Genomic DNA, 72,089 nt, shown 5'->3' with positions numbered 1-72,089 from the left:
CATTTACCACTACAACAAAAAGAATAAGATACCTAAGAATAAACTTACCTAAGGAGGCAAAAGACTTGTAAACAGAAAATTATAAGATAATGATAAAATAAATCAAAGATGACACAAACAGTTGGAGAGATATACTATGTTCTTGGATTGGAAGAATCAATATTGTGAAAATGACTATACTACCTAAAGCAATCTACAGATTCAATGCAATCCCTATCAAATTAACAATGGCATTTTTCACAGAACTAGAACAGAAAATTTCACAATATGTATGGAAACACAAAAGGAATCTTGAGAAAGAAAAACAGAGCCAGAGGAATTAGGCTTCCTGATTTCAGACTATACTACAAAGCAACAGTAATCAAGACAGTATGGCACTGACACAAAAACAGAAATATAGATCAGTGGGACAGGATAGAAAGCCCAGAGATAAACCTATGCACCTATGGTCACCTAATCTATGACAAAGGAGGGAAAATATACAATGAACGAAAGACAGCCTCTTCAATAAGTGGTGCTAGGAAAACTGGACAGCTACATGTAAATGAGTGAAATTAGAACACTCCCTAACACCATACATAAAAATAAACTCAAAATGGATTAAAGACCTAAATGTAAGACCAGAGACTATAAAACTCTTAGAGGAAAACATAGGCTGAACACTCTTTGACATAAATAACAGCAAGATCTTTCTTGACCCACCTCCTAGAGTAACGAAAATAAAAACAAAAATAAACAAATGGGACCTAATGAAAATTAAAATCTTTTGCGCAGCAAAGGAAACCATAAACAAGACAAAAGGCAACTCTCAGAATGGGAAAAAATTGTTGCAAACAAAGCAATTGAGAAAGGATTAATCACCAAAATATACAAGCAACACATGCACTTCACTATCAAAAAAACAAATAACCCAATCCAAAAAAGGACAGAAGACTTAAATAGCCATTTCTCCAAAGAAGACATACAGATGACCAACAAACACATGAAAAGATGCTCAACATCACTAATTATTAGAGAAATGCAAGTGAAACTACAATGAAGTATCACCTCCCACTGGTCAGAATGGCCATCATCCAAAAATCTACAACAATAAATGCTGGACAGGATGTGGAGAAAATGGGACTCTTTTACACTGTTGGTGGGAATGCAAATTGATACATCCACTTTGGAAGCAGTATGGAGGTGCCTTAAGAAACTAAAAATAGAACTACCATATGACCCAGCAATCCCACTACTGGACATATACCCAGAGAACACCATAATTCAAAAAGACACATGTATGACTATGTTCACTGCAGTACTGTTTACAATAGCCAGGATGTGGAAGCAACCTAACTGTCCATCAACAGAGGAATGGATAAAGAAGATTTGGTACATATATACAATGGAGTATTACTCAGCCATAAAAAGTAATGAAATTGGGTCATTTGTAGAGATGAGCATGGACCTAGAGAGTGTCATACAGAGTGAAGTAAGTCAGAAAGAGAAAAACAGATATCTCATATTAATGCATATATGTGGAATCTAGAAGAACAGTATAGATGATCTTATTTGCAAAGCAGAAATAGAGAAGACGTGAAGAACAAATGTATGGATTCCAAGGGGAAAAGGTGAGGGTGGGAGGAATTGGGAGATTGAGATTGACACATATACACTATTGATATCAATACCATGTATAACATAGATAACTAATGAGAACATATTGTATAGCACAGGAAACTCTACTTAATTCAGTGTGATGACCTAACTGGGAGGGAAATCCAAAAAACAGGGGATATATGTATACATATAGCTGATTCATTTTGCTGTACAGTAGAAACTAATACAATATTGTAAAGCAACTATACAATAAAAATTAATTTAAAAAAGAATTATTCACGGAGACTTCTGTTGCTGGATTCATCTGACCATGACCCACACAGGTCCTGTAGATAACCCTACATGTCAAGTTGTTTTCCTAGTTCATCAATCCAATTTTCCAGCAACCCTAATAGCATTCTTCTTCTTCTTTGAAGGTCTCTTTAGCCACTGTACCAGGATAGCTGATTGTCTCTTTAATTGTCAAATTCCTGAATAACTTCTATGATGCAAAGGAGGTGTGAGAGGGTTAAGAGTGTTATCTAGGGATCTTTTTCTATAACACCAAGTTGCCAGTTTTATTCTCCTGAATCTCTTACTTGTAGTATTAGGTGATTCTGCTTAGTTGTTTCATCCAACCGCTTTCAATCCACTAAAATTCTTAATGGTGACCATAATTTTTTTCTTTCTTCCTACTTTTTTTAAAATCATATGCTCCCTAGGTGAGAGGAAGTAAACTTTTCCATCTCTGTGCCTGAATAATTTTTGCATGTTTTCTCCTACCCAGAGAATATAGCATGATTGCCTAGTTATTATAATTGAAACATGTACTTTTTCTAGAAAAAATTGCTTTGAGATATCAAGTCTTGTTTCTTAACATGGGAATTAAACTATAAAATTTGAACAGAAATGTAATGTTAATATTCTAAAATTATTATCCATTTTACCCAATATTTAGTGTTATGACCAAATCTATGACCCAGATCTTTAAGGTTTGAGAGACAATGATGAATGTGTAAGTTATAAACAAAATAAGGATATTGCTGACTCATGTAAACAAGGATGTGGAGGATAAAGAAAAAAATCACCAAAAAAGTTATTCTCTGGGACAATGGACATTTTATTAAACTAAAGAACCATAAAGTTAAGATAAACATTTACCAGAAATGTAAATCAATTAATGTAAAGAGACTGGAAGATCAAAACAATAATTAGTGAACAAATGAACATTGAGCTTATAAGAAATTGATAATCAGATCTGCATAATTATTATTTATGAGGGAGAAATAAGTATAATAAAATGTATGTCTTTTATAAATATTTATTACAATAAATAATACAAATTTATATATGAAATTACATTAATCAAAATACTCTCATTTAGGTGTTCTATTGTCTTAAAATGTTTTATAATTTGTTCATTCAAAAATGATTTATTAAACACTAAATGGGATTTTAAATCCCAAATTAGTAAATGAAAATCAGTTATTTGGAAAAGGAAAGGAAAAATGTTTAAACTAGGAAAAGGAATTGGATTGACTTCAATTCTCCGGAAGTCTTATGATACCTAGTCCTACACAAACTTCCTGCTACCTTTCATCTCCAACCACATGGCTAACAATACAGATTTCCTAGAGATTTCAATGCTCATTCCAAGTGTTCATTGGAGTAATATGACTCTAAGAAGAATATAACTTAGCAACGTAGTGTAGTTTTTCTTGAATAGTAACCAAACTGACTTAAGCGGGTTTTTTTCCTATTAAAAATGTGTAGACACAAAGAAAAGTAATCATATGCTTGTAGTTCAGCTGGTTCAGTGAAAAGAAAAATGCTCTCCATGAAACATTCATTTTCAATTGGAAACCGTAAAGTATCCGTTTGTTTTATTGTGCTATAGAACTAATAAAACATGAAAATTTCATAGCAGATAAAGATAGATGAGTGAAGTTGCAAGCCCACTAAGAAAGTTATGGTGACAGATCGATACAAAAGAATCATATATTGTGGTTGACAAATGGGTCCTGCAACAGTATTTTTTATAGAGTAGGCTTGATTTCTCAACTACTCATTTTCCAAATGTGATTGTAAAAGGCCATACTCAATCTTCATGGATAAATGGTATGTACGAAAAAGTACTCTAGAACTAAAATCATATGAGAAGTGCTATGTTTATTCTGTACAGAGCTTCATGTAAATGACATTGATTGTTAGTTAAATGAAAGTTACTTTACAATATCCCCATCCATCTCTTCCCTTAAAGGAAATTAGGACATGTGCAAATGTATTTATATTTTCTTCAACAGTGAGAACTTTAATTTCAGTAAATACTGAAATTAAAGTTTTCATACTCCTATCTTTTTTGTGCTTTTCTTTTTCTGTTTGCTTTGGCTATCATACATTTTATTTTACTTGGAAAATCATCTTTAATAATACTTTCCTTCTACTTCCTTAATGTTTAATTCCGTTCATTTTATTTGGCATACTTTTTTAAGAAACCTAGGTATCCAATAATAGGAGAAGAGGTAGAAAATATATATATTAAAACTTAGGTTAATGGAATAATATGCATTCATAAAAATGATGATATTTAAGTACCAAATACAAACTATCTATGCAGTAAAATATCATAATAAATATTTGTGTTTGAACTATGACTACTCTAAGTAAACTCGCATAGCAGATTGATTATTGTCAATGCCACATCATCTGCATTCACATTCTTCCCTGGAGAGAAACCTAAAGCTCTTTTCCCAAAAAAGAATAGGAGAAGCTATTGTTCTCTCTTAGTTGCTGTGGGCAGCCAGCTGAGATCACTAGAGGTGACTTCCTCTGGTTCCCAGATGTCCTTTAGTGGATTACACACTGCAGAGCTTCAGCCTGCAAGGATCACCATGGTAGCTTCCAGCTAGAATTGCAAGATTTAGCAAATTAAAACACAGGGCATTCAGTTAAACCTGAATAGCAGAGAAATAAATAATTTCTAGCATAGATATGTTCTATACAGTGTTTGGGACATAGTTATTCTAAGAAAAATGTTGTAAACCTGAAATTCAAGTTTAACAAGGCATATACTGTGTTTTACCTGGCAATGGTACTGCCAGAAGCTCTAGGTATGCTCTTGAAAATGATTTGTTTTGGTTCCCCGAGGCAGCTGGGATTATTGGTGGCTTCTTCGCTCAATCCCTGGGTCCCCACGCTTTCATATTTCCTGAAAACAGTCTGAATTTCTTTCCCTCGGCCCTTCTAAATGTTGTTGAAGTCTGTAACTATCTGTGTGATAAACTGGTAAATTTCTTTCTTTTCAAAACAGTCTAGTAAATTCTGTTTCTTAACGAAATGCAGATAGATACTATTTGACAGATAGTAGATAGATAGATGATAGGTAGACAGATGATGACAGATAGATAGATGGATAGATAGATTGATAATCTAAATCTATAACTATTTCACATATTATATATTTAAGAGAAAAGACATGAATTAGATGGTGGTTATGGGTCATTTACTTTTCAAAATAGTCTTCATGTTTATGTTCTTGGTATGTTACTAAAGCACACCAAAATATCCTTAAATATGTGGCTTGGGGTTACATAAACTCTTATGTCCTTTACCGATTTTTCTCTCTGTAGGAACAATTTTGATTATTTGATTCAAGTAGTCTGCAAGTTCTCATCTTTCTTTGTTTCAGTTCTGCATTCATTGTAAGTACTAAATCTAAAAGGATTTTATAGAAATAAACAGTGATAGAACAAAAGATCTTCACAGCACATTGCATTATGCTTTTATAGATCCCCTACTGGCAGTTAAACTCCATCTTAGGGAAATTCCCAATAAAGGTATAAATTTGTTAGGTTGATTAAAATGAATGGATCACAATATGAAATGTAATTATTGGTAGATATATAAAAGAGAAAATTATCTCTATAAAGCTAATGCTTAATGGAATTAATTCCTCTGTCCAAATATGATAAAGTTTTTTAATCAAATGTTTTCAATAAAACATAATATATGGTGCGTGCACTGTTCATATAACTAAGCTGGAACAATAATCCAAACAATTTAATATATCATTTTTTTTCAAGCAACTGACAGCTCTAAATATAACCTTTTAAAATAGTATGAGAGAAATGCAGATGGCCAACAGGCACATGGAAAGATGCTCAGCATTGCTAATCATCAGGGAAATGCAAATCAAAACCACAATGAGACAACAGAATGCATGCAGAATGGCAGGCAAAAATGTCAGATTTGAAAACACGCACTACACCATTTGTGTTATAGCTCTCATATTTTTTAATTGAATGGAAGACTGTTTAATTTCTGCCATTCTTGGTTCTATCACTTACTAGCTGAGTGACCTTAAGTGTTTCTCACTTTATTTTCTTTCTTTGTAAAATAAATATGAGAGTACTTATATGTCTATATTGTTGGGAGCTTTATATGAAATTATTTACATATATATGAGTTTGCTTGTATATGGTGTCTAAAACATAGAGTTGCCTTTTTAAAAATAACAGATAGTTTGTACTAAAAATTGGCCTCATATATTTTTACTATGATCAGTTATAGATGGAGGAGCCTATTAGCCAAACTACAGTTTTACACTATGAACAAGATAACCAAATGGTGAAATCCTGTAGGATCCATCTTTCTTCAGAAAGGGCTACTTTATCTCTGAATGATTTGTCCACTTTACCAATGTTCCATAATATTCTATATCCAAAAGAAGTTTGATGTATTTTTAAAGAACAAGATCTTTCTATTATTTCTATTATTTTTTAAGCAGTATAATATTATTACCAGGAATTTTAGGAAAATTTTACTCATAATCACAATAAAATCAACCTGCTTTCATTTTCCCTTATAATCCTTCTTCATAACAATACATCATTTTACTACTGATATTTCAATTTTGTGATATACTTTCATCATCTAACACACTGTTTTTATTTTTCTGACTTCCAAAAAGTCAGTGCTGGAGTGGAAAGAACACAAATACATGGGTTCAAGTCTCAGTTCTAATTCTTATTAGACTTGTAATTTTAGATAAACCACTTAACCTCCTTTAAATTCAATTTTCTTTATAAAATGTGGATTCTAACAATAAGTACTTTGAAGTATTATATTGAAGGTTAAATGCCAAACACTTTAATATGCCTTATATTAAGCTCCACCCACAACTCAGGCATGTCTGCATTTGGATGGTTTACAATTTTTTTTTAAATAAATTAATGTCTAAACATGATAATCCTAAATGACTGCTAAGATCATGAAAAGACAGATGGTCACAGATATTATGTGAATCCTCCTGAAAACACATAACATAATTTATGAATTAATATTGTAAAAAATGAGCATGAAATTTCCTAGAGAAGAAACCATTAATTTACATAAGTACAGAGAACCAGAGACGTAAGTTATATGATATCACAGGGAAGCAATCATCACAGTCCACTACAGTACTAATAATTAAACTTCTTTTAGTAAACATGACAAGGAAGAACTAAAAGAGAAAGGAAAAGAGAGACGAAGAGTATATTAGTTTTCTAGGACTGCCCTAACAAAGTAGCATATTCTTGTGGCTTAAACAACAGAAATGTATGTCATCACAGTCCTAGAGGTGGCCATACTGAATTAGTGCCCAGGCCAATGACTTTATTTTACTTTAACTACGTCTTTAAAGCCCCATCTCCAAATAAGTGACATTCTGAGTTATGGTAAGTTAGGATTTCAACATATAAGAAAGACAAATACTAAATGGTATTGCTTATATGTAAAATCTTAAAAAAAAAAAAGCCAATTTCACAAAAACAGAGAAAATAGAATGATGGTTGTCAGGGCTTGGAGGGAGGGGGAAATGGGGAGATGTAGGTTGAAATATACAAACTTTCAGTTGTAAGAAGAATAAGTTCTGAGGATCTAATATGCAGTATGGTGGCAATAGTTAACAAAATGACATTGAATACAAAATGACATTTTGAATAACAAAATGACATTGAATACAAAGTTGCTGAGAATGGATCTCAAGTGATCTCACCACGCACAAAAAAATAAAAGAGTTAACTATGTGAAATTATAGATGTGGTAATAATTTGGATCTTGTTAATCATTCCTTACTGTATGTATATATCATCAAATCATCACATTGTACACTTTAAATATATATTATCTGTCAATTATTTCTCAATAAAGTTTGGGGAAAAAATTTTTCACTTGTTGCATTTTGATATACTGTCAAAGATGAATATGCAAGATTATCTAAGAATGCTATTCCAAGTATTTCTTTTCCAACTACATTTGTGTGTGTGGGGGGAAGGTATTTCTTCACATACTTTCATTAAACAACAGATAGAGACATATTGAATGCAACGTAAGATGTAAGAAACTAGCAGTATTTTATCATGCAAAATATTGAAGAGATAAGCAAACGTAAAGGAATGCTACTCTTCTCACTTTTAAGGGGGAAATATAGTTATTTTTTCATTAAAGATGTGGAATTTGTATTAAAATGGACTTGATTTTTACTGTTGTTTTTAAATTAATGAATAAATAACAAAATTAATTTCTTAGTTTTAATTTATGATAAAATAAATATCAATAAAAATAAGCTGATAAGGCAAAAGATGTTTGGAAACTTCAATAATAATTAAAAGTGTACAAATTTCCTGATACCAAATAATTTGAGAACCAGCACAGTAGACAATCAGAGTTATGTAAAATTTGACTGGATACTTAAGCATTATTGAGAAGTTATTGTTAAATATTTTAAACAAAATAATGTTATTGAGAAAAATATTATTGAGTTTTGAGCCCAATTATTTAAAAATGGATATTAAAATATTCACATGAAATAATTTAATATCTGGAATTTCATTAAAAATTATCTGGGGAGTGTTGAGTTGTACAGGGAATAGCACCTACATGAAATAAGATTGTTGGTGGGTTTCTAAATATTGAAGCTAGCTGAGATATACTTGGCATTTTAATACTGAACTCTCCTTACTTTTGTATAATGTCAAATATTTTCATTTCTAAGCAAAATATAACCTTACATTCTGATTATTTCTGCTTTTTATTGCCTCGTGGCTTCTCCTACTTAACATTTGTGTTAATTGACTTTTCTTCTTGGTGTCTACTCACTAGCACTGCTCCCTACATATTCTCAAGAAGTGTCTGTTGAATGTGAAATCAATTAATGTCTCTTCTTAACTACTCTGCAGTATATATCACTCTCTTCCTCATTGTCTGCCCATCTACCCTTCATCCATATCTTCTATACAAAGTCTCTAAGAGAGAAAATTCTTGATTTTGCCAATTTTAACCCAGTAAATGGTTTACCTATTAGGAAATATTGACATTTGTAACGATATCAGGCAATGCAATTTATCTTTTAATAAGTTGTCCATGTCTGATCTAATCAGTTATGGACCATGGGTGAAGAGTGACACAAAATCTCAAGGGTAAATTTTTGGCATGACAGAAATACTGAGTCTGCTTGAAAGACATGCTGTGTAACCTGGCAGGACCTTTGCTTGTCAGTAGAGACCATTGTATTTAAGCCTTGCATTTAGAGTGTCAAAGGTGAACTTATACATCTTCAGGATCCTTAAGAAAGACATCCCAACTCCAAAATATGATGTGTCAGTTCATTTTAACAAGACTTTTCCATTCTGTAACTAAAGATATGGCCTAACATATAAACTTCCCCAGGAGTAGTTAAATAGTAACTCATATTAAGAATAAATATCTGATATTTAATTATTTCCTGAAGGCAGATTTAACCAAGGAAAAGAGTGATAAAAGAGTACTGGATAGGGCTTCCCTGGTGGCTCAGTGGTTGAGAGTCCGCCTGCCGATGCAGGAGACACAGGTTCGTGCCCCGGTCCGGGAAGATCCTACATGCTGCGGAGCAGCTAGGCCCATGAGCCATGGCCACTGAGCCTGCAGGTCCGGAGCCTGTGCTCCGCAATGGGAAAGGCCACAGCAGTGAGAGGCCCGTGTACCGCAAAAAAAAAAAAAAAAAGAGTATTGGATGATTGTAAGTATAAGGAAATGGAAAGAGCCTTGAAAGACAAGAACTACAAGAACACATTCACACTCTCACTCAGCACAAACTTTTATCCTGAAAACAAAGATAAGTTATCTTAAATGTAATATTCTATAAATATTACATTTAGTAAAATATCTCTCAGAAAGATGTTTATAACCCTTTAGCATTCTTTTCACTGAGCTAGATATTGTTTGCTCTGATAACATCTAGATTTATGTCTATAAAATTCTTCAAGAAAAAAAAGAAACATTCTGATATTACTGACTGTAGACACCATCATTCAAAAATCTTATGGGCAAAAAAGTATCATCATTTACCAGGAGCTGTGCTATCTCATAGACTTCATCTTTAGTATTGTCAGCACCACAGAATATATCATCAATCTTCCCTTTTTTTTTTTTTTGTAAAGCTGGTTCTGTAACATTTTTTAATGAAAGGAATTACTTTCTTATTCAGCTGTGATGAAGAGTAAAAGAACATTTCTTGGTAGCTAAGACATGAGCACTGTGAAATGGATGCTATGCTATTGGATTCTGTTTCATTTTTCATCAACTCATTTATTAAATATATTTTGATAATTAATTATGTTGTAGCATACAGCTTATATTACTTTACTAGGGCTGCCATGACAAAACTCTACAGACTGGGTGGCTTCAACGACATAAATTTATTTTCTCATAGTTTTGGAGGCTAGAAGTCCAAGATCAAGGTATCAGTGGGGTTGGTTTCTCCTCAGAGGTATCTCCTTGGATTGAAGATGACTGCTTTCTTGCTGTGCCCACACATGTTTTTTTTTTTCTGTGCATATGCTTCCCTGGTATCTCTATTTGTGTCCAAATTTCCTCAGTCATATGCAATTAGGGTCTACTCTAACGGCTATTTATTTATTTATTTTTAATTGAAGTGTTGTTTTATAATATTGTGTTAGTATAGCAAAGTGATTCAATTATACATATATATGTGTGTTTGTGTGTGTGTGTGTGTATTTTTTTCAGATTATTTTCCATTGTAGGTTATTACAAGATATTGAATATAGTTTCCTCTGCTATACAGTAAATCCTTGTTTTTTATCTATTTTATGTATAGTAGTGTGTATCTATTAATCTCAAGCTTCTAATTTGTCCCTCTCCCCTCTTTCCCCTTGGGTAATTTTAAGTTTGTTTTCTATGTCTGTGAGTCTATTTCTATTTTGTAAAAAAGTTCATTTGCATCATTTTTTTTAGATTTCACATATAAGTGATATCATATGATATTTGTCTTTGTCTGACTTACTTCACTTAGTATGACAATCTCTATGTCCATCCATCGTGCTACAAATGACATTATTTCATTTTTTATGGCTGAGTATTATTCCATTGTGTGTGTGTATATATATATATATATATATATATATATATACACATATATCACATCTTCTTTATCCATTCAATCTGTCAACAGACACTTAGGCTGCTTCCATGTCTTGGCTATTGTAAATAGTGCTGTTATGAACATTGAGATGCATGTATCTTTTCAAATTAGTGTTTTTGTTTTTTCCAGATCTAAAGTCCTGGAGTGGGATTGCTGGATCATATGGAAGTTCTATGTTTAGATTTTTAAGGAAACTCCATACTATTTTCCATAGTGGCTACACCAATTTACACTCCCACCAATGGCATAGGAAACTTCCCTTTTCTTCACACCCTTTCCAGCATCTATTACTTTTAGACTTTTTGATGATAGCCATTCTGACAGGTGTGAGGTGATACCTCATTGTGGTTTTGGTGTGCATTTCTCCAATAATCAGTGATCCCAGTTACCATAGTGCTTGTGTTTTATGGGGGCAGGGTTTTAATATGCAGGTCGATATATTAAAAGATTACTGTGATAAAAATTATTTTATAAATATACAAGAACAGAATGCCATATGCTTTAGTTAATGCCTTTCCAAGGAGGTGATATCCCTCGAAATGGTGCAATAGAATAAGCCCTTCAGTGTAACTGAGAAACCTTTCTTCTCAGGTGTAATAGTTCATGTGATAAGAAACTTGTGTGTATTCAAAGACATTATCATAGGCTGTGTTACTGGAATATAGTGAACAGGGGAATAGAAAGATGATACAAGTTTGTAAAGACTAGCAGATGTCAAATGGCCCAGAATATTGTAGACCATGGCAAGTGGAAAGGTTATAATCTACATTTGAAAAAAAAATAATTGAAGTATTGTAACAAGAAAAATAACATATCTGATTTATGTTCTTTAAAATTAATATTCCTCTATTGAGTATAAATGGGGTGCTATAACAGAAGAAATAAACAAAGGATTTTTCAGTAATTCAGAGATCACATGGTAGTTTGAAATAAGAAGTAGAAGCAACAAGGAAAAGAATGAATAGCATTAAAACATATTTTGGAAGAAGAAAAGTGGTGTTGCAGTTTGGCATCAATCCATGTTAAAAACTGTGAGGGATCTGAGATTTCTTTCTACTACAAGCTAAAATGATAGCCTGTCACAGTTTCATTGATGTCTGCAGAAGACATGAAGCTCTTGGATCCAACTTAAGAAATTAGCTTGCTGCAGTTAATGGAAGTTAGCAGAAGGCATAAGGATCCTAGGTTAGAGACAATGGGCATTATTACTCCCAGAATAACCAGTAACAAGAGTACCAGCATTTCCTTGTTTCAGTTCACTGATACCCAATTCCTACAGAGTGACCAAGCCTTCAGAAGGCCGGGTGACACTTAGGTAATGAGGATTGTTATATGAGAGAATCACTGAGATTGGGGAACTCAATAATTTTACAATGAGCAGTAAGCAAACTTGCCTTTGACTCTGGAGGGAAACACTATGTATATTGTTGAAAACTGTAAGAAAATCTATTCTTTGCTCTGTTGGAGACATTATCTCTGTTTCTTAAGGCTGTGTATAATATAAACATCCTTGAAAAACTAGCTGAGGAAATAGACCTATCAGTGCCACCACTCATAAAATGTGCAGAAACATGAGCTACATAAGGAGAATTGTTTCCCAGCAATATATAACCTTTCTACTCTATCTTGGCTTCTGGAAAATTATCCCATGAGTACACTGTTTCATTACACTCTGGTCAATCTGGCAGGCTGGTAATAAATCTGTTCAATTTTTGTCATAGGGCATTTAACTAGGACTATTATCAATAAGTCTCCAATCAGCAATACAAGACCAAAATGCAGTACTCACTTCAACCATACCCCCCAGGATCCCAGACACAAAATTTGAAAAAAAAATATTTTTAATTCTTAGGTTTATCCTTAGAAAACCAAGTTGCTTTCTACTTAAATTTCTGTAGTGACACTTTTCCTTGCCTGAGGCATTAATCAAAGTAGAGCAAGATCTATTATCAGTTTCGTAGACTTTACCATGACTTACAAGGAATTATCTATAATATGCCTGTCATCCATAACAATGGTTGCTAGTGAGTTGAGACTGACCTGAATGCCGTCTTTGAGCTGAAGTGGTATATTTGATCACTCCAGCTAAAGTAAAGTACAAACAACATTTGTATCACCTTTTCCAATGGGATCACTTCCATTGTAAGGCAGCCTTCAGGATGTCATAAATGAGTAAGGTATCTCTCTAGGAGGCTCCCCAGAGTAACCATGATAGTGATTGTTTGGCAAGACCTCTACAGTTTTCTAAGAGTTAAATGATCCTTTGGTGCTATTTTTTTAAACACTTGAAGGTCTAGTGGCTCCCTCTAATGTGTAAGCCACTGTGTTTCAGGAAAGAGACAAGTTAATGCCTGAATTTCCATACGAGGAGTAGAGTCAAGAGAGTGCACATGGTAGCCCTCTACCATGTTTAAAATCTAGATCTATCAGAACCTCTGATATGGCCTCCAGACTGACAGATATGTCTAAAGATTCCAAATTTATTTAAAATAATTGAGCTTAGTCTTTGTTCCTGGAGAGAGTGTTGAGAAAAATAAGTCAAAAATATCTTCTTTGTCCATGCCATCTAACCCATGAACTGATCGAGAGATAAGTAGGAGAATCAGAGTAGATAAATCAAGATGTGGTGGCAGGTGTTTTTTGAGAGACGTATTGGAGCTGGAGGCATGCCCTGCTATTTCTTATAAAATTCTCGGTAAAATTAAGGAAAATGACAATGAGATAGTGGTGAGAACCTTTTGAGAGGTAATGACCAACAAAACAGTTACTTAAATTTAAAACAATCATAAGTGGATCAGGATCAAAGTGACAGAGTAGGAAGATCCTGAGCTCAATTCCTCCCATGGGCATGCCAAAATTACAAACACTCACTGAACAACTATCTCTGAAAATGACCTGAAGATGAGCAGAAAAGATTTTCCACAACTGAAGATATAAAGAAAGAGACACAATGCAACACCCAGAGGAGTGAAAAGGCCAAGCCCCTCATTGATCTCTCCAGACTGGGGGTTCCCAGGTCCTTCCCTGAGAACACAAGCCCCCAAAATCTCTGGCTATAAAAATCATTGAAGCTTATGTGTGTGAGAATCAGAGGGCTGGGGACCACCAAGCCTCAGCTCTTAAAGGACATGCACAAAATACACAAGTTCTGAGTCCTATACAGAGGCAACCATTTGAAATGTACCTGGGTCAGACTCATTTGCTAATCTTGGAGAGCCTTCCAAAGAGGCAGAAGGCAGCTGGGGCTCTCCTTAGAGACTGGGATGCTGGCAGCTACCATTTTTGTGATTCTGTTCTGCTGTGCTAACACCAGCACTGGCAGGTGCCACGTTGGAATCAACCTTCTAACCAATTAGTGCTGGGGACCATCAACACATACACAACTGTCACACGCTGCCAGACCTTGTAGCCAGGGACCTACTTCACCCATCAAAGCACCTTTAGGAGTCACTTACAGCCAGGCCTCACAGCCAACTCTGCCAATGGCATGTCCTGCCCACCAGTGCACTTGCTGCAAACATATAAAGCAGGATCTCACAGTCTGTTGGACCAGGGCTCTGCCTCACCTACCATTGCACCAGCTGTAGTCAGTCATGATACAACAGAAGAGTGTACACAGCCCACATAGAAAACACCACTGGAGCATCTAGCTCTGGTGGCCAGTGGGGAGCATGTTGCTGGGCCACACAGGACATCTGCATGAGGCCACTTCTCCAAGATTGAGGGACATAATGAACTTATCTAACACACAGAAATAAAGACAGAAAATTAGTTAAAGAGAGGAGACAGAGAAATATGTTCCAAATGAAGGAACAAGGCAAAATGCCAGAAAAATAAGTAAACAAAATGGAGACAGGTAATTTACCTGATAAGGAGTTCAAGGTTATAATCATAAAGATGTTTACTAAATTTGGGAGAAGTATGGATGAAGATAGTAAGAACTTCAACACAGAGTTATAAAATATAAAAAAGAACCAATTAGGCCTGAAGAATACAATACCTGAAATTAAAACTATGCCAGAGGGAATTGACAATGAAGGTAGATTAGATAATGAAAAGAATGGATTAATGATCTGGAAATCAGAGTAGTTGAAATCATGCAAGCTTAACAGAAAAAAGAAAAAAAAACTTAAAAAAAAGAAGTTATTTAAGGGATATCTGGGACAATATCAAATGTACTAACATTCACATTATAGGGGGTCACAAAAGGAGAAGACAAGAGAAAGGCAGAGAACTTATTTAAGAAATAATATATCTGAAAACTTCCCTAACCTGAGGAAGGAAACAGACATCCAGGCCCAAGAAGCACAGACAATTCCAAATAATAAGAACTCAAAGAGGTCAACAACAAAACACATTATAATTAAAATTCAAAAAATAAAGATAAAGAGAGAATCTTTAAAGCAGCAAGAAAAGCAACTAGTTATGTACAAGGGAACTCCCAAAAGACCATCAGCTGACTTTTCAGCAGAAACTCTGCAGGCCAGAAGATAATGGCAAGATATATTCAAAGAGATTAAAGGAAAAAACTCACAACAAAGAATATTCTAGACTGGAGAGGAAGATGGCAGAAGAGTAAGATGCGGAGATCACCTTCCTCCCCAGAGATACACCAGAAATACATCTACACGTGGAACAACTCCTACAGAACACCTACTGAACGCTGGCAGAAGACCTCAGACCTCCCAAAAGGCAAGACACTCCCCACGTACCTGGGTAGGGCAAAAGAAAAAAGAATAAACAGAGACAAAAGGATAGGGACAGGACCTGCACCAGTGGGAGGGAGCTGTGAAGGAGGAAAGGTTTGCACACACTAGGAAGCTCCTTCACGGGTGGAGACTGCGGGTGGCGGAGGGGGGAAGATTCGGAGCCGCGGAGGAGAGCGCAGCAACAGGGGTGCAGAGGGCAAAGCGGAGAGATTCCCACACAGAAGATCGGTGCCGACCAGCACTCACCAGCCTGAGAGGCTTGTCTGCTCACCCGCCGGGGCGGGTGGGGGCTGGGAGCTGAGGCTCGGGCTTCGGAGGTCGGATCCCAGGGAGAGGACTGGGGTTGGTGGCGTGAACACAGCCTGAAGGGGGCTAGTGTGCCACAGATAGCGGGGAGGGAGTCCAAGAAAAAGTCTGGAGCTGCCAAAGAGGCAAGAGACTTTTTCTTCTCTCTTTGTTTCCTGGTACGCGAGGAGAGGGGATTAAGAGCTCTGCTTAAAGGAGCTACAGAGACGGGCGCGAGCTGCGGCTAACAGTGCAGACCCCAGAGATGGGCATGAGACGCTAAGGGTGCTGCTGTCGCCACCAAGAACCCTGTGTGCAAGCAGAGGTCACTATCCACACCTCCCCTCCTGGGAGCATGTGCAGCCCGCCACTGCCAGGGTCCCGTGATGCAGGGACAACTTTCCCGGGAGAACGCACAGCATGCCTCAGGCTGGTGCAATATCACACCGGCCTCTGCCGCTGCAGACTCGCCTCACATCCGTACCCCTCCCTCCCCCCGGCCTGAGCGAGCCAGAGCCCCCAAATCAGCTGCTCCTTTAACCCCGTCCTGTCTGAACGAAGAACAGACACCCTTAGGTGACCTACATGCAGAGGTGGGGCCAAATCCAAATCTGAACCCTGGGAGCTGTGTGAACAAATAAGAGAAAGAGAAATTTCTCCCAGCAACCTTAGGGGCAGCAGATTAAATCTCCACAATCAACTTGATGTACCCTGCATCTGTGGAATGACTGAATACACAACGAATCCTCCGAAATTGAGGAGGTGGACTTTGGGAGCAAGATATATTATTTTTTCCCCTTTTCCTCTTGTTGTGAGTGTGTATGTGTATGCTTCTGTGTGAGATTTTTTTCTGTATAGCTTTGCTTTCACCATTAGTCCTAGGGTTCTGTCCATCTTGTTTGTTTGCTTTTTTACATTAAAAAATTGTTTTTCTTAATACTTATTTTTATTTTAATAACGTTATTTTATTTTATCTTACTTTATTTTATTTTATTTATCCTCTTTCTTTCTTTCGTCCTAATTTTTCTCCCATTTATTCTGAACCGTGTGGATGAAAGGCTCTTGGTGCTCCAGCCAGGAGTCAGGGCTGTGCCTCTGAGGTGGAACAGCCAACTTCAGGACACTGGTCCACAAGAGACCTCCCAGCTCCATGTAATATCAAACAGCAAAAATCTCCCAGATATCTCCATCTCAACACCAAGACCCAGCTTCACTCAGCGACCAGCAAGCTACAGTGCTGGACACCTTATGCCAAACAACTAGCAAGACAGGAACACAACCCCACCCATTAACAGAGAGGCTGCCTAAAATAATAATAAAGCCACAGACACCCCAAAACACACCACCAGAAGTGGACCTGCCCACCAGAAAGACAAGATCCAGCCTCATCCACCAGAACACAGGCACTGGTCCCCTCCACCAGGAAGCCTACACATCCACTGAACCAACTTTAGCCACTGGGGACAGACACCAAAAACAACGGGAACTATGAACCTGCAGCCTACAAAAAGGAGACCCCAGCTTTTCACCATATGAGAACACAGCAAGAAGTCACCTTCATGGACCAGGAACTAGCCCCTCACCAAACATCGAATCAGCCAAGTCTTGGACTTCCAAACCTCCAGAACTCGGAAATCCGAGGGAAAAAAGGCAGGAAAGGGAATGTTGAGAGAGAGGGGAAAGATGGCGGAAGAGTAAGATGCAGAGATCACCTTACTCCCCAGAGATACACCAGAAATACAGCTACACGTGGAACAACTCCTACAGAACACCAACTGAACGCTGGCAGAAGACCTCAGACCTCCCAACAGGCAAGAAACTCCCCACGTACCTGGGTAGGGCCAAAGAAAAAAGAATAAATAGAGGCAAAAGAATAGGTACGGGACCTGCACCAGTGGGAGGGAGCTGTGAAGGAGGAAAGGTTTCCACACACTAGGAAGCCCCTTCACGAGCAGAGACTGCGGGTGGCGGGGTTGGGGAGGGGGAAGCTTTGGGGCCACGGAGGAGAGCACAGCAACAGGGGTGCGGAGGGCAAAGCGGAGAGATTCCTCCACAGAGGATTGGTGCCGACTGGCACTCACCAGCCCGAGAGAGTTGTCTGCTTGCCTGCCGGGGCGGGCGGGGCTAGGAGCTGAGGCTCGGCTTTGGTCGGAATGCAGGGAGAGGACTGGGGTTGCCGGCGTGAACACAGCCAGCAGAGGGTTAGTGCACCACGGCTAGCCGGGAGGGAGTCTGGGGAAAAGTCTGGACCTGCCGAAGAAGCAAGAGACTATTTCTTCCCTCTTTGTTTCCTGGTGTGCGAGGAGAGGGGATCAAGAGTGCTGCTTACAGGAGCTCCAGAGACGGGTGCGAGCTGCGGCTAACACCGCGGACCCCAGAGACGGGCATGGGACGGTGGAGCTGCTGCTGCCACCATGAAGAAGCATGTGTGCGAGCACAGGTCACTATCCACACCTCCCTTCTGGAGAGCCTGTGCAGCCCGCCACTGCCAGTGTTCCGGGATACAGGGACAACTTCCCTGGGAGAACGCATGGCGTGCCTCAGGCTGGTGCAACGTCCTGCCGGCCTCTGCTTCCACACACTCGCTCCGCATCTGTACCCCTCTCTCCCCCCGGCCTGAGTGAGCCAGAGCCCCCGAGTCAGCTGCTCCTTTAACCCCGTCGTGTCTGAGCGAAGAACAGATGCCCTCCAGCGACTTACACGCAGAGGCAGTGCTAAATCCAAATCTGAGCCCCGGGAGCTGTGAGAACAAACATTAGAAAGGGAAATCTCTCCCAGAAGAATCAGAAGCAGTGGATTAATCCTCCACAATCAACTTGATGTACCCTGCATCTATGGAATTCCTGAATAGACAACGAATCATCCCAAATTGAGGAGGTGGACTTTGAGAGCAAGATATATTATTTTTTCCCCTTTTCCTCTTTTTGTGAGTGTGTATGTGTATGCTTCTGTGTGAGATTTTGTCTGTATAGCTTTGCTTTCAACATTTGTCCTAGGGATCTATCCGTCCATTTATATTTTTTCTTTAAAAAATTTTTTTCATAATAATTATTTTTTATTTTAATAACTTTATTTTATTTTATCTACTTTATTTTATTTTATCCTCTTTCTTTCTTCCTTTCTTTCTTCTTTTTCTCCCTTTTAATTCTGAGCCGTGTGGATGAAAGGCTCTTGGTGCTGCCGCCAGGAGTCAGTGCTGTACCTCTGAGGTGGGAGAGCCAACTTCAGGACACTGGTCCACAAGAGACGTCCCAGCTCCACATGATATCAAACAGTGAAAATCTCCCAGATATCTCCATCTCAACACCAAGACCCAGCTTCACTCAATGACCAGAAAGCTACAGTGCTGGACACCCTATGCAAAACAACTAGCAAGACAGGAACATAACCCCACGCATTTAGCAGAGAGGTTGCCTAAAATCATAATAAATCCACAGACACTGTAAAACACACCACCAGATGTGGACCTGCCCACGAGAAAGACAAGATCCAGCCTCATCCACTAGAACACAGGCACTACTCCCCTCCACCAGGAAGACTACACACCCACTGAACCAACTTTAGCCACTGGGGACAGACACCAAAAGCAACGGGAACTACAAACCTGCAGCCTACAAAAAGGAGACCCCAAACACAGTAAGATAAGCAAAATGAGAAGATAGAAAAACACACAGCAGATGAAGGAGCAAGATAAAAACCCACCATATCTAACAAACAAAGAGGAAATAGGCAGTCTACCTGATAAAGAATTCAGAATAATGATAGTAAAGATGATCCAAAATCTTGGAAATAGAATACACAAAATGCAAGAAACATTTAACAAGGACCTAGAAGAACTAAAGAGGAAACAAGCAACAATGAACAACACAATAAATTAAATTAAAAATACTCTAGATGGGATCAATAGCAGAATAACTGAGGCAGAAGGACGGTTAAGTGACCTGGAAGATAAAATAGTGGAAATAACTACTGCAGAGCAGAATAAAGAAAAAAGAATGAAAAGAAATGAGGACAGTCTCAGAGACCTCTGGGACAACATTAAACACACCAACATTCGAATTATAGGGGTTCCAGAAGAAGAAGAGAAAAAGAAAGGGACTGAGAAAATATTTAAAGAGATTATAGTTGAAAACTTCCCTAATATGGGAAAGGAAATAGTTAATCAAGTCCAGGAAACACAGAAAGTCCTATACAGGATAAATCCAAGGAGAAATATGCCAAGACAAATATTAATCAAACTGTCAAAAATTAAAAACAAACAAAACATATTAAAAGCAACAAGGGAAAAACAACAAATAACACACCAGGGAATCCCCATAAGGTTAACAGCTGATCTTTCAGCAGAAACTCTGCAAGCCATAAGGGACAGGCAGGACATATTTAAAGTGATGAAGGATAAAAACCTGCAACCAAGATTACTCTACCCAGCAAGGATTTCATTCAGATTTGATGGAGAAAGTAAAACCTTTACAGACAAGCAAAAGCTGAGAGAGTTCAGCACCACCAAACTAGCTTTACAACAAATGCTAAAGGAACTTCTCTAGGCAAGAAATGCAAGAGAAGGAAAAGACCTATAATAACGAACCCAAAACAAGAAAATGAGAATAGGAACATACATATCGATAGTTACCTTAAATGTAAATGGACTAAATGCTCCCACCAAAAGACACAGATTGGCTTAATGGATACAAAAACAAGACCCATATATATGCTGTCTACAAGAGACCCACTTCAGACCTACAGACACATACAGACTGAAGATAAGGAGATGGAAAAAGATCTTCCATGCAAATGGAAACCAAAAGAAATCTGGAGTAGCAATTCTCATACCAGACAAAATAGACTTTAAAATAAATGCTATTAGAAAAGACAAAGAAGGACAGTACATAATGATCAAGGGATCAATCCAAGAAGATATAAAAATGGTAAAATTTATGCACCCAACATAGGAGCACCTCAATACATAAGGTGAATACTAACAGCCATAAAAGGGGAAATCGACAGTAACACATTCATAGTAGGGGACTTTAACACCCCACTTTCACAAATGGACAGATCATCCAAAATGAAAATAAATAAGGAAACACAAGCTTTAAATGATACACTAAACAAGATGGACTTAATTGGTATTTATAGGACATTCCATCCAAAAACAACAGAATACACATTTTTCTTAAGTGCTCATGTAACATTCTCCAAGATAAATCATATCTTGGGTCACAAATCAAGCCTTGGTATATTTAAGAAAATTGAAATTGTATCAAGTATCTTTTCCAACCACAATGATATGAGACTATATATCAATTACAGGAAAAGATCTGTAAAAGATACAAACACATGGAGGCTAAACAATACACTACTTAATAACGAAGTGATCACTGAAGAAATCAAAGAGGAAATAAAATAATACCTAGAAACAAATGACAATGGAGACACAACAACTCAAATCCTATGGGATGCAGCAAAAGCAGTTCTAATAGGGAAGTTTATAGCAATACAATCCTACCTTAAGAAACAGGAAACATCTCGGATAAACAACCTAACCTTGCACCTAAAGCAATTAGAGAAAGAAGAACAAAAAAACCCCAAAGTTAGCAGAAGGAAAGAAATCATAAAAATCAGATCAGAAATAAATGAAAAAGAAATGAAGGAAATGATAACAAAGATAACCAAAACTAAAAGCTGGTCCTTTGAGAAGATAAACAAAATTGATAAACCATTAGCCAGACTCATCAAGAAAAAAAGGGAGAAGACTCAAATCAATAGAATTCAAAATGAAAAAGGAGAAGTAACAACTGACACTGAGAGATTACTACAAGCAACTCTATGCCAATAAAATGGACAACCTGGAAGAAATGGACAAATTCTTAGAAAGGCACAACGTGCCAAGACTGAATCAGGAAGAAATAGAAAATATGAGCATACCAATCACAAGCACTGAAATTGAACCTGTGATTAAAAATCGTCCAACAAACAAAAGTCCAGGACCAGATGGCTTCACAGGTGAATTCTACCAAACATTTAGAGAAGAGCTAACACCTATCCTTCTCAAACTTGTCCAAAATATAGCAGAGGGAGGAACACTTCCAAATTCACTCTACAAAGCCACCATCACCTTGATACCAAAACCAGACAAGGATGTCACAAAGAAAGAAAACTACAGGCCAATATCACTGATTAAAATAGATGAAAAAATCCTCAACAAAATACTAGCAAACAGAATCCAACAGTACATTAAAAGGATCATACACCATGATCAAGTGGGGTTTGTTCTGAGAATGCAAGGATTCTTCAATATACGCAAATCAATCAACGTGATACACCATATTAAGAAATTGAAGGAGAAAAACCATATGATCATCTCAATAGATGCAGAGAAAGCTTTTGACAAAATTCAACACCCATTTATGATAAAAACCCTGCAGAATGTAGGCATAGAGGGAACTTCCCTCAACATAATAAAGGCTATATATGACAAACCCACAGCCAACATCGTCCTCAATGGTGAAAACCTGAAAGCATTTCCACTAAGATCAGGAATAAGACAAGGTTGCCCACTCTCACCACTCTTATTCAACATAGTTTTGGAAGTTTTAGCCACAGCAATCAGAGAAGAAAAGGAAATAAAAGGAATCCAAATCGGAAAAGAAGAAGTAAAGCTGTCATTGTTTGCAGATGACATGATCCTATACATAGAGAATCCTAAAGATGCTACCAGAAAACTACTAGAGCTAATCAATGAATTTGGTAAAGTGGCAGGATACAAAATTAATGCACAGAAATCTCTGGCATTCCTATATACTAATGATGAAAAATCTGAAAATAAAATCAAGAAAACACTCCCATTTACCATTGCAACCAAAAGAATAAAACCTATAAAAGAATAGGTTTATCTAGGGATAAACCTACCTAAGGAGACAAAAGACCTGTATGTAGAAAATAATAATTGATTGAATAATTATTGAAATAATTATTGAAAATAATATTCAATATTATTATTGAATATTATAATTATTTCAATAATAATTTCAATAATTATTTCAATAATATTTCAATAATTATTGAAAAATAAAAATTGATGAACGAAATTAAAGATGATACAAATAGATGGAGAGATATACCATGTTCTTGGGTTGGAAAAATCAACACTGTGAAAATGACTCTACTACCAAAAGCAATCTACAGATTCAAATGCAATCCCTAGCAAACTACCACTGGCATTTTTCACAGAACTAGAACAAAAAATTTCACAATCTGTATGGAAACACAAAAAACCCGGAATAGCCAATGGAATCTTGAGAACTAAAAACGGAGCTGGAGGAATCAGGCTCCCGGACTTCAGACTATACTATACAGCTACAGTAATCAAAACAGTATGGTACTGGCACAAACACAGAAATATAGATCAATGGAACAGGAGAGAAAGCCCAGAGATAAACCCACGCATATATGGTCACCTTATCTTTGATAAAGGAAGCAGGAATGTACAGTGGAGAAAGGACAGCCTCTTCAATAAGTGGTGCTGGGAAAACTGGACAGGTACATGTAAATGTATGAGATTAGAACACTCCCTAATACCATGCAGAAAAATAAGCTCTAAATGTACTAAATACCTAAATATAAGGCCAGAAACTATCAAACTCTTAGAGGAAAACATAGGCAGAACACTCTATGACATAAATCACAGCAAGATCCTTTTTGACCCACCTCCTAGAGAAATGGAAATAAAAACAAAAATAAACAAATGGGACCTAATGAAACTTAAAAGCTTTTGCACAGCAAAGGAAACCATAAACAAGACCAAAAGACAGCCTTCAGAATGGGAGAAAATATTTTCAAATGAAGCAACTGACAAAGGATTAATCTCCAAAATTATTAAGCAGCTCATGCAGCGCAATAGCAAGAAAACAAACAACCCAATCCAAAAGTGGGCAGAAGACCTAAATAGACAGTTCTCCAAAGAAGATATACAGATTGCCAAGAAAAACATGAAAGAATGCTCAACATCATTAATCAATAGAGAAATTCAAATCAAAACTACAATAAGATATCATCTCGCACTGGTCAGAATGGCCATCATCAAAAAATCTAGAAACAATAAATGCTGGAGAGGGTGTGGAGAAAATGGAACAGTCTTGCTCTTTTGGTGAGAATGTGAATTGGTTCAGCCACTATGGAGAACAGTATGGAGGTTCCTTAAAAAACTACAAATAGAACTACTATATGACCCAGCAATCCCACTACTGGGCATATACCCTGTGAAAACCATAATTCAAAAAGAGTCATGTACCAAAATGTTCATTGCAGCTCTATTTACAATAGCCAGGAGATGGAAACAACCTAAGCATCCATCATTGGATGAATGGTTAAAGAAGATGTGGCACATAAATACAATGGAATATTATTCAGCCATAAAAAGAAATGAAATCGAGTTATTTGTAGTGAGGTGGATGGACCTAGAGTCTGTCATACAGAGAGAAGTAAGTCAGAAAGAGAAAGAGAAATACTGTATACTAACACATATATATGGAATTTAAGAAAGAAAAAAAATGTCATGAAGAACCTAGGGGTAAGATGGGAATAAAGACACAGACCTACTAGAGAATGGACTTGAGGATATGGTGAGGGGGGACTGGTAAGCTGTGACAAAGTGAGAGTGTGGCATGGACATATATACACTACCAAACGTAAAACAGATAGCCAGTGGGAAGCAGCCGCATAACACAAGAAGATCAGCTCGGTGCTTTGTGACCACCTAGAGAGGTGGGATAGGGAGGGTGGGAGGGAGGGAGACGCAAGAGGGAAGAGATATGGGAACATATGTATATGTACAACTGAATCACTTTGTTATAAAGCAGAAACTAACACACCATTGTAGAGCAATTATACTCCAATAAAGATGTTAAAAAAATTATTCTACCTGGCAAAGTTATTATTCAAAACTGAAGGAGAGATAAAAATTTCACAGACAAGTAAAGTTAAGGAGTTTATCACCACTAAGGAAGCCTTACAAGAAATGTCATAGGGACTTCGCTAAGTGAAAACAGAAAATTCACAACTAGAAATTAAAATTAGGAAAGGAAATAATCTCACTGGTAAAGGCAAATATATACTAAAGGTCCTGGATCCACCACTTTTAAAGCTAGTAGGAAGTTTAAAAGACAAAAGGAGTAAAATCATTTATACCTACAATAGGTACTTAAGAGATACACAAAATAAAAAAGATGTAAAACATGACATTAAAACATAAAATGGAGTGAGGGGAGTAAAAGGATAATGCTTTTAGAATGCATTCAAACTTAAGAGATCATCAACTTAAAATAGATACCTATACACATAGGTTGTTATATATGAATCTCATGATAACCACAAACCAAAAATATAAATAGATACACACACATACACACACACACACACAAAGAGAAAGGAATCCAAACATAACACTAAAGATAGTCATCATATCACAAGGGAGGAGAGCAAGAGAAGAAAGTAACAGATACAAACTGCAAAAACAACCAGAAAACAGTTAACAAAGTGGCAATACATACATACCTACAAATAATTACTTTAAATATAAAGGGACTAAACACTTCAAGCAAAAGACATAGGGAGACTGAATGGTTAAAAATATCAAGTCCTATATGTATGCTGCCTACAAGAGATTCACTTCAAATATAAAGACATACATTAATTAAGTGAAGGGATAGGAAAAGATATTCCATGCCAATAGAAATAAAAAGAATCTGAGGTAGCAATACTTTATCAGACAAATTAGACTTAAAAAAAAACAACACTGTGAAAGAGACCAACACGAACACTGTATAATGATAAAGGGATTAATCCAACAAGAAGATATAACATTTGTAAATATATATGTACCCAACATAATAACACCTAAATACACACAGCAAATATTAACAAACATTAAGGGAGCAATTGAGAGTAACAAAATAATAGTAGGGAACTTTAACCCCCCACTTACATCAGTGGGTAGATCATCCAGACAGATCATCCAGACAGGGAAACATTGGACTTAAATGACACATTAGATCAGATGAACTTGGTAAATATACATAGAACATTCCATCCAAAAACAGAAGAATACACATTCTTTTCAAGTGCACTGAAATTCCTTCAGGATAAATCACATGTTAGACCACAAAGTGAGTCTCAATAAATTTAGAAGACTGAAATCACATCAAGGATCTTTTCTGACCATGAAATATGAAACAAGAAATCAACTAAGAGAAAAAAAACTGAAAAAACCCTACAAACATGTGAAGTCTAAATAAAATGTTATTAAACAACCAAAGGGTACATGAAGAAATCAGAGATAATTTTTTTTAATACCTTGAAATAAATGAAAATGGAATCAAAGTGATCCAAACTCTGTGGGATACAGCAAAAGCAATTTTAAGAGGGAAATTTATAGTAATATGGGCCCACCTCAGGAAACAAGAAAAGTATCAAATAAACAATCTAATCTTACACCTAAAGGAACTAGAAAAAGAACAGATAAAATCCAAAGTTAGTAGTAGGAAGCAAATAATGATGATCAGAGAGGAAATATGTAGAGACTAAGAAAAACAATAGAAAAGATCAATGAAACTAAGAAGTGGTTCTTTGAAATGAAAAATCAAATTAATAATCCTTTAGCCAGACTCATGAAGAAAAAAATAGAGAGGGCCCTAATAAGTAAAATCACATGAGAGAGAGGAGGTTATAACCAAAATTACAGAACTACAACGGATTGTAAGATATTACTAGGGAAAAATTATATGCCAATTAATTGAACAACCTAGAAGAAATGGATAGATTCCTAGAAATATATACTCTTCCAAGACTGAAACAAGAAGAAATAGAAAATGTGAATATACCAGTTACTTGTAATGACATTGAATCAGTAATTTAAAAACTCATAAAAGACAAAAGTCCAGGACCAGACAGCTTCACAGGTAAACTACAGAAAACATTTACAAAAGAGTTAATACCTATCCTTCTCAAACTATTCCAAAATATTGAAGAGGAAAGAACACTTCTGAACTCATTCTATTAGGCCAGTATTACCCTGATATCAAAATGAGACAAAGACTACCAAAAAAAAAAAAAAAAAAAGAAAAAGAAAGAAAGGAAAGAAAAGAAAATTACAGGTCAATATCCCTAATGAATATGGATGCAAAAATCCTCAACAACATATTAACAAACCAAATTCAACAGTACAATAAAAGGATCATACACCATGATCAAGCAGGATTTAACCCAGGGATATAAGGATTGTTCAATATCTGCAAATCAATGTGATATATCACATTAACAAATTGAAGAATAAAACTCATATGATTATTTCAATAGATGTAGATAAAGCTTTTGACAAAATTCAACACTCATTTATGATAAAAACTCTCACCGAGTGGGTATAAAGGGAACATACATCAACATAATAAAGGCCATATATAACAAACCCACAGCCAACATCATACTCAACAGTAAAAAACTAAAAACATTTCCTCTAAGATACCTAAGATCAGTAACAAGACAAGAATGTCTACTCTCACCACTTTTATTCAATATAGTATTAGAAGTTCTAGACATAGCAATCAGACAAGAATAAGAAATAAAGAAATCCAAACTGGAAAAGAAGTACAACTGTCACTGTTTACAGATGACATAATTTTATATATACAAAACCCTAAAGACCCCATTAAAAAACTACTAAAACTAATAAATAAATACAGTAAAGTTTTAGGATACAAAATTAATATACAGAAGTCTGGTGTATTTTTATCCACTGATAATGATTTAGCAGAAAGGGAAATTAAGAAAACAATCTCATTTACAATTGCATCAAAAAGAATAAAATATACAGGAATAAATTCAACCAGTAAGTTGCAAGATCTGTATTCTGAAAGCTATAAGACATGATGAAAGAAATTGAAGTTGACACAAATAGATGGAAAGATATACTGACCTGATGGATTTGAAGAATTAATATTTTAAAATGTTCATGTGGCCCAAGGCAATCTACAGAGTCAACACAATCTCTATGAAAACACCAGTGACATTTTTCATAGAACTAGAACAAATAATCAAAAACTATATATGGACCCACACAAGACCCAGAATAGGAAAAGCAATCTTGAGAAAGAAGAACAAACCTGGAGTAATCACACTCCCTAACTTCAAACTATACCACAAAGCAAAACAGTAGGGTACTGGCACAAAAGCAGATACAAAAATCAATGTAACAAAATAGAGAGTCCAGAAATAAATCCTTCTTTGTATGGTAATTTAATCTACGACAAAGGAGGAAAAAATATACAATAGGAAAATCTTCCTTAATAAATGATGTTGGAAAAGCTGTACATTTACATGCAACTTGAATACTGAATAAAACTTGGACACTTTCTTGCTCTATATACAAAAATCAACTCAAAATGTACTAAAGTCTTAAATGTAAGTCAAAAAATTCTAGATTAAAACATAGAGAGTCAACAATTTAACATTCATATTAGCAACATATTTTTGGCTCAGTCTCCTCAGACAAGGGCAACAAAAACAAAAATAAACAACTGGGACCACATAAAATTAAAAAGCTTTTGCACAGGGAAGGGCACCATCAACAAAATGAAAAGGCAATTTACTGAATGGGAGAAGACATTTGTAAATGATATAGCCAGTAATGAGTTAATATCTAAAATGTTTAAAAAATTCACACAACTCAATATCCAAAAAAAACAAAACAATCCAGTTAAAAAATAGACAGAGGAGTTAAACACACATTATTTTTAAAAAGACATAGAGATGGCCAACAGACATATGAAAAGATGTTGAACATCACTAATCATCAGGGAATTGCAAATCAAACCACAATGAGATATCACCTCACTTCTGTCAGATGTCTATCATCCAAAAAACAAAAAATAAAAAGTGTTGGTGAGGACGAGGTAGAGCAAAAGGAAGCGTCATGTACTGTTGACGTGAATGTAAATTGGAACAACCATTATGGAAAAAAGTACGGAGTTTTTTCAAAAAATTAAAAATGGAACTACTATATGATCCAGCAATTCTATTTCTCAGTGTTTATCCAGAGAAAATTAAAACATTACTGTGAAAAGACATATGCTCCTCCATGTTCTTTGCAGCATTATTTACAATAGCCAAAATGTGGAAGCAACCTAAGTGTCCGTCAATAGATAAATGGATAAAATATAAGTGGTATATATATACATTGCAATAGCAGTCAGCTATAAGAAAGAGTGAAATGTGGCCATTTGCGACAACATGGATGAACCTAAAGAGCATTATGCTAAGTCAAATATGTGAGACAGAGAAAGACTCTATGATTTTACTTATATGTGGTATCTAAAAAACAAAACAAATGAACAAATAAAAGTAAAACAGACTCAGAGAACAAACTGACGGCTGCCAGAGGGTGAGTGGGTGGAAGATTGGGCAAGATAAGTGAGGGGGATTAAGAGATACAAACTTCCAGTTATATAATAAATGTCACTGGCATATAACATACAGCATAAGAAATATGGTCAATAATACTGCAATAACTTTATATGAGTATAGAGGGTTACTAGACTTATCATGTTACTCATTTTGTAGTGTATTTCAGCGTTGAATCACCATGTTGCACACCTGTAACAAACATAACATTGTATGTCAAATATACTTCAGTCTTTATAAAAATTAAAAATTAAGAAAAAATAAACTGATTGCAACCATTTGCGAGAACCTCACCAAGACATTGTCTTCATTAGAAGGGTTCCAGTGATGACTTTCAAAGACAAATAATATTAATGTTCTTTCATTTCTTTTACCTCCAAGGATCTAAGATATTTCCTACACAGGTACTGATATTTTTGCTTACATTCCACCAAAACAAAATCAGTACATTCCATCCCAAGAGCTATAACATCCCCTATATTCCAATCATATCTTACTCATACACAAACTTTTAGTCTGAAACGGATAGGTGCAAGAGGGACAAAGGTACTTTTATAAATTTACATAGAATCATTATGTCTCTACTTTGACCCTACTGTTGGCTAATATAGGGGTACGGGGCAGACAGTGACTCAGCCAAGTGGCTGTCATACTTATGATCTAAGACTACATCAATTCAATAAGAGAATGCACGTTGTTGAAGTAGATTTATATTTAAATCCTCTGGGTCCCTTTTTTGGAAGACTGCCATCTGGATGATGTACTAACTGGGCTGGCATAGTGTTGTCATTAGGAGCAAGAAAGAAGCATCATGCTTAATAATGGTCAGGGTCAAATTCCAAGTTTTCAAAATAGATTTATGTAGCTCTCTATCGATTTCATAACTGATCATGACCCAGGAAGTAGCCACGAGTAAATGATCCCTTACTCAGAACAGCTACATTCAGTGTGTGTGTGTATTTTTGATGACTTCAGTAGCAATGGCAGAGATGGCCTCTGTGGAGATTATTTTATAACGGAGTCATAAAGTTAATACAACGGTCATTTGTAAGGCAGTGGCTGATTCCATCTGAAAATACTACTAGTGTAAAGGGTCAGAATGCCCCAGGGGAGAATGTTGGAAGATTTCATTACTTTTCCAAGTCTTCAGGAAATAGGTCATTGACAGAGGAGTTCATTGAGGAATGGGTCATGGATATAATCCGTGTTAGCATATAAAATATAAATTTACATCTAATAGTATTTTCTGGGTAAGTAATTTAGTGCTCCATCTGGTTGTGAATCAGACAATAAGGTGTGGTAACCCTGTCTTTCAAACCAAATATAACAATATACCTCATGTACAGTTAAAACAAATATTTATTAATTTTGAAGAAGACATTTAACATGCGTGTGGAAATTCAAGGACAAATACTGTTACATCTCTGATCATTTATGGATGAAACTCTGACTTCCAAGTAAGACAAATGAATACTGAATACTCTGTAGTGTTAGATAAATTAAACTCCAATATTAAAAAATTGTCATGTTTGAGGGAAAAATCATTAATATTTCATTGATAGTTTTGTAGTATTAAGTAATCAATTAGCAAAACTTACTGTGTTTTGTTTCATTCATATGCAAAAATGAAACTGTCCAGGGGTATAGAAAATATGATGACCTCTATGTGACGGGATTCTCTGAGAATTGTCTGACCACTTCTTGAGACTCACTTTCTGTTATATTTTCACTATGTTAATCTTATTTGACACACAGTGTGCTGGTAGAGGTGGAGTGGATGGATAGGGCAAATGTGCTTCCATCTTTTTGCTTTTAACTAAACCAGAAAAAAAAGCTTTAAATTATTTGAGAGGCAACCCTCCAAATTAGGTGTGATGTTTCAAAACTGGGAACACCTTAACTCCAACATAATAATTTTACTGAGTTAAAAATCTACATAAATTAATCTATAGGGGTAACTTTAATCAAGGAAAAGCAAAACACATGAGGTCCAAAAGCTGTCAGTCAAACAAAAAGGGGGAAAGGAAAAGGAAACGAGATGAGGTGTCAGATACTGAAACAGAAGAGAGTCCGTGTAGATCTAGGGAAAGGAGAGGAAGGTTGTTTGTAAAATTTGCTAGACAGGGTGATCAAAGAAGAAAAGATATATCTGTGCACCATGTAATACTCTGTATATTATGTAGTAGCATGAAATGGAGGTACTATAGATATCTTCATGGAGATTGGATAAGACATTTAGTCATGGGTATAGTTAAATAAAAGGAAAAGCTAAATGTTAAGGAGATTGTTTTTCTAGGGAATTATTTTCCCTTGAAACAAATCTGATCATCTAGATCCTTTAATTAAAACAACTATAATACTAACAGCCACAATAATAAAACGTCTGTTAATTCCTCAGGGCAGTTGTCTGTACTCTCCGGTCTGTAACACCAGAACTATGTTACAATGTATCTTTATAGATACCCTTTGTTTTGATCTGTTTCCTTATAAAAACCTTCTCCACTTGGAAAACTTTTACTCCAACTACAGAATCCGTTTCATGGAAAAGTCTTTGAACCCTCTGTAGCAGAGTTCATTCTTTTATTTTTTTGTCCCTTTAGTAATGGATTGAGATGTTAGAGTACTAACCATATGGTATTCTAATTTATTTGCCTTTCTCCTCCACCCCTTACAAAAAACTCCTCCAGTGCAGAGATCACAAAAACTTTATCTTTCATTCTTTCCTTCTGTAGCCCAGTGCCTGGCATATCACACATATTAGTTAAATGAAAATGATCAAATTAAGTTTTTCTTCCTGAATTATTGTATGTGGGGAAATAAAGGGATATTTTATAAGGCAGAGCAAGCATGCCCTTGTGAGGGATAGTATTTGGCACAGTAGAATATACCATTATTGGATACCATGAAATTGTAGTGTGGCATATCTAGAGGTAGAGGAAGAGATATCTCTCTTAGCCCAGTCTAGTTACTAGTTATGCTATCACTGCAGCAGGATCTTGGTTTACACGCAAGCATAATTGTTGATCAGAACCAGTGACCGAGTATGGGGTTCCCCCTGCTGGACTTTTACCTATTCTTTCATCACTGCCTTCCTAGAAATCAAGAAGCCCTGGTCACCTGATTGATTCTTGAGATACTTAGGGCTCTCCAGTTTGTAAATCTCTAATCAATATTCCTAATTTGTTGATTTCTTATAATCATTCAATATGTTACTATTGATTATGTCACATACTTAGGAATGTAGAAATTGTATGGCTGAAGATCCATGGGGAACATAAAATATTTAATTATACAAGTTTAAGTGAAAATGACTTCAGTATTTTTTTTTTTTTTTTTGCGATATGTGGGCCTCTCACTGTTGCGGCCTCTCCCCCTGCGGAGCACAGGCTCCGGACGTGCAGGCTCAGCGGCCATGGCTCACGGGCCCAGCCACTCCGCAGCATGTGGGATCCTCCCAGACCGGGGCATGACCCCGTGTCCCCTGAATCGGCAGGCGGACTCTCAACCACTGTGCCACCAGGGAAGCCCAACTTCAGTATTTTAAAATCAGTTTTCTTGTTTGCACACCAAAATGTGCACAGTGCCTGTAGACCTCATTAGGACTATGGACAAATATATTCTACTCTCCTCTTTTTTGTCATGTGAGTGTAGGGTGGTACTTTCTTGGTCCTATGAAGTTAAGCCTAGCCAGTTGATTGGCTTTTGTAAATGAAACGGACAGGGCTAGTCACTTCAGGTGGCAGTTTTAAGTTCCAGCGTGTGATTTGCAGAGATTTCTCTCCCTTTGAACTCACAGTGCCAAGAAATGTTCCTTACAGAGGCTGGGTCAGCCTGGCTCACAGAATAACAATGATGTCAGTCACAGCCCCTGTGTTCCCCACCCCCTCGCCATAAACATTGACGTGAAATAGACAGAAATTGTGAACAAAGTATAAACATGTATAGTATGAAGTCCCTGAGATTTTTGGCTCATTATCCCTGCAATTCAGCCTAGGGTATCTCCATTCACACAGTACCAGATATTAAAATGAAAACAGTCACTTTATCTGTGTTACATTCCATTTCTTTATCACAACCACATAATACTGTGAGGAGTAAATGAGGTTACTAGTCCCCAGGAATTTAATTATTATTATTTTTCACTCATTCTGCCTTCGTCAAATCATGAGTAAACATTATTTCTACCAAGGGAAGAATAATTGGATCTGCACAGAATCAACAATATTAGTTTATGACACCTTCAGGGGAGAATTAAATAAGTTTAGAAGCATGTTTTGCTTATATGTATTATTCAAATGATCCCCTGGGGCATCCCCATGAATTGAGGCAGAAGCTGTGTATGAGTAAAATGAAATGGTTTACACTGTCACTGTGTTTCATTCATTGTCCCCTAAACCTGCAGCCAGGTTTCAAAAAAATTCAAGTTTTTGTCTTGAATTTTCAAAATCTTTGCTTTATTAGGTTATACTGATGATGTTAGTAGGAAAAATAAATAGTAGAAATAGTTACAAAAAATGAGAATCTCTGAATGTGACACAATTAGAGAAACTTAAAGGGTACCTAAAAAAACCGTCAAAATTGAATAGTTAGTAGATTAGAGGAGAGATGTGAGTGATAAGGATGAGGGCCACATGGAAAATAGGAAATATGCCAGCACTGATGAGGAGAAATAAAACAATGATGTAGTGATGTTATGAAAATTTAGACTTTTATGACTATCCATAACTAATGAGGGTTAAAGTGTATGGCTGTGCTCTGCTTCCAAAAAGCATCACCATCATCTTGTAATAAGAAGCCAAACAGCATTCACGTGTTCCCTAGAGGTAAATGTCCCAACAGAAAGGGCCATGGTTAACCAACATTTCCTAAGCAAGGAAAATATTATTCCCCAAGCTCATGTCTGTTCCTGAAACAAACATCCATTTCCCTTATGGTTATTTCAAATTTCTTCACCTTCCAAAGCTCAATTCAATAGCCTCACAGAAAAGTAAAAATCTACCTGAGAAAAAAGTACATTTTCCTTTTTTGGCCTTTCTATTGTTTGATTTTCTAAATCATTAATCATACGATTTGTTTGATGATTAATGGTCATCTCACCCACTACAAATTTTATTACATTCAAGCAAAGGAAGCTGAATTATCTAGTTCTCCAATCCACCAGCAAAACACACACACACACACACACACACACACACACACACACACAGAGACATAAATGAGGAGCTAGATGTAATGCTTTCATTCATTCATATATTTTCACCCACACATTTACATAGAAGCAGAGAGGTCTTCAGGACAATTCTGGAGTCAAGGCCCATTCTTCATAGGGCATCCAGGGTTCCAAGTATTGGTGAGCACAAAAGCTGCATCACTGTAAGTTAGTGATACTTCAGTGCCTGAGAAAACTTAGTTCTGAAGTGCTGACTCTAAAAGAAAATTCCAAGAAAAAAAAGCATTTGATCAAGCACAGCTAAGTTAATTAGACAGACTTCTTGGTGTAAGGATGGACACCACTATGACAAAGGCTTGGTAGTTCTGCATAAGGGGTTGGTTAGAAAAGCATATTTATAAAGTTTGATGTCTGGACTCAAATAGTTTAATGCAAGTCTTTAAGTTGGGCAAAGAATACCTTAAGAACAAACTTTTGGTATGTTAACTAGCTGACACTGGAAACACCTCATCTAGAAAAGTAAACTTATGATGTTCCCAAGTCCAAGCTCATATGGCTTGCCACATGACTGGCCAATAAATGGAGTGACAATTTGTTGGGGAAAAGAATAGCAACTTTATTCAGAAAGCCGGCAGACCAAGAAGATGGTGGACTAGTGTCCCAGAGAACCATCTTGACGGGTTTGGATGCTAGTTTCTTTTATAGAACAAAGATGGGAGGTGAGGTGGTACAGTAAGAAAAGCGATAAGTTGTTGCAATATTTCCTGGTTCCAGCCAGACTCTGGAGGGGATGTGTTAATTTATTCTTTCCTGCAGTCATTCACAGGTGGGCCTGGTCAGGGTGTTTCCTGTGAGCTTAAACAAAGGTATTTTAGCTTAATGGTCAGGCATGGGAGGCAGGGTTCCAGGAAATGAACCATTATGTACACTTTAAGTTATAGGCAACTAGTGATTAACTTACAGCAAAAACAATAGAATACAAAGGTTAAAGTAAAAGAGATCAAATCTGGAGTCAAATTTGTTCTTTCCCATTACAGAGATAGAATGTACTGTGTTCACTGTATTAATATTAACATCTTTTAAAATAATTTTAATTCCACCAGATTTATAGAAAGATAACGTTTAAGTCTAGCACATAATATTTAATCTAATGTGAACATTTAGGTCAAGGGTTCTCGCTTCTGTTGATAAGAACCCCCTGTGTTCCCAGACCCTTCCCCTATACTTTCCTGTTAAGGAGTTCTGGGGCCATAACTTGGAGTCCGACCTTAACAATTAACCCAAGCGAGTTATTTAATTTGGTAAATTTAGGTAATGCTGACATAGATTTCAAGCAATTTTCTGATATTGCCAAATCTCTTAACAGAGTTTACTTATTAGTTTTAATTTTTTGTTTTTTTCTGTTTTCAGCCAGGATAATGGGAGAAAAGAGTAGATATAATCCCAAATAATTTTTAAGCAAAAACTAAAAGAATTAGGAGTTCAGAGGAAGCTGAGCAGATTCTACTACTGCTCCTCCCCCCACTGACTGTGTTATTTATAAAAAAATCATAAGATTTTAATTTATTTATTTATAATCTTTCCTTACACTCTGAGGATCTATGAGGGTCAGACCTTAGCAAAAATATGCTATTGTCTAATTGTTGGAAAATCTTGGGAAGATGAACAAATCCCAGACCTTAAAATGTATTTGTTCAAATCTAATCTGATCATAATTTTAACAGGCCAGCCTTTCCAAACCCTTGAAATGATGGACCTTTCTAAGTAATGAGATCAACAACATAAACACCTTTTTTTTTTCTGCAATTTTGCAATGTACTTTTATCTTTGGGTTATTTATTTTTATCAATTATTAACTGTCCCTATCTTAAAGGAAACATAGTCTACCTGTACTTCCCAATGAGCCCCTACATTTGTGATATGGATTCATTTAATTATTAACTTTTGGATTTGCATATTAGAATGATTAATTATATATAGAATAATCATATAATTATCCTTAAGTTGCTAATAATAATAAGCAATTCATGTGTTTAAAGGTAATGACTGCAATAAAGTAGGTATATTAATACAAAGTTTTGCATGTGACTTGAGTAACAGGTAATCTTTTGTTTATGCCATGTTGTGTTAAATTTAATCATGAAACTCCTGAACATTATATAAATACAAAAGGGTGTTATTAATTCATACAAGCTCCTTGTACACAAAAACATGAGGTAACCATCAAATTATCTTCTAAGTTAATGATGTGTTTTTCATGTGCTTGTCAGTCTCACTAACATCTAATTAAATATATTTCTCATATACCTGATCTGTAATGTATGCTGTGTTTTGTGCAAACACAGCATGAAGGAATATTTACCATCAAGTTAATTGAGATCATTTAGCTAGCCATGATACAGTGGTGTTTTCCATTTGTTATCAACACACACTGGAACACATCAGGTGTGAAATCCATCATTTAAAGCTCAAAAGTAATTTCAGATAGCCATCTATCATACACATTTAATTGTCATTTTAATATTACATTTTCATAAAAATGAATTATTAATATGAGACAAAAAACAAACTGCAGTCACCAGCATTATCCCATATTAGTCAAAAATATATTTGTGTTGAGCTCTCATTATTTCAATGATGAAGAATAAATTCATTAAATAAAGTTAGTGATAATATGAAACGTATACTATAACATTTTGCAGCTTAAGTATGAAAAGTAACCATGCTGTAGATAGTTACTTAGGTTTTCTTAAGTGAACTTTTTTGTTCTTGAAACTTTTGATTTACAGAAAAATGGTGAAGATAGGGAATTCCCATATATTCCATACCCAACTTCCCTATTAACTTCTTAAATTAGTATGGTACATTTTATTACTTTTTATTTTAATTTTGAGATTTAAAGGTTATTTTTATTTTCTGGATATGGTCCTTTATCAGATGTGTTTTGCAAATGATATCACCCAGACTGTTCATTGTATTTTATTCTGTTAACAGTATATTTGGCAAAGCAGAAGTATTTCATTTTAATAAATTCCAACTTACCTTTTTTTTGTTTATTTTGTGGATTACACTTTTGGTATTGTATCTTATACGCATCATCAAATCCAAACTCACATAAATTTTTTTCCACAAGTTTTATAGTCTTGCATTTTGCATTTAATTCTATGATTCATTTTGAGTAAATTGTTGTGACATGTGTAAGGTCAGTGTCTAGGTCATTTATTTTGCAAATGGGCATCCAATTTTTCCAGCACCATTTGTTGCAAAGACACTCCTTTATCCATGAAATTGCCTTTGCTCCTTTGTCAAAGATTTGTTCACTATGTTTCTAAACTCTCTAGTATGGTCCATTATGGATTCTGGTTTATTAATCTATATGTCTGTTCTTTGAATGATACCACACTGTCTTGATTATTGTCATCTTGAAATTAGAATGTATAAGTGCTCTACATTTATTTCTCTTCTTTAGTATTGTGTTGGCTATTCTGTCTTTTGTCATTCCATATAAATTTGAGTCATGTTACTGTCCACAAAATAGCTTTCTGTGGCTTTGACTGGCATTTTGTTGAATCTATAGACAAAGTTGAGACTATTGGTATCTTAATAATACTGTTTCTTGCAATTAATGAACATGAATATTTATTTATACAGATGTTTGATTTCATTCATCAGCATTTAGTAGTCTTCCACATATAGATCTTTTATATATTTTACTAGCTTTGTACTTAACTATTTCATTTTTGGTGCTACTGTAAATGGTAATTTTTTAAATTTTCAAGTTCTAATTATTCATTACTTGTATATAGAAAAACAATTGACTTTTTTGTTTTAACCTTGTATCCTACTACCTTACTATACTAGTTTACTAGTTCCTAAAGTTTTTCGTTGTTATTGATTCCTTGAGATCTTCTACATAGATAATCATGTAATCTGCAAATAAAGGCAGTTTGATTTCTTTTGTTTCAATTTGTATACATTTCTATTTCTATTTATGACCTTATTCAACTATTACTTCCTGCACAATGCTGAATCATAGTGATGAGAGAGGAAATCCTTTTCTTTTCCTTATCTTAAGGGTAATGTGTCCAGTTTCTCACCATTATATATGATATTATCTATAGGATATTGTAGATATTTTTCATCAAGTTTCAAGTTGAGGAAGTTATATTCTACTCCGAGTTTGCTAATCATTGTTTTTATTCTTTTAACCATGAATATGAATTTGTTGGATTTTGTCAAATGTTTTTTTTTGCAATTGATCATTTGTCAATTTGATCATCAGTCAACTGTTTATATGACTGTCTCCTTTAGCCTGTTGATATGTTGAACTACATTGATTGATTTTTGAATATTGAACCAGCCTTTCACACCTAAAATCAATCTCACTTGGTTTGGGGGAATAATTCTTTTTATACATTAGTAGATTCAATTCACTAATATTTTTTGAGGTTTATTGATTTTATGTTCATGAGAGATGTTTGCCTGTAGTTTACCTCTCTTAGAATATCTTTATATGATTTTGGTATTAAGGTAATGTTAATCACACAGAATGCATTAGGAAGTGGTATTTCTGTTTCTATTTTCAGGAAGAAATTTAGAAGAATTGGTAACATTTCTTCCTTAGATGTATGATACAATTTACCAGTTAAATCATCTCCAACATGAAGCTTTATTTATAGAAGATTATTAATTATTATTCTAATTTCCTTAATAGACATAGGCTTGTTCAGGTTATCTATTTCTCCTTGTATGAGTTTTAGTTGTTTGTTTCAAGAAATTGGTCCATTTCATCCAAGGTATCAGTTTGCAGGCATAGAGCTGCTTGTAGTATTGTTTATTATTCTTTTAATGTTCATAGATAAAGAGTAATGACTCCTTTATTTCTGGGATTGGTAATTTATGTCTCCTCTCTGTTTTCTTGATTAGCCTTACTAGAGGTTTATTGATCTTATAAAATAACCAACTTTTGCTTTTATTAATTCTCTTCATTGTGTTACATTGTTTTCCATTTCATTGATTTCTGCTCCAATTGTTATTATTTAATTTTTATCTATTTATTTTAGGCTTAACTTCTCTTCTTTTTATAATTTCCTAAGGTGAAAGCTTAGGATACTGATTTTAGAGATATCTTCTTTCCTATCATATGCATTATTATGATAAATTTCTCTCTAAACACTGCTTTTGCTGTGATCCACATATGTTAAAAACATTCTATGCTGATGGTTAATGAGTCTGAATTAGCCAGAATTCAGATCTCTGTCACAAATACCAGTGAATGAGTTTGGGATTATAGAACAGGATTGACAAAAAGTTCTGTAAAAATTCATATAGTAAATATTTTAATTTTGCAGCTGCACTATCTTTCTTGTATCAACTCGTGTTGTAGCACAAAAGCAATCACAGACAAAACCTAAATGGATGAATGTTCTATGTTCCAATAAAATTTTATGTATGAACACTTGAATTATATATAATTTGTATGTGTCATGAAATGTTATTATTATGTTTTTACTTTGTTTAAACATATAAAAATGCGAGAGCCATTCTTAGCTCCTGGGCCATACAAAACCAGGCAGTAGACAGGATTTGCCAACATCTGGTATTGAGATCACAAGGATATGAGTAAGATCAGTAATAAATTCTCATTTAGTCTCTCTTGATGTATGTGATATTAGTTCCAAATACTGCTTTAAACTCTCAAATATGATGTTGTTACTCTTACAGTCTTTTTTAAAAAAGATTTACCTATATGTTCACGTATTTTCTTTTGAGACAATTTTTGTTAGTTTCTTTCTGGGATTACTTTCCATTTGAAAGTCTTTTTACAGAGGGCCTGGTACTAGAATATCTATTAGTTTTTGTCAAACTAAAAATCTCTACCTTCTTTCTTAAGTGAAAGATTTTCTGGTACACGAAAAAGGTTGACAGCTATTTTTCCTCAAGACTTTGAAGAAGTTATTACACTCTCTTCTGGTTAAAGTAAGTTTGACCTTTGCATAGAACATAAAATAACTATCTTTTAGCTCCCTCACTGTGGAGCCATATATCATGTTGATCCAAAAACCATTGTCACAAGAGCCTCTTAAGTAACTACAAGTGTGGAAAGGGTTTTAGTTGTTCTAGCAAAATGGTTTGCTATGTGAGATCTCAGAAAATAAATTAAAAGTTTTAGAAATCCCGGAGATAAAGGGAGTTTGTTGCCAATTATTAACAAGCATAGGTCTCTGAAGGCCTTTCTTCAGACTTCTTCTTTTTTTTAACAACTTTACTGGTCTTTCTTCAGACTCTTTTTTTTAGCACGTTTATTGAAATATAATTGCTTTACAGTGTTATGTTAGTTTCTGCTGTATAACAAAGTGAATCAGCTATACATATACATATATCCCCATATCTCCTCCCTCTTGCATCTCACTCCCACTCTCCTTATCCCACACTTCTTGGTGGACACAAAGCAGCGAGCTGATCTCCCTGTGCTATGCGGCTGCTTCCCACTAGCTATCTATTTTACATTTGGTAGTGTATATATGTCCATGCCACTCTTTCACTTTGTCCCAGCTTACCCTTCCCCTTTCCTGCATCCTCAAGTCCATTATCTACATCTGCATCCTTATTCCTGTCCTGTCCCTAGTTCTTCAGAACCATTTTTTTTTTTTTAGATTTCATATATATGTGTTAGCATACGGTGTTTGTTTTTCTCTTTCTGACTTACTTCACTCTGTATGACAGACTTTAGGTCCATCCACCTCACTACATATAACTCAATTTCATTCCTTTTATATGGCTGAGTAATATTCCATTGTATATATGTGCCACATCTTCTTTATCCATTCATCCGATGATGGACACTTAGGTTGCTTCCATGTCCTGGCTATTGTAAATAGAGCTGCAATGAACAATGTGGTCCACTAGTTTTTTATGAATTATGGTTTTCTCAGGGTATATGCCCAGTAGTGGGATCGCTGAGTCATATGGTAGTTCTATTTTTAGCTTTTTAAGGAACCTCCATACTGTTCTCCATAGTGGTTGTATCAATTTACATTCCCACCAACAGTGCAAGAGACTTCTTAAAGGTGCAAATTTAAACTAAATATAAAAATATAAGGGTTTTCTCTTGGTGATACTGTGAAAAGAATTATTTTTCATGTAAGTGGTAACAATAAAGAATGTTTGAGTCTCCTAACCGGAAAGAAAACCTCTAGTGGTCTATACTGAAATTGTAAGGAGCCTGGATGTTGTTATCCCTTAACTCATCATGTTGCCCTAAAGAAAAGATTTTGAAATAAAGATAGCACATCTTGCTAAGCGGTAAAACTAGCTATAGTGTTTTATGGTCTCACAATCCCTTCTGCTTGCAGTGAGGATTTACATATGACAGATTCAAATATAAAAATGTTAGATAAATCTGAGAACAAAAATCATCAGAATACAGGCCCTCAGGAGAAGGAGTATATACATATTGGTGGTTAAAAGGGCATATTTCTAAAGTACATGTCATAGATTCACACATATCCTAATGCAAGGTACTATAACCGTTCTAGTTACAAAGACATTATTTTGGTTTTGATATCCCCTACATTATTCAAAGGAACAAGTATGGGGCAAAACTTGTCTGTTTCTATCCTCACTAGACCTATATTAAAGGATCAAGTTTAGCATCCATATTTCCCAGACAGTTAAGATACCTATCAAATAAGATAGGCGGAGAAACCAATTGGTAGTGAAATCAAACATTGTTCCTACAATTCTTGCACTTTGAAATCAAACATTGTTCCTACAATTCTTGCACTTTAGTCTCAAATATAATAGTTTCATGTAGATGTCTTCCTTTTGGACAGTTATATTATGGGATGAATATAGCAAAGTGTTAATTGTAGATTGTGCCTGTATTTTGCCAATATCACAACTTTATTACAATTTTTAGGCAGTAAGAGTTGGGCAAGTTAAATTTTATGGCTAGAGTTTAAGAGTTGGGCAAGTTAAATTTTATGGCTAGAGTTTAAATAATTTACAGAATAATTTACAGAAGTTTCTTTATTCCCTAATACTTTGCTTTTAGAAGTAGGGGTTTGAGTCTCAAAGGCTTGTACTACCCAGTAGCCTTACTCTTAATAGATTTTGACTGTCTTAATGATAAATCATTATAAGCTATTTTATAGTTTTATTCCTTTATTTGTCTCTTTTTATTCATTTAATCATCTATCAGTTCATTTTTAGTTTTAGTTCATTTTCAGGCAAAGTTTGATGCCACTAAAGGGAGAAGGCAGAAACTTCAAGTAAGTATAAAGCTTTACCTATATTTTTTTCCCAATAGATACTTTACAAACAGGATCATTTTCAACTCTCATGATACCTGTGGCTGAACTAAGTTACTTTTACAGCATGCTGCAATAACAAACACTCTAAGAGAGAAATATCGGATGTCTCTGTAAGAGGGCATTAGAAAAATTTTATTACAGGACTTGTGTGTTTGTTAGGTGACTCAGGGGAGGGTCCAATGAAATGAGGTTTTGCTTTTGATTGGATGCTGTCAAGAAGAAGGGTAATTTTATGACTGAGCATCTTAATTAATCTATCTACAAGGTTTGAAGAATAGATGTAGTTTAAAGCTTTAATTGATAAACAGTTGCTCAAATAACCTGAGATTCAGGGGTATTAATATTTTTGTGATTTGCACAGTGACTTTGTTTTTCCTTGTTTCTTGTATTTTTTTGTTTCACTTTATCTTAGTCCCTTCCCCTCCTCATCTGATCAACAAAAGATGTCAGGCCAGCTCCTAGACATCAGGGACTGTGTTTATCTATCTTTCTCAGTCGCTCCTACTCTCCCTCTTCTTTTTCCTGCCCCATCTCACTTTCAGGTCAAGGGAAGATGAAGTTAGGCACCATAACATTAGTTCATGATATCCTGATTTTCACCATTGTCAAAATTTGCTGATCAGTTTGTTCAGAGAAAGTTGTCTGGAGCTGGGCTGGGATTAACCTTCCCTGTTACTTTTGTTCTAGGTGACTTGTTGATTCCTCAGAGATGACAATGGCTACACAGTAGCATTTAAGACTTGAACATGATACATTGGCCAACTGCAACATGCACAGTTACCAGAAGCAAGGGAATGCTTATTAGTATTTGTAACAAATACTGAAACCAGGGCCCTAGATAGTAAAGCCCAGACAATAAAAACATGGCCTAGAATTCAACAAAGTCTGTTTTAGAAAGTAAAGGTTGTTTGTTTGTTTGTTTGCTTTTTAGCCTACTCATGAACTATTCTAGTTGCTAGTGTGTACGTATGCTAAAAAGTGTTTGCTATAGTAGAAACCACACTTTGTCTGGCTAAATTTGTTTATTTTTGCCTCATGAAATTTTAATAATGATATAAAGTAAGTGTTCATGTAGAATAAAATAGCTATTTAAAATTTTCTGTCCTGTAGTTATCACTTGTGTCTGGATAAAAGAATGTTGACTACTATGTTTAAACATGATAATTAATATAAATTTTTATTTATATTAGGTACAATAATTTCAGAAAAATATGAATTTAGAAATTTAAAAAATTAACATTTTCTGTCTTTTTATTAAAATTGTCATTATAATTTATTCAGATAAAAATTTTAATGTGAAATATACATGGTTTTAATACACTAAGTTAGTTATATTTTATTATTATTATTATTTTCTTTTTGCGGTATGCGGGCCTTTCACTGTTGTGGCCTCTCCCATCGCGGAGCACAGGCTCCAGACACGCAGGCTCAGCGGCCATGGCTTACAGGCCGAGCTGCTGCGCAGTATGTAGGATCTTCCCGGACTGGGGCATGAACCCATGTGCCCTGCATCGGCAGGCGGACTCTCAACCACTGCGCCACCAGGGAAGCCCAGTTAGTTATATTTTAAAAGCTATATTTTAAAACTTTATTACAATTGATATACTTATGTATTTGAGTCTGCCTAAACATGCATATAAAGTAATAATTATGAATCCTTCATAGAAAATTATTACATGAATAGTGTAAGATCAGCATCTGTGATCTTTTTTGCTGTAAAACTACTAAATTATTTTGTGTTCAGATTACTAAAGCTTTCTTTTGTCACCAAATTATTAACTTTAGATGCTTTTTAATATACTTTTGAAACACTAAAAAACTCTTGCATTAAAATCGGTTAAGGGCTTCCCTGGTAGCTCAGTGGTTGAGAGTCCACCTGCCGATGCAGGGAACACGGGTACGTGCCCCAGTCCAGGAAGATCCCACATGCCACTGAGTAGGCCCGTGAGCCATGGCCGCTGAGCCAGCGTGTTTGGAGCCTGTGCTCCGCAACAGGAGAGACCACAACAGTGAGAGGCCATACCAGTGAGAGGCCCGCGTACCGCCAAAAAAAAAAAAAAAAAAAAAATCAGTTAAATTCCTAATAACTATTATTTTTATATTATTTATCAAGTTACCTGTAATTATTTCTGATTTTAGATACTTCTGAGTTTTATTTTATTTTCTCTAACACCTGTAATTGATTTTGTGTTTCCCAAATTCTGAATAATAAAACTGTTAAGATCTTTTATGTTAGATTTGTCTTTGGGTTTTCTAAAATGGTCATTAAGTAACACAAAGATTTGTTCCATCACTATATTAAAAGGAAGGATAATAGGAATAATTATATTTGTCCCCAAATTATTCAGATTAAAAATAAATGCAAAACTGTTATGAAAGCATTTGCCTACCAAACTTGGCATAAAGAACACCTGAAAAGAACAAAAGAATTTATCTTTCTGGGTAAATGATTAGTATAGTGTAATATGCTAGTATATATATTGTTCAATAATTTACATACGTTTCATGCAAACTCATATTCATGTGTAAGTACAAAGACTATTACAATATCTGTCTCCTAAATGATTATTTTCCCAGCATTCTAAATTACAGCACAACATAGGATCAAAGGTCAAATTAAGAGCATGACCCTTAGGTCTTTTTTAAAAGAGGCTTGATTTGAATAAAGTGACTCTAGTACATTTTCTCAGTTAAATAACAATGGGTCAAGTATAAGGATCATAAAGTGCCATCCCAGGAAAACTTGATAAACTCAAAATATCAGTAATTAAGCTGACAGAGCAAGAGAAAACTCTATAAAAATTATGGGTGTGGCTATTTGTAGATGATGCTGAGTGGACTAAAATAAGCATCAATGTTTTTCAAAGGCTCTATTATGAAAAATGCCTTCAGTTTGGGTTAAAAGAGACCTTGACTCAATGAGATGTAAAATGATTCTAGAGACCTCAAATGTCTTTTGCAGGGAGCAGGCAGAAGCAGCAGCATGGCTGCCAAATAAGGTATATTCCCCAACTCCCTCTTCAAATCTGCTCAGGGAGGATAATGAAACAGGAGGACTTAATGTGTGGAGCCAAAACCGATGAAGAATGAAAGACAGAATACATAACTGCAGGGGTCAGAAGTAAGGTCCAATCAAAAGCCATATCTTAACTGAAGAATAAGATGACCTTGCAACATCAGTTTCCCTGGCTGGATTTCAAAATTCTCAGGAACTAGAGACTGCCTATGTACTTTCCATTTCTCTTCTATAATCTATTGTAGTCATCTTAGCCCTCTTTTCCACAATGGGTGACTGTGTGCATGTGTGTGAAGCTGATGATCTGTTTTTGTTTTAGTTCTTGGTTTTCTGACTTGACACACCAGTTCTAGAAATGAATTAGATCCAGACTTGACTTTAGCCTTAGTTTTAAGTTTGTGGCTATGACTGGATAAGAACTTAGATGTTTTGAAAAGGGATAAGTGTATTTAATGTGCAGTAAGGATAGAACTATTTGAACCCAGTGGACTGTAGTGGGTTGTAATATTTGCTCACAATTTTCATTTCCTACCTGTTTTTGCCACGCTCCCTTACCCCATGGTATCTGTGCTGGGCACATGACCTGCTTAGGCCAACAGAATATAAGTATACATGAATGTGAGAGTTCTAAGCAGAAGCTGGGAGATTTTGTTTATATTATAGGGTCACCACCTGCTCCTTCCCTTCACTGTAAGAGCAGTGGCTACCAATAAATTCTTAGTGTCTCTATTTATATAAATATTATCCTGAAATATTTCTATAAATATTATCCAGAAACAGAAGGTTTCTGGATCAAGGATAGATTATTTATACTTACAGCAATAACTGAAATGATTCACCACACCCCAGTTCCTCTTCCTTCTGGGGCACGGTGATGAAAGCCAGATGGTTAGGCTAGCATGTGCAGAAGGGTTTCTTGCACCACAGGAGTGGAACCCTGAAATTATGACTCTTGCAGTTTACATGGTAGTGGGACAGCAGTCCCTCTCCCCCTCTGACAAAGGGAGAGAAACCCCAGATCCTAGTCATTTACACTCCTTTGGAATATAAACCACTGGCTCCAGGGCTCTGGGTTTTACTCTCCCTCCCCTTTGAAATATAAACTCACATGTGGAGGGAAGAAACTTTCTCACTATTTATTCAGTCATTTTTTAAGTTCCAAGACTTTTCTTTTACTAGAACTCAATTATGAACTCCTTAAGGATTAGCTGAGCAGAACGATAATTTTTCTTCTTCATTTGTACATCTACTCCTCCATTCTGGATTAGGACATAGACATAGGGAGACATGTGAGGACAAACCAAGCCCAGTTGAGCCCAGCAGATCTGCAGTTGTCCACAAACCTCGGGTTACATGCCCAGGAAATAACTATAATATTTGTTGTTTGAATGCCTTGAGATCTTGAGGTTGCTTTTATGTATGACAAAACTATTGAAGCTGAAAATGTGCTTTTAAAAAATCTTTCCTTCACTCCTGAAAACTCTGACTTGTGGAGTAGCTGTGTCAAACAAAACCAGAGTTAGACAGTAGTTAAAGTGGTTAAAAAATCATTAAGAACTATTGCAATGGGGAAAAGAGATGTCAGTATAGGACTGGGCTCAATTTCAGATACAAGGAAAGTGGGGATTTACAGTCAAAGAAAAGTGTGGGGAGATTAACGGAAGGAAAATTACTTGGTAATTTTGTTAAAGAATTGGTAGAATAACTCTTTTTGCTAAACTGACCTAAAAGGATTCTTGCTATAGACAGGTCAGGGTGATCAGATATCTTCTGTGGGAGTGGTGAGGGATGAGGAATTTGGTCATATATTAAGGGTGATGAGGTACTGAAGGTGAGAAATTCTGGCTGAACCAAATTAAGGGGATTTTTGCTAAAACTAGGCAGTGCAAAGACTGACAAAGAAATCTAAAAGTCGAGGCCTGGCTGGGAAGACGATTCACAGGAGTCTGACTAAAGTTTAATCAAGGAGAGACTTTGTCAGTTGGTGCAATATTTCCATGAATACAAAGTCCATTTCTTCTAGTATTGACCTAGAATAATGTGCTTATTGCTTGAAGCAGATTGCATCAAAAGTTATATCAAAATATCTAATTATGATGAGTAAATAAACATCTGACTGTGAGTCCAAAATTTTGCTGTAACAAGAACTTAGATAAATTGTACATAAAAGGCAGTTTTCATTTTTAATAAAATGATTGTTTTTTTAATTCTTAAATGTTTTTAGTATGCTTGCCTAAGACCTTAAAACAAACCCTGCTATGTAGGGAATAAAAAATAACTGACAAGGAATAGAGAAAAGGGACTTCTCTGCATGTTTTCTGCTTGAGAGTCCCCTCCCGTATGACACATCCATTTCATTTTTCATACAGGATGATCTGTTGTCTCTTGAGATAGTATTTCCTAGGAAGGATCAGTCAGGAAGAGAACAGCTTGAAGTCCGCAGTTCTTTTAGTGTGAGTAGGTGGATGATGAAAATTCTTAGTTTAAGCTAAAGAGAAAATAACACAATTTAGAAAAGATTGTTTTGAGAAAATAAGAATAAAAGGGAAAGGAAATTAGGTAAGTTCCCATCCATCTATAATGAGAAGCATTATGAACTTCAAAAGGAACAAAATATTAAAATTAAAAAAAATTATCTCCTGGGCTTGGAGTCACAAATTCTGAGTTCAAATTATCACTTACTGCCAATGTGATAACCTTGTATGTACCTGTTGCAAGCATTGATTTTATATCTCTAGAAATGGAGGTGATTACTTTTAAGGTTTTCCCTGGAATTATATGGGACTATACATTTTAAAATATCTTGCAAAGAGTGCCAAACAACTATTAATTTACTTTCATATATTTTTCTCCAATTATCACTTTCAACATTTTCTAATATGTTACTTAAGCCAATGTTAACTTGTTTTAAATTGTGCCATACTACCTCAAAGCATTTGTTTTTATATCAACTGGAAGAAAAATGTGTAATAGAGATGGTGTTTAATGGAGAGAACAAATTTCTAGTCCTGATTGTAGCATTTTTCTTGTGTATTTTTGAGCAATTTACTCAAATTATCTAAACTTTAGTTTTTTAAACAGTATGATACTGAGGTGCCATTAAATATTGACACAAAATAATAAGCTCTAATACGGGTATGGACAATGTAGGAAAATTACACTTAAAAACTAAAGACAACAAAACTTTGAAACCTGGAGAAGAAAATTAGATCTATCTAACAGAATTTAGTGAAAGGGAGTGGGAGAAAGCAAAAAAACACTATTATTAAAAAATATAATACAGGGCTTCCCTGGTGGCATAGTAGTTGAGAGTCCGCCTGCTGATGCAGGGGACGCGGGCTCGTGCCGCAGTCCGGGAGGATCCCACATGCCGTGGAGCGGCTGGGCCCATGAGCCATGGCCTCTGGGCCTGCGCGGCCGGAGCCTGTGCTCCGCAGCAGGAGAGGCCACAACAGTGAAAGACCCGCGTACCACAAAAAAATAAATAAATAAAAAATAATAATAATACAAATTACTCAGTTAGTTCTTAATAAAACATGTTCAAAACTCAGATGAAAAAACCATAGTTGTGTTAGGTTATGAGAAGTACTTTAAGAAAAGAAATGTCAAAATTTAAGAAAAGATATGCTTCTAATATCAATAAGTAAAAATCCTGGCTTGCAATTGTAATATCAGTCAAAATATAATTTGGGAATAATCACCATGGGTAAACAAAGTGAATTTTCTATACTAGTAAAAAGACTGGTTGAGTTTCTTTTAAAATATATTAATCTTGGAACATATTGACACTTAATTTAAAAATTAATAGCTCTTTATACATATATAATTCAGATACTATAAATGTCACCTGTTTAAAGTGTATAATTCTATGTGTTTTTTTCCTTATAGCTACAGAATTGTACAGCCTTTAACAAAATCTAATGTTAGAACATTTTCATCACCTCCCAAAAAATCGTGGGCCTAATGCTGTCTAAAGTATATAAAGTAAAAGCTGACAGAACTAAAATTCCCTCATATGATATTTCTCTTGATTAAACATAAAAGACAGGGAACATTTAAAAGATTAATAAGTAATATCAATGTAAAAAAACAATTATAAAAATCAAGAGGAATTATATTTAAGGAATAGTCTGATCTGTAATTACAATCCCAAATGACCTCATGTCATTGAAGTAGGATATTGTAAAATAATCTCACTCTTATTTTAAAGCAAATCAGCCCAATTTTGGATACCCCCAAATTAAATACAAAACAATAAAGATTCTAGATTACAACATAGGTGTGTACTTTCACATTTTATGCTAAGTAAATATTTCTTTAAAAGATTACTCACCATTGCAGAAGTGGTTGAGACATTAGACTACTAAAACTGAGAATTTATCAAAAGACACTTAAGAGAGTAAAAAAGCAATCCAAAGAGTGGAAGGAGATATTTGTAATATATTGGCATTATGTTGGCAATCTATTTGTAATATATTCAAATCCATAGATAGGTACAAGAAAAGACAAACACAATAAAAAATAAGCAAGTGACCTAACAAGGCACTTCACAAAGAGGATGTCCACATGGTCAACAAATACATAAAACAATTATTTAAACATTTGTCATCATAGAAATACAGATGAAAACCTCAATAAGTTATCACTACACAGCAAAAAAAAAAATAATTAAAATTTTAGAACTGATTATATCAAATATTATCAAAGATTTAGAGAAACTGAAATTCTTGCACACTGCTTGTGAGAGGGTAAATTGAAAAAAAATCTTTTTAAAATTGTTTGTCACCATCTATTAAAGCTGAAGATATCCACAGTCTGTGATCCTCCATTTTCACTCTAAGGAGAATTTGGTAGATCTTAGCACTAAGTAACATTACAAGAATATCTTGTAATGTTACTTAGTGCTAAGCACAATATAGTGCTAAGCACAATATAGAAACTGTGCTATACTTAAAAGACAGACCATTGAAGCAACACAGATAGTCATTAACAGTAGAGTGAATAAATAATTTGATCCCTGTTCATACAATAGAAATCATTATGGCAATGAAACAAGGACTAATCTTACAAATAAAGACACTGGGTGAAAGAAGCTGGATACACACTAATGCATACATTATGATTCCACTTATATAAAGTCTCTAAACAAGAAAAACTAATCTGGTACTAGAAATAAGGAAAGTGGTCACAACTGGGGAAGATTGTGGAAACATTTGCTGGGTGTGCGTGAGGAAGCTTCTGGAATGCCCATGTTACTTTCCTGGATCCTGGTGAACTTGCACAGGTGTGTTTACTTTAAGACCATTTGTATATTTCTATATTTCTGATTTGTTCTTTCCCTATGTATTTTCGACTTCAACAAAAAGTTTATTTTAAAAATAAAATGTAAGAAAATTTCCATGGGGTAGTTTACCATGGTCAAAGCAGCATGTGATGCACAGGAAACAGATTCTTATCAAGTGTTTCTGAAGTAGTTTAATATTTTAACATCCAAATACAGTCCTACTGTTGTATATGACTTGGGTATCAGTTCTGTCTGTATGTGAAGACATCTGTTCAGAAATGCCAAATGTCTAGAATGTAGTGTTACTTCAGGCAGGAATAATCAACAAAAGCAGTAAGAAACCTTTAACTAGCTTAAGGTTTAAACAGATGTGAGCAAACTCCTGGGATCTTCTTCACTTTAATCCATATTTCACTGTAAGATACATATATTTCATTATGCTTTCCCTTGGTGATAGGAGTGTCCTTTTTGTGGTGGTACTTCTTTAAGTACATTGTTGGAAAATTGTGAGTTAAAAATTACTCTATTAATACATCTTGTTTTCACAATTTAGCTTGAGAAAGAGAGACAGAGAAAATCCTTTGAAAACTAAATAAATAAAAAATCATTTTATGATTTTAGGGTAACATTTTGGTTATTTTCTCTTTTCCAGAAAGAAAAAGTAATATTTATAATTTTGATGCTGAATAACTTCCAATTCGATTTTGAGTAAGATACTATGTGGCAAACCACCTTGCCAAGAACAACTGTAAACTATGAACAAAACGCAAAAGGCAACTACTTGACATTACTAGGGAGCAACCGAATGTAGATAGATCCCAGAGGTATTTAACATTTAATAAGGGGATAGTACTGAGTGAATTTCCTATTTTCATAGCCTCTAGCTCAATTGCAGGCCACAGTCTACAGTCTGCACCATACCACATGGCTAATATTTTCGATTTAAAAAACCCATAGTGTTTGTGCCCTGAAGAACAAGAGGAAAAGATCCAGGTCAACCACAACCACTGAAAATTAGATGAGCAGGGGCTTCTGGAAAGGAGAGAGCCATAGAAAGTGGGTCTAAAAGTCCATGTATAATTTCTGTTCAAAACCAAAAAACCTGAGTGATCTCTGAACAATGAATGCTTGGCTTCAAGCAGCCCACATAATGATCAGAGAACTGAACTGAGATTTGATCTACTACTCAAGAGTGTGTTAGTAGTTTCAGTCTTACGAATCTGATTGCCTATTAAAACAAGAGAGAAAAGAAAGTGGGAGAGAGAGAAGAGAGAGAGAGAGGGAGAAACGAAGGAAAAGGAAGAGAGGAAGTGATGAAGGAAGGACTATCAACGGAATCCAGGGTGGCCAAATATAACCTCGCAAATATCCAGGATATCATACACATTACTCAATATCCAAAGAAAGAAGAAAAGTGACAAATTTTTAAGAAAAAAGGTAATCCATGGAGACTGAACTTGTGATGAGTCAGATATTGGAATTAGTAGATTAGTAACTATTATCATATACTCAAGGAAAAAGGAAAATATAATAATAGTACATAAATGAAAAGATAAAGAAATACAGAGAAATGGAAACTGTAAAATGGAAATTCTAGAGGGTAAACCCCAATTTCTGTTATAGAATCATTCACTAAATAGGCTAGACAGAAGAGTGGAGATTACACTGGAGGAAAGAATCAATAAAATATAGATATATTAATAAAGAATATGGAAAATGTAAAGAACCTCAGTAACTTATGGAAACTATCAAAGATATATGTACATATATATTCACAGATGGTTAGCTGAGGGAAAGATATTGGGGGGAAATATCTTTTAAAATATAGAAGAGAATTTTGCAATATGTTGGAGACATAAATTTGCAAATTCTTGAAGCTCAGTGAGTCTTAAGCAGGATAAACACAAAGAAAACCATACTTGGGCATGTCATGGTTAAACTACTGAAAATAAAACGTTGAGAGAAATTAACCAGAGAAACGTTCATTTCATGCAAGAGAACAATACTATAAATATTTAAATAATGTTGACTTGTGCTCAGAAATGTGGAGGACACAAGACAGTGAAACAACTTTAAGTGCTGAAAGGAATTTAAACCTGTTAATCCAGAATTTTTTTCAGGAAAAATATTCTTTAAGAGTGAATATGAAATAAAAACATTTCAACTAAAAAATAAGGTAAAGAGAATTCTGTGATATTAGATTTTTGCTAGAGAAACTACTGCAGGTTTGCCAGGCTGAAGATATAAAATAAACAGGAAATGATAAATAATGGGGAAGATATAAAATTTTGATACTAAACTACTTTGAAGGAATACACTTTTGTAGTAATTTTTAAATGCAACGGAAACTTAGTAGGTGATGAGTCATTCAGCTTCTCTTTGTTTAGACTTTAACATATTATGTTAAAAGTGTGACTGTCTGTCTCTCACTGGTATGTAAGGTGAAAGAAAGAACTATTTTAGTTTAACTCCGTGTCTCCCAGTATGTTGCACAGTTTCTGGTACATACTTGCATTTCACAAATATTTGTTAAAATTTTGACACTTTTCAGTCTCATAATATTTTAATACAAATTGTCTCATTTTGTCATTACAATAATCAAGGCCAGACACTATTACTTCCCATGTTTTAGAGGTGAATAACTGGAGACATACACAAAGTGACATGCCCAAGATCACTCCATGTAAATCACTTGAAATGTTTCTACCCCATGTGTTATACATAGTTGAGAGAATACATATTCTAGACGTGTTTCCAGATCTAAAATCAGTGCACAGCTCAACCATTAGTTATGACTATTTGCACCAAAGATAGATTTTGAAGAAATTTTTTAAATACACATTTATTCAGTAATTAATTGCTTAACATAATATACAATATGTTTTACTGAAATAACTATTAATGATTTCATGGTAGTAATTATGTATCACAGCTAACAAATTTTGACCACTTTAAATTTGTTTTGTTTCCCCCAAATATATGAAAATGACCTCACCACTTTGTACCCTCATTCTTTTCTTTATGTCATTCTCATTAAATATTTAAATGTGTCCTAAATGAAATTAAACCACTTTTAGTAAAGTTTTTCTTCAAATATTAGTCTAGATACATTATTAATAGGGAAGGAAATATCTGCTTTTCATATTTGTAGTCTCACTTTTAAATTAAATCTCTGAAAGAGATTCTTGGTGAAACGCATAGTTCTCCATATTGACTAGTACGATGTCATTCTGTGTTTGGTCCGTTTTAGGTAATTAGGGCTCTATTTATCCTCTCACTATAAAATTTGGCTCAAGAACCTGGGAAATGTAAAAGAAATAGAAAAATTAAAAGAAAAGGTCAGACTCCTTCTTGTGGAGTATGGACTACTGGTTTTTTATCAACCATCAATACTCTATTGTACTGGTTAAAAAGCCGTTGTTAATAAGATAGGAATTCAAAATGTTTTCTAATTCTTCATATGCTAATTGCTACCTGAAAGCCACTTTTCTTACATCATCTGACTTTCATTTGCATATTCCAGAAACTTCCCAATTCAAGGGGATGACTGCTATCTATTTGGATGTCAAATTTCATGATCATAAAACAATCACAGCTGCAGAAATTTCCATAGAAAAAAGAAGAACAGTTTTATTTCCAATGGTTTATGATTGATAGTTTATAACTATTTTTTCTAATCCTATTTAATGTGAAATAAAATGTCAGTGTGTCTTTCTCTGCAGTGAATATGTTTGCTCATCAAGGACCGGTTGTCACCTCAGGAGATAAATGACTTTGGTATCATCTGGTTTGCCCTGCTTATCAAAATGAAAATTAGACAGATAATAATGTATTAAAGATGAGCCCACAGGCAGAGATCAGCCTGATTGTCCATTCTTTCTGATATCTTTTTAAAGTATTTGTAAAATATTCTTAAAGACAAGAGGAAAACTGTAGCATTTTAGGCAGACCAAAAGACAACTACACAAACTCAATATATCAAATAATTTATTTATATCAGTTATTTATTGTAGACAACATAAACTTTTTAAGAAATAGATGAAAAGCTACTCATTTATTAATATTTCCACTTAGATCCCATTATAGATGTGAGAGAAAGTACAAAAAAATAAATAGGTGTATCTTTCCTCTGAATCCCCAAAAGGCATACAGTTAGTATTCTTTTGCAGGGAGAAAAGAGCATTTTATATATGGAATAATGTTTAATAATAATAGCTAAATATCAACTGTGACATTCTGCATTATTATTTCAGGAAAATAAATTGACAGCATGTAGCTACTATAAATACATGCTTTAAAAATAAACTGTATTCAGATTGCCAGAAATAACCTTATCTGTGAGATTGTAGCATGCGTGTTTTTGTGCTAATAAACAAACTTGCCTTTGACATGTACACAGTCTGTATATATTGTGCATTTTATAACTTTTTGACAGAAAAAGTATGCATTTTTTATATAACTGACAAAATATTTTGAGAGGGTTATAGAGTGTATCTGACAGTTAAAAATAAGAACTCTCTTTTTTTTTCATATTTCATGTCAGTTTATTTTGACAGCTGTAGTAACAGAGTCAAAGTTTTGATCATAGCTGTGTGGGTTGCATCCTCGTCAAGTCCACAGTTTCTGCCTCCCAGTGGATTTAGTGTCATTTCAATAAGAAAAGTGCCCCCAGACAAATGCAGTAATAAATTGGTGATATCATTTTCAGCCTTTTCTTCTACCAAGATGATCCTGAAAAAGCTGGAAAGTGAGAAAATAGAAATCATAATGAAAAGGGTGGCATTAAATCATCTACCTAGTGCATAACTTATGATGTAGCTGAGAAGGAGAACTTTCCTGGAAACAGCAGATGTAATTAGCGACTGGCAGGACTTTTAATACTAGAAAGCCTTTCAAGGACTGTGGATGAGGAAAGGAATAAAAGATCATTTTACACTTTGATCTATTTAATATGCTACATCCAATATAAATAGATTCCAAACATAAAATAGATTCAATTATCTATGCATTAATAAAGCAAATAATAATAAATCAACCATTTCCATAGAGACTCAATTTTAACTAGGCATTACTTATTCTCTTCTTAAAGGTAATGGGTTTCTTTCAGTAGCTTAAAAATTTCTTCTCTGAGAGCCTGCAAAAAGGAATCTTTGTTTGGATATGTCTTTTTGTGGTTTGGAGAAATTTTTGTGTCTCACACTCATATTGAATAGGTGCTAAGTGTTTCTCAGTAAATGGTTTGTCAGGCAAGAATAGCAAGAACCTTCTGGGAGTGTTGGATACCAATGATGCAAAGGAACATGAGGAGATGGCCTCTGGTTTTGTTTAGGACATAAAGCATAAAATCGCAGAAAAGATTATTGATTGCTTACTCTGTGCAAGTTTTATAATATACATGTAAAAATCTCCCCTACACACACACACACACACACACACACACACACACACACACACACACACGCCACACTATACCAGTGTTTCTCAAACTTAGCACTATTGGCGTTTTGCTTTACACTGGATAATTCTTTGTTATGCGTGGTTGCATTATGCATTGTAGTTGTTTAAACAGCATCTAGTGGGAAACTATTTAACCTCTACCTGCTAGAAATCAGTAGCACATGTCTCCTCCAGTTGTGACAACCAAAAATAAATCTACGTATTGCCAGGCAGTCCCTGATGGGTAAAATCACCCTTGGTTGTGAACCACTGATGCAAATATACTCCTCCTGTACATGCCCACAGATAACATATGTGCTTGTGTAACACTCCCACTTACTTCCATACACCCCCAGACACCTACATATACACATATCTATGTCTTCCACGTTCAGAGCCACACGCACAATGGCACACATCTACACGCACACACCCATGTATACACGCCTCACTATATGTACACGGTTCTACATATAAGTACACACCCCTATGCATGATACACATGAAAAATTTATGTATTAGTATATAATACAGTTTTAAGAAATATATGTATACTTGTTTCTTGCCTTGAATAATTTATTGCCATAAACAAATTTTGCATTTTTTTCTCTTATGATCTGGGCATGCAGTTCCTTAAACTACAAAATTAGATCTTAATACATATTTGTAGAATAAATTAATGATTGGTTTGCCTGATTTTGATATAACCTAGAGCTTATTTTTATCTCTCTTATTCTTTTATTACTGAAGACACACATAGAGCCATTTACAGTCTTATTTCAACCATGTATTGTAAGATATTCTACTTTTCTTTAAAGAGTGCTGTATAGGGATGTTGATTGAAGCAATAAGTATGAAAATGATATACCAAAAGACATTATCAATTTGAATTTGAATAGGCATAAATGATACATGGTGTCTCTGTTGAAACATATTGATATATAGTTCAGCATTTATTTTATATGACCAGAAAAAAAATCACAAAACCTTGTGTTCTTAAAAAAATATTATTGAAATTAAATTGCTAGTATAATAGAATTTTACAATAGAATGCATTCGCATACTTTTCCTCAGGCTTAGGAATTATTGAACAACTTTTTACTCCATTGAAGACATGCTCTCCCTTTGTATTCTGTGGATATATGTCAACTGTGGGATCCAAAAGTAAAATCAGGCAGTAAAGGAGACCTGAAATTTTCAAGAAAATTGATTTTTATGAAGAGATCTAAGTTAATTTGATCATTTAAAATCACTTCCTCCATTCATCAAACTCAGTGTCGCCTTGGTCAAAATGCCATGCAAGCTAGAGGTTTATGTCCTCAGGAACCTCACAATTTATTGCTACATTGAGAGAATATGTGACTCAGATATAAGGAATATGTTGAGTAGTTACCAGACACACTTTGTGGTAAATTAACAATAATTAATCTTATATATTGTATAATTAGAATTTTTTGTAATACTGTTTACAAAAAATATTCTGTGAAGGAAATAAAATGCTATGAATCTGCTTAAGATGTCACATATGATGAAAGATTATAAATTTTCTTCTTTGTCTTGACTCTCAACTTGAGATTTTGACCCTCCAATTATGCTAATATTATAACTTAGAATATACATTTTCCAAATAAGATTGGGTTTGTGGTATAGTTTCTTTATTACACTAGTACATCACCAATTTAAATGTCGGAATGCAGACTAATCAATGACTTGGATAAGACTTTTTGACAAAGGAATTAAACGTTTATGTACACACAGATATTCTCAATCTTTAAATGATTAAATAACTATGTACTTCTTTTTGGAGGATATGTACTTCTATTACTTCTGAAGCTTGAATTTTATTGTGCTTATTTTTTTAAATATTTCTAATAGTTATATTTCCCTCACTCAAGAATATATAACAGATTGTCATATTATTGAATAGAATTTCTAAAATTAATTTAGTTTCTCACTATATAGCTGTCTGATAATGACTTTCTAACAGTATATTTGAAGACTCTATACTAAAATATGACTGACATTTTTCATGTGGTCATCTTTTTGCTTATAACGCATAAAGACAATCAAAGTATAAACATGCATATTATGCTAATTCTCTTTCATAAATTCTAATTACTGTGTTAATTTGAGTTTATTGAAAAGTCTGTATTAGTAAAGTATTTTATATAAATATTTAGAGAAGTGAAAGAAAAATCTCCTTTAAAATGAAAAAGAAAACTTATAGACTAAATACCAGTAATAACTCATTTTTCCTATTCAAATAGCTTTTGGTTTTTCTAATACTTTATTATAATCTTTAAAGGTATTTAAATCTACTAGATCAGAAACTAGTAAGATTGGAAACATTTTTCTAAATTATGCCTTATACTGTATGGTAGGCTTAATAATGGACCCCTATATGTCTATGTACTAATATCTAGAAGTTGTGAATATGTTACCTTATATGACGAAAGGGACTTAGAAGATGTGATTGAGATAGGGTTCTTGAGACAAGGAATTATCCTGGATGATAGCAAGTGGTCCAGATGTAGTCACAAAGATTCTTAAAAGATAGAAGGCTATGTGAAGACAGACTCAAAAGGATTTGAAGATGCAATGCCATTGGCTTTTAAGATGGAGAAGGCAGGCGTGAGTCAAGGAATAAAAGGAATGCAGCTCTAGAAGCTAGAAAAGACAAGGAAATAAATTTTTTTCTGTCCTCTCCGTAGGGAATATGGCCCAGCTAACACCTTGATTTTGGCTTGGGGAAATCCACTTTGGATTTCTGACCTCCAGAACTGTATTTTCCACTGTGTTTGTGCTAATTTGCTACAGTGGCAATAGGAAAGTAATACACACTATTACACATAAATTAAAATGAAATACTTAGAAGTTAGCTTAAACAACACTTCCTAAAAATGTTGATTTTTACAATAGGAAACATTACTTAGTTCATGCTACAATTTTGCCAATATAAAGTGCAAAAGTCAGTTTTTTTTTTCTTGCTTACATAAAAATGCAGGTAATCAGTGTCAGATTTTTATAAAATTTAGTAATTTAAAATTAATCCATGAAGAGAAAAATAGTCTTTCTTTATGTCAGCTGTTGCCTGCAGAGAGATGAGAAAAGGTTTTTAAAAATTTGGTATTCAAAAATTTTTTAGAATAAATATATTTTCAGATTCTCCAAATACATACATGGATAACTCTTTCTCCCTGAAACTCACACCACATAAAATTAACTTACACTCAAACTAATATATTAAGTGTCAAATAAATAATTATATTAGGTAGTTAATTAGAGAAGGAATTGATAATAAAATCAAGTGATTGCCTTTCCTTTAACAATTTTAGAACAAAAGCAAGAACGCTTACTTTAAATGAAAAGGATTTTTCTTTTCACACAATTCTTTTTTTTTTTTTTTTTTTTATAAGGCTCCTGCCACCAGTCAGTGATTCTCTCTTTCTACATCCAGTTTTATCTGTGACTGGTATATACCTAGAGCTTGTAGCATATATTTACACTACCCTGTCAATTTGAAAGTTTGCACTTCTATTTCCACGGTCATGGCCTTTCAAAACTCAATGAGTTTACAGTTTTATTAGGTTCATTTCTTTCTTGGGTCATATGAATCTATTGAACTCTAGACAGTTGTTGAATACATATAAAGAAAGTACTGAAATTTTTAGTTTATAAGAAATTTGGGGTTGTCATAAATTCTGGATTATTTTATGAGGAAAACAATTTTCAGTTGATAGGTTATATGGAAGATTTTGGCTTATTACATATATATCTACATACCTTTAATTTAGTATGCACATATATTTATATGCACACATACCTTTTTTTCTTCCTTACTAAATTTGAGTGTACCTATGTGTTCAATTGCTTTTTATTTTCTGAAAATAACACAGTACCATTTTAGCTTTTTATATATGTATAAAAATATATAATATATAATTTAAAATTGTTTATTAAGATATTAATATAGCTATATTAATAATTGTTATATTTATCAATAATTATTTATCACTAAATAGTTAATAATTAGTAGTTATTTATTATTAATAATTATTTATATTAATAGTTATTTATCTCTAAAATAGCATAAGCTAACAATTTTGAAAGCTTAATAATCAGTTACCAATGATTTTTCAGCATTGTATGATGTATGTCAATGTTTGATTTTGTTTAGTTGGTCAATAGTGGAGTTGCTGGATCGTATGGTAGTTCTATTTTTAATTTTCTGAAGAAACTTCATACTGTTTTCCATATTGACTGTACCATTACATCCCCACCAACAGTGCACAAGGTTTCTCTTTTCTCCACATCCTCACCAACATGTGTTTTCTCTTGGACATTTTGATGACAGCCATTGTAACAGGTGTGAGGTGATATTACATTGTGGTTTTGATTTGTATATTCCTGATAAGTAATTATGTGATCATCTTTTCATGTGCCTGTTGGCCATTTACATGTCTTCTTTGGACATGATTTTTTATTCATAATTTTATGTATTTTTATGGCATTCTACTTGTAATTCTTTGGATAAGAATTATTCATTGTTTTGTGGGCATTGCACCAAATATTTTCATATGAAAATAAAAAATAATGTTATATTTATCAAACCCATTTAATAAATTGAGAATTTCATGTTTTGGTAAGGTATAATTGAACGTCACACAACTGTGTTAGTGAAAGTGGAATAGAGAGCTTCAGTAAGAACAACAAAATTAAAACATATTATTCATAGAATTCAAAGGAAAAAATCACAAAGTTAATGTCTAAAAATATCTTATCACCCATTCACCTACCATTAGTCAGTTATAAATAACTCAATCATGAACATGTTGTGTGTCAAACATATCCTAAGGGGACCCATGGTGTGTCATTCTCTACCTTGACTAAGGTTGGAACCTGGACTTGCTTCTCCCCAAGAGAATACAACAAAGGGGATGAGATAGTTGATTCAATTCCATTCTATTACACTCTATCTTAGCAGATTACAATGAGAGATTTTCCTTCTAGCCTTGAAGAAACAAACATCCTTGTTGTGAACTGCCTTTGGTGAGGGCCACATAACAGGGACCATATGACATGAGGGAAGTCTTCAGCCTACAGTCAGTGAGAATACAGGACCCCTAGCTTTACAACCACAGGGAAATGGATTCTGCAAAACAATTTGAATAAGCTTGGAAGTGGATTATTCTCTAGTTTGCCCTCTAGGTGAGATTAGACTCCAGTCACCACCTTGATGGCAGAACTGTGAGACACTGAGCAGAGGACTCAGCTAGACCATGCTCGGACTCCTGACCTGTGGAAACTCAACTGACAAATGTAAGTTGTTTTAAGTCATTAAATTTGTGGTAATGTGTTATGTAAGAGCAAAAATTAAGTACACTTGGCTTAGTAATTTTTATTACTGAAATCACTCTGTAGTCACAACTTCAACAATTCCACCCTGATAAATTTACCTCTTGTATGTCAAGACAATTCCTTCTTGTATGCCATCACCTACAATTCATTAATTCTATTAGAATATACAAACCATTGTTTCTATTCCCTCTTCACTATTGCTAAACATCTTCAAATTCTCACTTCCCTGTTTGTCCATTTTGGTTCCATAGCTAATATTCATAATCACACATTTCCCTCAAATTCCTTAAGCCATTCTCTGTTCATCAATCTGGTCTACTAAAACTCCAATTTTGAATGAACTGCTTACAAATTCAATCTCATAATATTTTGTAATTTTTAAAAATCAACTCCATCCATACAGTAGAACTGACAAAAAAAAGTTGGAGTAATTTTACACTTTCATATTTCACATCCAAATCCATCAGCAAAACCTGCGGATTTTGAAATATATACAGAGGCATTAAAAATTGCTCTAAATATCTGCAATTCTAAGTCTTAGTAAATGTCTGCTACAATATGACTTTCCTCATGAAGTTTACCTGGAGAGAGGATAGACACCAAACCAAGCCCTTTTTTATCCCACAGGACTCAGAGGAAGTAAGGGGCTCCCACTGTCCTAGGTGTACAAATAAGTGTAGATTTAGAGGATAAGAAGTAAGAGTTAAGAGTAAATTAAGCCACCAAACTGGTGCACTGAATCTTGCACACTCTCCTTAGATGGGAAGATAAAGACAAGTTATTGTGACAATGGGACAGCAATCCCCACTCCCCAGCTGGCAGGCAATGTATCTGTGGATAATGAGGAGCCATGTGCAGAAGTAGTTGAAAGCGGGAAGCAAAAGAGGTGGGAGCAAATGAGCTCTGAGTTTCTGACTGCTGGCAGAAACCAACTGGTACACAGCAGAGGAGGCAGGGCTGTCTCTGAAGCAAAAAAACAAAAGATAAAAACCTCCCCTCTTAGGCTAGATTCCCCTGCATTCCTGACTGCTCTGCACTCCCCTTGGGAGGAGGGTTAGACTGCTTTTTGTTCCTGTAGAAGAAAACACACACGTGCCTGAACACACACACAAATTCAACTTATATGGTTTATGAACCAAAAGTGACTCTGTCAGTGCCAAATCAATATACTGTTGATGTGAAATGTATAACTGGCATTCATATTTTTACCTACTTGCCCTTTAAGTGCTCATAAAGTGTCAAAGGAGATTCTCCCATTTAGGGACTGCTGCATATGGAGAGTGATTTTTTTTTTTTTAACATCTTTACTGGAGTATAATTGCTTTACAATGGTGTGTTAGTTTCTGTTCTATAACAAAGTGAATCAGCTTTGGTATATCCCCATATCTCCTCCGTCTTGCATCTCTCTCCCACCCTCCCTATCCCAACCTTCTAGGTGGTCACAAAGCACCGAGCTGATCTCCCTGTGCTAATGCAGCTGCTTCCCACTAGCTATCTATTCTACATTTGGTAGTGTATATATGTCCATGCCACTCTCTCACTTCATCCCAGCTTACCCTTCCCACTCTCCATGTCCTCAAGTCCATTCTCTATGCCTGTGTCTTTATTCCTGTCATGTCCTTAGGTGCTTGATAACCTTTTTGTTTTTAGATTCCATATATATGTGTTAGCATATGGCATTTGTTTTTCTCTTTCTGACTTAACTTCACTCTGTATGACAGACTCTAAGTCCATCCAACTCACTACAAAAACTCAATTTCATTTCTTTTTATGGCTGGGTAATATTCCGTTGTATATATGTGCCACATCTTTTTAATCCATTCATCTGTTGATGGACATTTAGGTTGCTTCCATGTCCTGGCTATTGTAAATAGAGCTGCAATGAACATTATGGCACATGACTCCTTTTGAATTATGGTTTTTGGAGAGTGATTCTTGTCCGTTCCCATGTGGTGCAAGAAAAATAATGTATAATCCCAGGAGTTGAAAGGAAAATCACAATCCTGATTAAGGAATTAAAGACAGCAGGAGTATTGAAAGATGCACTATCTCAATATAACAGCCCTGCATGGCCAAGGGAAAGGGTAACAAGAGCTGGAGATTTCCAGAGTGGAATATCATCAGTGTTGGCTCCTGTAACCCCAGCTCTTCCAGACAAAGTGACTACAATGGAATCTATTGCCAGGATTGATGACTCGTGATATGCTGCTGTACACATTACCAATACCCTTTTATTCTATTCCACTGACACTTAAGAACCAACACTATTTCACATTCATTTGAAAAGTCCTCCAGTGTACATCTGCCATGTTCCCCTAGGGATGCTTAAACTTCCCTGGCATTTGCCACTACTGAGGGGTCACAATATGAGACAAAAACCCATACTCTCTGAGCCCAAAGCTTTTACCACATAGACCAGGTCCAGTTGGAGGCCAAGTCAGAAGCCTCAGTCTCAGTTCTGAATGTAGTATTACCATATCTTCAACAAAAGAGGTGCTTGATAAACCCTGACACAAATCAGGTTCCTATTCATCAAGCATAGGTGTTTGAATATGTGAAAATTCCTCTGTTACATCACTGGCCATCTACCACCAAAAGGAAGATAAGTACTCTATGAATCCTTTGAGTATTAGAGACAGTGTGTACTTCACTTAGGCATTTTACTTGGACCTCCATACAGATTACCCAGAAATCAGAGTTTTTTGCTTGGGGCCTGAATCAACCAGCTATGGTGGAAGCTGACTTCAGTTGTGGCTCTCTCTTTACCTTTGGGGCCCCACAACCCTAGTGTCCCCTGAGATCTATGCTGCAGATTGGAGCCTCTGGCAACAGTAGGCTGCCTCCTCCCAGAGGCATCCCTTGGGGTTTTGTACACATTGCTTCTCTCGCAGAGCCACCAGGCAAATCCCTTTTGTAAAGCAGTTACTGACCTGCCTCTGATCTCTCAATAAAACTGAGAGTTTGACCCATGAAGATCCCTGTGACTCTCTGGTCTGATATCAGCATTTTGAGATGGGTTGACTCTGACTAAAGGCTAATAAGATGAGAAGGGTCCAACCAAGCTCACCTGTCAAATGAAAATTCAAGGGTGTAAATGGCCTAGTCCTAGCGCCATCTCAATTTTGCATGATGGAGTGGCAGCTATCCTTTTGAGGAAAATCTTATGTCGCATTCCACCACCTAAAGCAAAGGCACTGGGCTCTTTATAGGTCTTGATTTATGGGTTTTCCTAAATACCTGGCCCTGATTCACTGCTGGTTTGGCAAAGTTAAAACTCAGTAGTGGTGGGCTTCCCTGGTGGCTCAGTGGTTGAGAGTCCACCTGCCAATGCAGGGGACACGGGTTCTTGCCCTGGTCCGGGAGGATCCCACATGCCGCAGAGCGGCTGGGCCCGTGAGCCATGGCCGCTGAGCCTGCGCGTCCGGAGCCCGTGCTCCGCAACGGGAGAGGCCACAACAGTGAGAGGCCCGTGTACCACACACACACACACACAAAAAACTCAGTAGTGGCTATTGTGATTCTACTCTTGTTCAACCTGGGTGTTAACCATGTAAAACTAAAATCTGGCATGTTTCTACTGGTCACTAGTCAGAAATAAAGGGAATTCTCATAGCTCTGGCCAATGCTACCATTGATAAATTATGTTATATTTTCACTGACTCTTGGACAATTACCAATGGCCTAGCTGACTGGTCTGCCACTTTAGATACTATGGATTGGCAGATTAAAGGTAGCCTCTTTGAGGCCACAAACTGTTAAATGATATTGAGGCTATTGATTGCACTGTCTAGATCACTCATATAGATGCCCATGGCAAAGGCCCATCCTTTGAGGAGACTAACTGAAATGATGCTGCTTTTCAAATCTAGAGTGATTGGGTCATGACCATTGACACTTGGATGCTTACTGATCTAAACATGGCAATGCAAGACACCCAGTAAAGGACTACATGCTGTGATACAGAAGCCACCACTGCATGCAAGAATTGTAACTCCTGAAAATGTTGGCCTGTTTCCCTCACTATGAAGGAAACCACATTAAATTAGATGTAGCCCCTTCCCTTCCGTGGCAAACTGACTATATCAGACTTTTGACCCCCTCCTGGGGCTTCTAATAGTGCATCACCACTTGTGACACTTTTTCAGGCTATGCTATTGTATTTCTTTCTTGTTACTGTGTAATAAATTATCACAAATAAAAAAGTGTACCCACTGATTTTTTTCAAAGTTCTATAGGTTATAAGTCTGGCTTAATTAGCAGGATTTTCTACTCAGGGTATTATTCCAAGTCCAAAATCAACGTGTTGGACAAGATGAGTTCTGGAAGAAAATTCATTTCCAATTGTATTCTTGGTATATCCCTTCCTTGAGGTTGGAAGACTGAGGTCCCTGTTTCCTTGCTGTCTGTCAGTGGAAGGCCACTCTCAGCTCCTAGAAGCCACCTACATTCCTTGATTCATGGTCCCTTCCAACTTCAAGCCAGCAATGGCATGTAGACTCAGTTATACTTGAATCTCTGACTTCCTCTTTTGCCACCAGTCAGAGAAGACTCTGCTTTTCAAGGGATCATGTGATTAGGTCAGTCTCAACTAGAAAATATTCCTATTTTAAGTTGAATTGTAGAGGACATAACATAACCTTGAAACAAAACACTATTTTCAGTACTAGGAATTATGCAGAAGACTGACAGTGTAGTAAATCTTGAAAGTCATTTTAGAATTCTGTCTAACACAGCTGTTAGTAGCCCAGTCTAATCAGTTTACTCTTAAAGCATCATTATGGCACCTGAAATGAATCTGTGTTATGTATTCACCTTTCTATACCATCTACAGTCTGACAAAGAGATTATTTTATTGCAAACACTAGAGAGCTTTGGACAGGTAATCAAGATATTTGATGGATACTCCATGCTTCCTCCCATCCTTAGGCACCTGGTATTTTTCATTTGAAATGACCTTTAAAAAAATTAAATCAAATTTACAGAGATGGAAAATAAAATAGAAGTGCCAGGGGATGGGAGCAATGGTTTAACAGCGCATTATTGTTTAATGGGTACAGAGTTTCAGTCTGAGATGATGCAAAGTTCTGGATATGGATAGTGGTGACAGCTGCATAACAATGAATTGATAGCACTAGTGAATGCACTATGCCACTAAACTGAATTGTACACTTAAAATGTATTAAAATGGTAAATATGTTCTGTATATTTTGCAATAAAAAATCAACTTGAAAGGTTTCTGATTATGCTTCTCTCACCCCCTCGCTATTCCTTAGAAAGGCAGTTTGTTAATAAGTGTGGCCTTCCTCACAAAGAGATCATCTTTTCTTGGCCGTGCCCTGAGAAATGACTGGTATGGAAAGGATGGTAGGTTGTATGGGATAGTATAGATAATGATCACTTGGTTGAGTCCCAAAATTGGAATTAACATGTTTTGAATTTTATAATTAAATATAAGAAAGTATGCATATGTTTATATGTGTATATTTCATAATTCCATTCAGCAATTTAAATTAATTAGGCTTTTCATGATCCTCAAAATAAAGATTCAAAATTCATAAATCTAGCATGTTGTCAATATTTGTAAAAATTGCTTCTTGAACTATTCTACCATATAATCATAAACAAATCATGTCTTACTTGAAAAAATGAATATATCATGGAAGGTATTAATCAGAAGTGAATTTCTAGTGTCCTCTATAAATATACTTTTGGAGAGAATATATAGTACTTGATATCACTCACATATACAGAATCTAATAACAGGTTCTTATAGATTACTTTTTATTTCCTATGAGACACAAGACAAGTGACTTCTCATTCAGAAGATCAGCTTCATGTATATCTTACACATATATATTTATATTTAAGACTGTTTTTTTACAATAATCTATTTTGGGTGATTTTATTTATTTATTAAATGCATACTTAAAGAAAATACTCTGTAAAGTTAGTTCATCACTATTAAAGAAGAATTCCATTCTGCTAATCTGGATGTTTACAATTCTAAAGCTATGAACTGAACTTATTTTTCTAAAGTATTTAAACAAAATCTTTACATGAATTGCACTTAAATTGAATATATTATACATGCTACTTAATAACACAGTATCTTCTCAACACAGTTAACTTTGAAATTTTACTTTAGTCTTTGGACAAACACCTGGAAATAATTTGAAGATAATTTTTTAAAAGAAAATAATTTTGTCTTTTTTTTTTTTTTTTTTTTTTGTGGTACGCGGGCCTCTCACTGTTGTGGCCTCTCCCATTGCGGAGCCTGTGCTCCGGACGCGCAGGCTCAGCGGCCATGGCTCACGGGCCCAGCCGCTCCGCGGCATGTGGGATCTTCCCGGACCGGGGCACGAACCCATGTCCCCTGCATCGGCAGGCGGACTCTCAACCACTGTGCCACCAGGGAAGCCCTAATTTTGTCTTTTAAAGTAATTGAAAGCCTATGGAATGTGACTAAAATCTGATTTATAAAAGTGATTCACTTACAATTCTGGTCCAGTACCTACTGAAATAATATCGCCCATTGCCTTTGATAGTAAATAACATAATTGGTCTTTGAGATATTAGTACAATAATATTCATAGAGAGGGTAGGAAAAGTTAATGCATAAAAGCTTCCTGATTAATAGCAATGTCATTAATGGTTTAAAAAAAAGGTAAAAACACTTTCACATAAATGATGACATAGGTCAATCAAACAATCCTGAAAGGACAGAGAGAAGAAATTGTAATCATACATGGAGAAACTTAAGACTTAAAGAAGCTGAGTGATTTGTCAATGGCTACAGAGCTACATAATTTTGTATCCTCAAGTAAAACTCCTTCATATGACAGTGTTATTTCTGATATGGTATGCGGGCACATACAATAATATTTTTAGTGACCTTCAGGTCAAACTGAAAGTGATTCATGGTTGAACACATACTTGAAGAAGTAAGTCAAGCAATAGTCTAACTTCAGCTCAAGATATTTTGGATACTGATAAATGACCATTGACAAATGACAAGCCTTCCTCATCATCATTCTTATCTCCCTATGTCAGTCCTGTCTCCCCCAGTCCCCAGGGCAAATATTTTTTTCTTCAAGAGTCAAAAGTGAGAAAAATCTATTAAATTTCTTTGTAGTTAAAAAAATGGATTGTTTCAGTTTCCACAGCATTTAAAATTAAAGGAGAATTTCTACTTTAATTCTAAAGGAGAAAAATAAGGATATTTTCCAAAGTGGCTCAATGAATTAATATGACATAATTTTTCAGGAGATAAATGGTTAGTATGAGAAATGACTTTTTAAAATGCAATGAATAGATTAAGAATCCTGTCTTCCAGCTCTAAAAGAATGATAGTTTGATATTATTTCTTTGCTTGAGCATTTACAACTGTCTACCAAAAAAATGTGTTTAGCCCTAAAAACAATTGCAGTGTTGACATTTGGCACTCTTCTCCATCCTTACTCTATGAATAATATGGTTTTCCAGCCCATGTTGTAACTTCTTACCTCCTTAAACCCTTTTCTTCCTGCACTGTGTGTTAGGCAGAATAGTACACCCTCTCCAAAGATGTTCATGCCCTGATTTCTGGAAAGTGTAAATATGTTTCATTACATGGCAAAAAGGACTTAAATTTAGGGTTTTGAGAAAGTGAGATTGTCCCATATCATCTTGGTTGGCTCAACGTAGGCACAAGGGTCCTTAAAAGATGGAAGAGGGAGGAAGAAAAACCAAAGTATGAGTCTGAGAAGAAGATGTGATGACTGAAGCAGAGGTAGGAGTGCTGCAATTGCTAAAAAGGGAACAAGAGCCAATGAATATGGTCAGCCTCTAGAATCTAGAAAAGGCAAATAAGTGAATTCTCACCTAGAGTCTCCAGAAGGGACACAGCTATGGGGAACCCTTGATTTTAATCCACTAAGAGCCATTTCAGACTTCTGACATCCAGAACTATAAGATAATAAATTTATGTTGTTTTGAACCACTAAATTTGTGGTAATTTGTTATAGCATCAATAGAGAACAAATATACACTTGATTTAAATATTTTAAAATATACATTAATCAATCTTAAAACAGCAAAAATTCATTATACATTAACTTCTTTGTATTTTTCTTAAACTTTGAAGACATCTGTGGACTATACTTTGAAAACCAATGGCCCACAACCCATATTTATCAAGTTCACGGTTAAACTCACGACTCCTAACACACAGCTTAGAGCTGGTTTCCACCATATATAATACAAGCTCCTCACTTCCCCTCTGAATCAGAGAGGAAAGGTTTTACCAACCTCCTTCCCTTTCCTTTGGAACTCTCTTTATGACATTTCCTCCTTTCCATCTAACTTATGAATTAAATTAAGACTGTATAATTCCTGAATTGGCCAGTTTTCCCTCTTGACGTGTAAAGTTAAATTATTTGGAGTTATAAAACATTTTTTCTCTAGACAAAGCCTTACTTTAACAACCATCATATTCTGTATGCTTGGAAATTTTTTTTGATGTCCCAAGCTGAACATTCATCTTCTCTTTTCCTTTTAATTCCTTTCATAAGAATCTGAACCTCCCTAAAGCAACTAGTTGTCTCTGTCAGAATGGGAAGAGATTACAAAAAAGTAAACCCAAATAGAGAAGCACAATAATATATTTGTAAATAACAGAATCTCAACCACACAAGCAAATCCCATGACAGAGCACAGCTAATGACAGGAAACTCTGGTCTTTGTCCTTAAATAATTTATTATGCTAAATAAATAGAGGCTTTTCACTCCTGCTTTCAGATAATAGTTTCCATCTTATCCCTTTAGATAGCCTGGTCTCTTTTGACTTAAAATTTGTTTTAAAGTGCCCAACTTTTGTTTTCTGTGACATTATTACGTGTTGTCTACTTCTATGTTAACTTTTCTTTCCCTGATCTCCTTGCTGTGAAGGTTTCTTTACAGTTCTCTCCTCTAGGACAATGTTTTAAAAGTAAGGTAGGGTATAGAGTATTTTTTCAGAGTTTTCTGAAAATAATTTTTAAAATATATTTTCCAAGTAATCATCTTTCCCACTAATCCTTTTACTTTAAGGAATGAATACCAAGACTCCTAAATTTAGCTATCAAGACTATCAAGACTATCAAGATATCAAGGTTCCTTTTTTTTTTTTTAACCGTTCTGTAGCTATATTCTCAAAGAGAAACACTTAAAGCATAGACCATGTTGATTTTTGTTTTCCAACCACTCAAGATGCATTTATATTTTAGTTTTCATGCAAGCCCATTAAGTGTGGTGCCATTTCCTTTTTAAAACTCGGATGTTTTTGGCCATCACTTTATAGTAACATCTAATGGACTTCAGATCCACAACTCAACTATTTATTTATGCGATGCACTCAATTCCTGAAGAATTTCATCAAGAATAAAATAAGAGTGGTTGAAACTTTTATTGATTTTTCATTGGCTTTTGACTCTGTGGGCAGAAACTGTTTACTATCTAATCTATACTAACTCAATACAAAATGCTAGCTAGTAATGTATGCTTCATTCCTGAATTTTAATAACACTTCGAGATTCAGGGAAAAGAGAACAACTGATCTTCAACACTGATCCTGAAAAATCAAATGAAAAATCTATTTCCCTTCTGTCCATATTATTTTCAATCACTTTTGAACCCATAAGTAATGTAAATTCTTACATTCATGAACTGTAAGTCCTCTCAACTAAAAATGAGTGACTAGCTACAGCATTGAAGAAGGAATTATAAACATAATAAATTATCCTTAAAAATATACCTGAAAATGTAGTTCAAATCTGATCACTTCATATAGTAAGATTTTGTTTGTTCATTTTTTAGTTACTATGGCACTCATTTTCAATCCATACATTTTAGGGTCAGTAGAATTGACTAAGAAATTCTTTCTCAAAATTTCACATTTAAATGTTGCAATACTGAAAATCTACTGTAGTAAAGGTAGAGCGCTAATGACAACTAATGAAAAAAGTCCAAACTATAAAAAGTTTGAAACTAAAACTATTTTGGCTCCACACT

The sequence above is a fragment of the Lagenorhynchus albirostris genome, chromosome 18, assembly GCF_949774975.1.
Source record: "Lagenorhynchus albirostris chromosome 18, mLagAlb1.1, whole genome shotgun sequence".
Taxonomy (NCBI): domain Eukaryota; kingdom Metazoa; phylum Chordata; class Mammalia; order Artiodactyla; family Delphinidae; genus Lagenorhynchus; species Lagenorhynchus albirostris.
This window is presented reverse-complemented; position numbering follows the sequence as displayed.